The following is a 72,089-nucleotide window of genomic DNA, read 5'->3' as shown; positions in this document are numbered from 1 at the left end:
TTTAAATAAAGTTTTATTGAAACAGCTGTGCCCAATCACTCATCATTAGCTGCTTTCCTGAGAGACCGCCACTAGAGCCTGAAATACCTATCTCCAGGCTCTGCAGAGAAGTTTGCCATCACCTAGACTGGGAATTAGAGGCTCAGAAATGAGAGCAAAAGTGTCTAATTATAAACCAGCTTTTTTTTCTATAAAAGAAATAAAAATAGACACTTGACAATAGTAAGACATCAGCTTACTTGATTACAAACATCTGTATTCTTAAAGCCAGTGAGCAGAATCACCCAGAAAGAGACTTTGAATTTTCAAAAAGTGTTTCCCTTCCTGCTTTGCTCTTGCACTTTGCTCCTGGAGCCTCACCCACACGGATCTATCTGAAGCCTTTCACAGCCCCTTTCTGCAGCTTCAACCTGGCTTCCCTCAGACCCCAGGCCTGTGATATGGGGCCTTACTTCGACCTCCACTTCCTCCTATCTTCTCCAAGCTGCCATCTTTTCTCACTCAGGTCTCAGCTCAGCAGGCTCTGATTCCAGTCGAGGTCTGTGCCCAGGGTTTTGGCTATCAGCCTAAGAACACTCGTGCTCTTGTCCCTGGCCTGCCCTTGGCTTCTCTCGCTGTCTGGCTTCAGATGTCTCAGAGGGCTGCTGCTGCACCACATGGGGTCAGTCCCCAACATGGATGCATCTGAAGCATTTTTAACTTAAATTTTAAGAAGAATGAATGCGTGAACATTCAAACACTTGCGGATGAGAGACTCCCTTGCCCACCCTGCAGGAGCAAGGCAGCCATCAGCACCAACAGACAGTCAGTGGAAATGAAGATGGAATGTAATTCATGGATGAGATACTGAGATACAGGCAGGCAGGTCCTCTTGTAGACTTCCCACAGACTGCAGGGAAAATGTAGATTCCACGTAGCTAATGAGAACAGAGACACACGCTGTCACAGATGCGCTGTGTTCATTGGCTATGATGGTGAAAACCGACAACTTGTTTTGTCTTGTCTTCTTGAGACAAGGCTTCACTCTGCAGCCCAAGCTTGCCTTGAACTCACAGAAATCCTCCTGATTCAGACTCCTACATGTGGGGATTGTGGGCGGGTCCATTACACCCATTATCAAAAACCATTACGCATGCCTAAATTTCTCTGGTATTCATGGCATCTGCAGCCTGCAAGCCCTTGATTTGTGTTTTTTCTAGTTCCTCCTTTATCATTTGCCTTTTCACCCAGTCAGGCAATTCTGTACAGCAATAAGATTAGTAATCTGAGTTTTGCTACAAAGAGACCTAATAGTATTCCCTTTGTGTTGTGAGACTTTTCCTCTAGAGACAGGACACATACGTGTCTACCCAGTCTAGAATGGGAAAATACAACAGACCAAACACCGATGAGTTTATTGGGGTTACTTATGGCACTATGAGTAAGGGGTTTACTTACAGCAGTATGGTGGTTTGAGTGAGAATGGCTTCCACAGACTTATGTTTGAATATTTGTCCCCAATTGGTGGACCTATTTGGGAAGAATGAGGAGGTTAGCCTTGTTGGAAGAGGTGTGTCACTGGCACTGGCCTTGAGGTTTCAAAAGCCTCACAACCATTCCCAGTGTGCTCCCTTTGCCTCCTGATCACAAATTAAAATGTGAACTCTCAGCTGTTCTCGCCACCATTCTTTTACTCTGCCATCATGTACTTTAACACTCTGAAACCATAAGCTCATTAAAACACCTTCTTCTATAAGTTGCCATAATCATGGCGTTCTATCACAGTAATAGAAAAGTAACTAATACAAGCAGGGATGGCTGAAATTCAGACACAACACTGGAAGGCCCTCATCTCCTCCCCTCCCCCAGCCCAACACAGGTAATGCTCTGATTAGAGGACCCTTAGACAACACCAGCTTCTTAGTTACCTCTAAACCTCACTTTAATTGCAGGTTGAGTCATAAAATGCAGAACCCAAGTGGGACCCATGTTCACAGAAAAGGTGTTTGACCAACACAATCAGTGGTTTTCAGCCTTCTTAACACAGTGACCCCTCAATACAGCTCTTCTTTGTGCTATGGCCATCCCCAAACATAAAATGTGTTTTGTTGCTGCCTAACTGTGATTTTGCTACTGTTATGAATCATAATGTAAGTATCTGTGTTTTCCAATAGTCTTAGGAGACCCCTGTGAAAGGGTCATTCAACCCCTAAAGGGGTGGCGACCCACAGGTGGAGAACCACTGCACTAAACCCTTTCCAGAGAGGTCACAGGTGAATCTTCATTCTCTTCTGTCTGCCATTTTGTTATTATTGGTGGTGATGGTGGTGGTTGTCATTTTTAAGACATTCAAAGGATGAGCAAAGTCCCCTTCTAAGCAGATTACTCAGTCCTACTCAGGGTGGCTAGAGACAAGCTGAAAAGGAAGGCATGTCAGGTCAATGTCAGCACCTGCTGACATTGCCATAATGCCCAGTGTTGCAGGCCACTCGCTCTGCAGAGGCTCTTCCTGGAGATCCTGGCTAGCCAGGCCACAGAGGCTACTGTATTATTCGTCACCTACATGTTGCCAGGACAAAATTCCTGAAAAGCAACTTAAGCAAGGAAGTCTCTTTCGGCTCACAACTAAAGAGTACAGGCCATCATGATGGGGAAGGAATGGCGGCAGAATCATGAGGTAGCTAGCCACATTACTTCCCTAGGCAGGAAGCAGACAGCGTCGGAAACATGCTGGGATCAGTTAGAGTCTTCAGAAACACTCTCAGAGGCAAACCCATTGGTATGGCTCCACAATCACTCTAAATCTAAATCAAACTGACAGTAAAGGTTAGTTAGCCAACCCAGGGACCATGCCGGTCCCCTCCCATCTAAATGTCTGAATGCTCATGTCCCTGTTGTGAGATACCTTCCCAGGCATCATCCTGTGTTATGCCACTTAATCTTCACAGAGGCCATCTGTGGTCATTCATGTCTATCACCATTCACTTTTCATAGATAAGAAACCTGGAGGTAGGAGACTCTCCTACCTCATATTATATCATGACTTGGCAATTGATAAATATCGTGGACTTTAAAATCCACAGACGCTCAGCTCTTAGCCGTCGTCACCCATTTTCATCTTCCAGGCCCTAGGCAGAGACATGTGCAGGGCAGAAGGTGGATGCTTCCAACAGCATCCACAATGGAAGCTACGGTCCAAAAACCAGAAGAATCAAAAGTTAAAGTAAGGCGCTTGGCTGTTGGTCTGCAGAGAGGGCCCACTGAAGACTTATGAGCTGGGTGGCATTATGAGTTTCCTGCTTCAAAAGATTAATGTGGTAGAAAGGATTGAAGAGGACAGACTGAAAGAGACCATTTCAGAATTCTCTATTAAAATAGTCCAAGCATGACATGATAAGGGCCTAAACCTGCTTCTAGAGAGAGCGAGAAAGCCAGAGTTTGAGATTCTTCGAGGAAATGCCTTTTTCCCTCATTTTCTCAGTCCTGTCCTTTATGGTGTAAGTCTTTATCTTGCCTCCAACAGTGAGCCCAGCTTGGCACCCCACTACCCTCCCCCCATCAAAACCAGTTCCTTTCTAAGCCCCTCCCCCATCTCCAGGCTTGTGCTTGGCATTTGCTTCCAGTGCAGCCATATATTCCAATGCCTGAAAAATGCTCTCAACCGCTCCCAAGCAAAAGTGAGTTGGCGCTTCAGAGCAGGGAGCATTAAGGTTAATTACCTAATAATTTACTACAGTGAGTGCATCTGGAGACATTTTGATTCCCACTAATTGTGTGCTGAGCAAAAGTAAACAACACTTTGTCCATATTCCAGCTGTGAGAGCATGTCAAGGCGAGCCTCTCTTGTGATGCATAAAGCCTGTCGCTTTCCCAGTGAGTATAAGGCCACTTGATGGGGCACTGGAAAGACTAACAGCTCTTCAGTCCCTGCGGATTGGTTTAGTAAAGATTTTCTCTTAAGAGGTCCATGAGCCGACCTGCCTTACCACATCCCTGAGTGCCATTCAGAGAACCTGTGTAATGGACACTGATGGGATTACTCAGTCCCACAGCTCTCTGTATCCACGAGATACAGAGATACCTACCATCTTTAGACCCTGGGGAGTAGCTATAGGATGGTGGTGGAGCTGGACTACAGTAGGCAGGGCAGCTTATAAGAGAAGTCAAATCCTGGCCCATAGCCCCCATCATCCAGTGGCTCGCCAGAAGGCACTGAGCAAGCAATAACCATGTAAAACAACTACCCGGCATCTAACCTGGAACAACAGCACTGCTTCATGGAATTACCCCAAGGACCAAATCCAAACTCCACTCACCCAGAACATCTTTCATTTCCCCTGATTGTCTCTACAGCATTACCTTCATGTCTCCCAGACTCAGTGTGATCACAGTGAGGCCTGATTTTCCCCCTCTGGCTTCAGGTATAAATGTTGGGGCCAGGCTTGGTCATTCCTGGGCACAACGGATGAGGCTAAAGACAAACGCTTTTCCCAAGGTAGGCCAGCCAGGCTGACTAATGCTCAACTCAAGTACTTTGTGTTAGCTTTCAGGGAAAGAGAGTTATCCCGTTTAAATTATCAAAAGAATGCAGTGGGAACTCATGGCAAATGACTGTCATACTACCACAAGAAGAAAGCGTAGCGTGAGAGAGGCCAAGCAGGGGAGCTGAGAGCAAACCTTGAGGAGGCTAAGGATTGGGTCTGTAGGACAGCGTGTGAGCTCCAGAATACAGTGCCTAAAGTCAGCGGTACTGAAATTCTCCTCCCTTTTGTTTTTGCAGCATCTTGGGTGTGGCTTTTGGACCCTGCAACTAAGATTATCACCTGCTATTTTACCTAAAACTTTAACATGGTTTGTGATTCATAAAAGGCTCTAAACAATTGCAATTGGCTGTTTTTAATCAGTACTAAGCTACTGTGATTATTAAAGACTCCAAAACTCACCCCTATTCAACACCATGTTTAAGATGTATTTCATTTTTATTTATATGGATGTCTCTGTGCATGAGTGTGCAGGTACACTCAGAGGCAGAAGATCTCTTGGAACTGGAGTCACAGACAGCTGTTGGGTACTGGGTACGGTCCTCAATACACGCTTTTAACTGCTGAGCCATTCCCTTAGCCCCCCGCCCCCCCCCCAAAAAAAAAACATTTTGTTTGACAAATTAGTTCAAGACTTTGGAAAGGAAATCTAACTTCTATGTTCTGGAAAGACTGAAAACAATGCAAAAGTCTATAACTTAGAGTGTCTCTTAAAAAAAAAAAACAACAGGAACATGTAGAATTGTCTGTTGCCACAGCAACTGTGGGGGATGGGAGGGCAAAAGACCAGGGCCTTATGGCTAGGTGTCTGGGCTCGGAAAGTCTGCCTCTCCATGTTCTATACTTAGCCGTCCGCCGCTAAGAATCTAATCCCCATGAGGACACATACTCTGACAGTACAAAGTGCCACGTTGGCCATTCCCACCCTCTGAGAGCCTAGTCATGTTGCCAGAACCCTGCATTAACATGGCAGTCAGGTGCCTTCAGACCAAAGCACCAGACAGAGCCTGACATTCCAGACGGGGCAGCTGAAGCTGGGTGGAACTGAGTGACTTAACCGAGTCTCACGCCTCTTGTGGAAGAACAGGAGCCTTCAAACATAAGCTAGGGCCGTGGGTTCGGAGTCCTCCCTTTCCATAGGTTTAGGAGGTGCTCCCGGGACCACATGCAGAAGCAGCACTGTGGGCTGGGCCAATGCCAGTCACCAGCCTGACTAGTTTGTCCCCACTTATTCTTGACCTTGAGCAGCATCTGGTCTCTCCAATGTGATGCTGGTGGGATAGCAGCCCCCACCTCACAAACGACAGATGGATTCAACAAGATGCTGAATATAAAGAGCATCTAACACCAGAGCCTGGCCCAACAGAAAATCTGGTGAATGCTTGCTAGGATTGAACTTGTAATCCTAGCACTGAGAAGACAGAGGCAAGAAGATCATAACTTTGAGACAAGGCAGGACTATGTAGTCTGAGACCCTGTAACTGAGAAGAAGCAGAAAGAAGAAAGAATGAATCTGTGCATGGAAATCAAACTCATCAGAGGGAACAAAAACAAAAACAAAACAGATCATTCTCTTAGGAAGTTCATGGGAAATGTAGGGAAAGCCTGAGTGATGGTCCAGGCAGCCTGGCTGTAGAGGGAAAGGATGAGGAAATCCATAGACACAGAATGACAAAGTAACTTACATCTGCAAAACACCGACTGCTGCGAGGAGCTGGGAAAGAATGTCCCGCTGTGCAGTGTGCTCTGACACAGCAAGATCTGTGGGACACACTTTCAGCAGAAAACCCAAGTGACAGCAACACGTGTAAAGGAATACACAACAGATATATTGCTCTGTCTCTTTCCAAAAGCTACAAGAAAATGTACTCTTAAAATGTCTCGTGAGAGCTGGAGACATGACTTAGTAGGAAGAGTGCTTGCCTTGCAAACAAGAGGGCCAGTGTTGTATCCCCAGAACCCCATTTTAAAAAAAAGCCAGTGTGATAGCATGTGCTTATAATCACCATGTTGAGAAGGCAGATGCTGGGGGGCCCCTAGGGCTTGAGGGCCAGCTAGCCTAGACTAGTTGGCAACCCCAGGCCCAAGTGAGAGGCCCTATTTAAACAAAACATGCTGGGTGCTGGCAAGATGGCTCAGTGGTTATGTGTAAGAACCCAAGCTTGGTTCCCAGTATCCACGTCCAGCAGCTTACAACTTCCAGTGACTCCAGTTTTAGGGAGCCAACACCGCTGGCCTCCACAGGCACCTGAACTAATGTCTACACACAGACACGATTAAAAATGATTTTAAAATCCGAAAAAGCAAGCAAACAAACAAGGCAGACGGCAACTGAGGAAAACACTGCAGGTTGGCCCCCCACAGAGTTGCGTGTTCATAGGAACAAGAAATACACACATGCACGCACACACACACATAGCAAGTCTTTGAGCACACTCACGTTAACCCTTGGGAGTTACGAGCGGCCTCACACCCTGCGGCACAAGCACCAAGTTGAGTGTGGAGTAGAAAAAGCCACCACGTGCATCGGCTATGTTTTAATTTTTTAACCATAGATCATTGGGCATGAATTACTTACCCAATTAAAAATTAACAACAAGAAAACATGGAAGGTGACTAGAAGCAGCCCGAGACTGTCTCCACCTAGGAGAAACGTGTGTGTGTGTCATGCACACGACTAAGGTGGACAGCAATAAAGAGAGAAGAAACCCCGCCGCTTCCCACAGTGTAAAACAAAGGGGATGGGACAAGTTGACAGACTGAATTATTTCTTGCTGATTTAATTTTTCTTTATTTTTTTTAAATCTTACCACATTTAGCTGGCCATGTCCCCCACACGGCGCAATTATCTCTCCTCAAAACACTGTTGCTCCTGCTCCGTTGAATGCTCTCTCCCTGCACAAGCAGGCCTACCAGAATTGTTACATCTCGTGAGGAAATCATCATCAGCTTTCTTTTCTCTTCATAAAAAAAACACTGCACAATGACACTGATGAGAGCTGTTGTTTTATGTGTTAATACCTTCACCCAGATGGAATCTGCATTCTACGTAAAATCCTTGAAGCATGACCTTCGTGGTAGAAATAGCCTAAGTGAGACAACGTGATGTCTAACACATTCCCCCACACACTTCTGGGGCTGATGTCATGTGGACAGTTGTCCATTCTCCCAGATGATGCCCCCCTTATGGGCGCCTCTCTGGCTCCACCCCCACAAATTGCCTCTTTGTTTCAAAACATAATTCATTTTTTAGGTATTTGTTTTTTAATTTTTATTTGTCTGAGTCCTGCATGCATGTGGGAACACACAGGTACACCCATGAGCTTGCCTGTTTGTGCACGTGTGGAGGCCAGAGGTCAACTTCACATGTCTTCCTCTGTCACCCTCCACATTGTTTTTGAGACAGTGTCTCTCCCTGAACCAGAAGCTCACCATCTTGGCTAGACGGGCTGGCAAGTGTCCTCATCGCCCATACACTCCTGGGGTTACAGGCACCCACTGCTACAGCTGCCATTTATGTGAGTTTTAGGAATCTGAACCCAGGTCCTCATATTTATCTAGAAAACACAATACTCACTGAGCCATCTCCCCAGCAAACAAAAACATTCATTTCATCATCATGTACCCAGATCTTCTACTCACCCTATTGAACCCTCACATCTCCCACCTCGCCCCCTTCTTTCCCAGTGGTTCCCCTTTCTATGTCCATGCCATATGTTTGTAATATATATGTAGTACATGTTAAATATACTACATGTTAAACTGTCCTGGAAAACAGTGTGCTGTGTGCCTTCCTCAGTCTGTCTTATTCCACTTAGTTTGATCTTCTCCGGTTCCGTTATCTTTCTCTTCATCTCTCCCTTGGGAGTTACATGAGGCCTCACACCTCCTATAAGCCCTGCTTCCAGAACCCGGGAGCACTCAGATCTGCTTTCATCCACATCAGTGGCTTTGAATACCCCCTCACAGAGACCCTCAGTAGGAATGTTTTCTGTCTCCTGGATGGCCTTGCCCATCTCAGAGTGCTCCCGTGCAGCATCCTCACTGTGATGAAGCCTGCTCATCTCAGAGTACTCCCATGAATCTTTGATTTTTCTCTCCCATTTTCTAAGCTCAATAAAGGACACCAACATTCTAAAGGTGGCAGAGTGAGTGTCACTTTTGGCTGATGGCTCCCTATTATCCCTACATTTCCTCATAGGCCTCACTGATTTGACCATCAGCACTTTTCTCCAATGCTTCTCTTCCTTTATCTGCACTGGTACCCTGAGCTGGTATCAGCCACCATCACCTCTCACCTGGTCTAGGGTAGGACTTTCTCACCACTCTCTCCTGCCGTCCTTGCCTCCTGTCTACTGAAGCGACATGGGCAGATGTTAATTTTTCTGTGGCTTCCTGATAATACTCAGATTAAAACCCCTTGTACCTTGTAAGACCCACATTACTCCAAACCACGTCCAAATCCTTTGACCACTCAGTAGCACATGGCAAGCAAAGGAAAGCCCCTTTTTGCAATTTTCCTGCCAAAGCCATTTCCTCCTGGAGCATTTGCAAATTTGACCTCTTTCATTCTCACAGCACCCCTGGCTTTAGTATCAGCTCCATGTGAAGCCTTCCTTGGACACACCCTCTTAACCAGGACGCTCACACTAGAGAAAAGTTTTATTATCTTGGCAGCATATATCACCAAGCACAAAAATCCACGACTCATGCCTTTAAAGAGATTGGAAACTTCTGGGTCTTTCTTGGTTACAGCTGGTGACCCAGCTGATCTCTCCACCTGACACTCAGCTGAGATGCAAAAGCATGGTAGAATAGATCAAAAACATATTTATGAATTTCTGTGCTGACATTTAGCATATTGATGGAAAGGGAGGAGTAATTTGTAAAAGGCATTGAATTAAAAACCATCCTCTTTGACCTTGAAGAACCTGTTTTATGAAAGAGGAGGAAAAAATCTATAGAGTAAACAAAACAAATACCATAAGCCAGGGTGTTTGTGTGCTAGTTTTACTATCAAATCGTGTCCTTTACATATGTTGGGTTGACCAGATGGACTTCTCATGAATAATTCCAGCAAATGCTCTGAATTTGGAAGGAATGGCATGACTATAGTTATAAAGTAGACAAGGTAAGCTATAGAAAACTCAGGAATGGTTTTATGAAAGAGGGTGGACATCTGCTATACTAAGAGCAGAATTTGTTTGAACTACTCAAAATCACTTCCAATGTGGAGTTTGTGGCACTGACGAATTGTTTAAGAAGTAAAGGGCCCATCCCAGGTGTGGTGGCCCAGGTCTATAATCCCAGCCCTTGGGAAATAGAGACAATGGAATCATATGTTCAACATCATCTTTGATTCCATGAAGAAACTGAGAACCTGGACTACATGAGATCATTTCAAATAAAGAAAAGAAATGGAAAGAGTCCATTTGCCTACCCAAAATGAAGACATTTGATTTCTTCTCTAATATTCTCTACATCCAAGAGTGCTAGTCACTTCCTAGATCAACTTAACCTTAGAATAAGACATGGCTCCTAGCCTCCAGGGTTGTCCAGTGTGTTCCTGGTTCTCCTGACTCAGTTCCTGCCTCACTTTACTCTCCTTGAAGCTGCAGAGAAGGAAGGAGTCTCCCCAGTCAAGAATACTGCAACTACCTCTACCTTTTATCTGAAGGGTTCTTCTTCCTGCTTGTCCTTGCCAGCCTCGATAAATTAGAGGCCATTAAATTCTTTCCCATAAGTAGTGACAAACCGAGACTGTGTGAGACAGCTGGCACTTCCCACCAAACCTCAGAAAATTTAACAGACAGAGGCAAGCAGATGTTGTCTGCCTTACCACCTTTTCTTACCAAGGCCAGTAAGTGGTCCAGACCTCAGGCATGCTTGACTGATAGACGCATCTTAATGCAAATTAACTGTGATTTAAAAAAAGGAGGGCACAGAAAGGGGCTTTGGTTTGGGTTTTGTTTTTCTTAAACAACTGCTTAGCTTCTCAAAAAATTTTATCTTAAAATCAGTTTCTACATACAGGTAAAGGAGAATGCAATGTTCCAGCATTCCCAATCTCTTCCAAGTTCACAGTTGAAATATTTTTTTTTCATTCTGGTCATCATGCAATTAATAAGTATACAAATTAAGAAATAGAGCATTCCAAATAAAGAGAGAATGTGAATTTGGCCAGACAGAAAGCACTGTTTTAATGAGCTTAGAGGATGCCAAAGGATGAGGTTGATCCCTGTTGTGGTTTGAATATGAAATCTTCTCCCTTTAGGCCTCGTTTGTTTAAACAGTTGGGTGCCAGCTGGTGGCGCTATTTGGGAAGGTTGTAGAGCTATAGGAGGTGGAGTTCCACTAAAGGAAGTAGGTCACTGTGGTTGGGTCTTGAAGTTTTCCAGCCTAGCCTGGCTTCCTGTTACCTCTCCTGGCTGCAGACCGATTGTGACTAATGAGCTTTCCTCTGTCTCCAGCACTATGGTGACTTCCTTAATCAGCCACCATGTCTTCCCACCATCATGAAGGGTATTGTCTCAAATTCTAAATCAAAATAAATCCTTCTTACTGCTTGACAGGTGTTTTGTTACAACGAGAGGAATAACCAACGAACGTCCAGACTTTCTCCATAAGAAAACTAGAGACTGGCTATTAGGAACGTTGTTCAAGAGAGCGAGAACTGAGCTGGGTGTGCATGCAATCCTGTTTTGACTAAGATGGTTTCCTTATTTAAGCCCATGAACCTATCAGAAATTATAAGGGGCTAGCTGGGTCCCTCTCCCCAACCGCCTCTTGGCAGAGCTAATAGGAAAGAGGCAAGAGATAGATGAAACCGGATTGAAGGTGCACATTGGAGTGGCAAGGAGGGAGGAGGGTAGGGGGCTGTACTCAGAGGACCAGATCAGGTGAAAGCCTAGAGTAAAATGGCCTCCACAGGAGGGGAGAAAGGGAAGAGACCAGGCACACTCCAGGGGGCAATTTAATAACACATTTCTTAGAACTGAGTGAAGCTAGGGTCATTAAGAAGGTGCTGGAAATGAGTGAGTTAGAATCCTCCAATCTCATGGCTGTTCAGCTGAGAGTTATGTCAGCAAGTTGGGAGGAGGTTTGGGCTTGAGGAGGGAAGTCAGCAATGAATCTGCTTCTCTACCACCACATTTGAGGTCCCAGAAGGATATATAGGTAGAGACTCCCAGGTTACTGGACATGTAGGAACACATCCAAATAGAGGGCCCAGTGATTGTTAAATTAGCCTTGGCTGGAATCCCTTGAAACGCTGGCACCTCTGAAATGTGGACTGTTCTCTGTCCTTTCAAGCAAGAAACTGGCCAAAGGTTTATCACCCCGAGGCATTCTGTGCCTAACAAATAGAGACAAATGTAAAGAAGGGGGGGGGGGCTAGGGGTGAAATGCCAGGGGTGAAACTGCTGCTGTTCAGCTCAGACTCTGGACATTTGCCTCCCATCTCTATACGGCACACACAGACGGTGCTACAGCACTGGTGCATGCCCGCCCCTTCTTCTGCAGTCTGTAAACTCAAATTCAACTCATAAGGCAATACCACCGAGAGTTAACGTAAGTAGAAACACTGGTCATACATAAACAATGATGGTGAAAACAGAGCTCATGGGTAAAGATATTAAATGAGTCCAACTACTAGCTGCTGCATTTAGAAATATTTGAGTCATTTTAAAAATCATTTTAAAATTATTTGAGCCATGAGAAATCCTTGCTTTGGCCTCTTGCCTTCTTCACCACCACCACCACCACCACCACCACCATTGCCGTGAAAGAATCCCCTTTAGGCATGTTTTCAAATGCAGATAAATCCAGTCAAATCCATATTCTCATGTGCCTCATGTGCCTCCTGTGACAGGCTGTCCCCAGGCCCCCTCCCCCCAGGTCCAGATCCCAGACAAAATAGGGTGAGCACAAGTCCTGCTGAAGCTGTTCAAGCAGTTGCTGCCAAACCTGGGCCTTTTGGTAGCTCCCATGGCCCATTGTGAACCCAAGGCTTTCTTGACCCATCAGCATGAGGAAGAGTGTCATCACCCTCCATTTAGGGCGCCATCCTAATGGCTCCGTGAGACTCCCTGCTGCTCTGAAGCTCTCCGAAAGGACATCAAGGCAGCTCCTGCTTTAGGCCCTGACTCTTACTTGGGCTGGCAGCTCCAGCAGAGGCATAACTGAACGCAGGATAATGCTTAGCTTGTCTGCCTCTGCTTGTAGCTGTCTTTGCTGGGATGAGCCATTCTGTCCTGCAATCACCATAGTTTCCAGGAACATCAGGCTCTAACCAGATAAACTTCTTATGATGACAACGACTCCTACCCCTCCATCCTGGCCACTCTTGCCAACAACCAGCAACTTCTGTCATGGACAAGCAACTCCCCATGCCCAACCAACCCTGAGGCGATGATCAACTACCCCCTGCCCCAGTCAAGAACTTTTTAACTCTTCCTGTTGCTTGGCCCCCGTCTTTCCTCCCAACTATAGCATCTCGGAATCTTTGATAGCACCCCTCAAGCAAGTGCTGAGGACGCTGGGCCCCTTATCTTCCTCTTATAGCCATACTTGATGAAGTTCCCATGTGGCTTTCCACCACGGCCTTTTCAGTTTCAGTTTGGGGGTGAGTGAGACCCCCCACCCCAGCAACAATTCTAGTAATGATCCTACGGCTCTTCCTCCAGCCAGTCACCTCTTCTCTAAATGCCTTCATTTCCGCTGACATGCCTCGCACCCACCTTCCCCCTCTACTACATGGCTACCCTGATTTCCACCTTTACACCTTGCAAACCCATCTCTCACCTCTTCAGCAGCAGTCTATAAGGACCTGAGCTTTCTGAAGCTTCACTGTATGACTTAGCTCTAAGGGACCGATGAGGCCCTAACTACTCTCTATGCACAGGCATCTTTAATCCTCGCCTGTGCAGAGTCACAAGCGCATGCAGGTATACATGCATATGTGTCTTGTGCATGTGCAAGCTAGAAGACAACCTCAGGAGTCTTTCTCCTTGCTTAAATGAGGCTGAGTCTCTCATTGTCCTGGGGCTGGGATGTCCCGAGTAGGCTGGGATGACAGGCTAAGGAACCCCTAGAATCCTCCTTTCCCTGCCCCCCAAGCTTGGGATTGGAAGCATATAAAACTACACACATCCAGCATTTTTACAAGGGCTTTTGAGAGCAGGCTCAACCCTTCATGCTTACACGCAAACACTTCTCTGATTTAACTCCCTGGCCCCAGCAACTCTAATTCCCACAAAAATTTACAAGGTATGTGCTGTTGTTTCCCTCTACTTACTTAGGAAACTAAGCTTGCCAAGGCTACAAGGCAAGTGAAAAATCTGTTGGGCAGAGTGCAGGGAAGCTTATGAAAGAAGGGGGAGATAGTAAGACATGGAGATGACAGGAACTCCACAAGGAGAGCAACCGAACCAAAAAATATGCACACAGGGGTCTTTTCTGAGACTGATACTCCAAACAAGGACCATTCGTGGAGATAACCTAGAACCCCTGCACAGATGTAGCCCATGGTAGTTCAGTGTCCAAGTGGGTTCCATAGTAATGGGAGCAGGGACTGTCTCTGACATGAACTGATTGGCCTGCTCTTTGATCACATCCCCTGGAGGGGGGAGCAGCCTTACCAGACTACAGAGGAAAACAATGCAGCCACTCCTGATGAGAACTGATAGACTAGGATCAGAAGGAAGGAGAGGAAGACCTCCCCTATGAGTAGACTGGGGGAGGGGCATGGGTGGAGAAGGGAGAGGGAGGGTGAGATTGGGAAGAGAGGAGGGAGGGGGCTACAGGGGAGATACAACATGAATAAACTGTAATTAATAAAAAGAAAAAGGAAATTTAAAAATGTAAATTAAAAAAAGAATGAAAAATCTAGCATGCATGTAAGTGTTGGATTTTGCTGAAAAATCTCCTCAACAATAACTGAAATACTCATGGCTATTCATGAGTATTCATGGGTAGACAGTCGAGGGCCACTTTCTTGCTGCTGTCTTCAGAGTACCTAGCTTCCATCGTCCAGTTTAACTCTAATACAAGACAGCTACATAGACTATGGACTCTAACTAGCACATTTGTATTTTGAGGAGCAGGGAGGAGAAAATTAAAAGGTAAAATTGGTTTCCTGCTACGCTGAAGAGTAAGTGCTTAAAAGAACTTCTGGGAAGTTGTACCAATGTTCCACTCACATGTGTCATTTATTGACAGAACTATAACTACCAAGAAATACGGGGAAAATAAAGTTTACAAATCCCAGACTGGATTTGTAGAAAGAGAACACAGAGCAAAATTATTTAATTGGCCACTTTCACCTTCTTGCATGGATCTGAATGGCCAGAATAATTTCCCACATGGAGCAGGTAATTGGCACCAATTTCTTCTACTTTTTGTGTGGTTGGTTTTGTTTTGTTTGTTTGTATGTTTGTTTTTGACACAGGGCCTCATACAAAACAGGCTAGCCTCAGACTTACAATGCAGCTGAGTATGACCCTGAACTTTGGATCCTCCTGTCTCTACCTCTAGAATGCTGGGGTTACAATCATGCACCGCCATGTCTGGTTTCTGTGGTGCTGGAGACCAAACCCAGGACTTCACACACACCAGACAAATACTCTACCAACTGAGCCACGTTCCAGGATTCAGCTAGATATCAACTCTAACTCCAAGTAAATCCCTGTGACAGTTTTCCACATCCCCCTACGCAAATCCAGAATGGACCAAATCCCCATGGGGCTACTCCCAATGCACCCACCTTGCTTTACGTCATTCTTCCCTGTTCCCTCTGCCCCGGCAATGCCATTCTTGCCCTGTCATCTAACAATCTGAAACTTACTTGCCCAATTTCAACCCAAAAACTCAGCTTTCCAGTTCTTCTGATGCTCCTTCCAAAGAACTGCCCCTGTCTAAAAGAATCTACCCTTCCTCCTGCTATCTGCCCTCAGCCCCTTGCACTGAATTGAGCTCTGAGGAGTTGGGGCACAGTGGCTCTGTCACTCACAGGAGATCTCTAGCACCATTGTGGCATCCACACAGCAGGAACATAATGTGTTTGCTGGGTCACCCATCCGACTAATAAACCACCACACTAGCATATTGCTTGTGTGGTAATTAGATCAGTGCCACTGCCTCCCTGGGAAGGTTCTGCACTGTCTCACATCTGAATGTCCTTTAGGCTCTCTGTGGGCTTACATCTGGCAGAAGCTTAATTTATTTTACTGAGTGAACACTCTTCTACTTCCTCACCGTTTATTAAGTCCCTACTACATACCATTGGACTCGCCTGTTTGAGTTAGAGATGTGGAAGATGTAATACTTAGTGTGCTGGGTACCCTTGGGCATCCCAAACCTTCACCTCACCGACTTTCAACTCTGAGTTCCCATGACAGGAATACGCTCACCTTCTCAACAAAAGAAAATGGAGGCTGAAACCCTAGGCTTGACTAGTGATTTGTGACTGCTTCATACAGGAGGGCACAGCTCATGCCACTTGAACCCACAGAGATCGGGGTGACCACAGGCCAGTATTCCACCCATGTCCCCTGAAAGGGCCCAGTAACTCACTGTGACTCCCAAATGGGGAATAGTTTAAGACAATGGTGTGAACATAAAAGATATTGTACAGTGACATCCCACAAACATGACTCATTCTTTGCTGGACCCTCTGGGTGTATTTGGGGCACAGGTGTTCGTCAAGCATGTTTACAACAAAGGTCTCTCTCCAGACCTGGCCCTTCACATGATGAAAGAAATGCCACCTGTGAGTGCATGTGGGCAGAGATTCTAGCAGTAACCATTGGTGAAGCAAAATGAGCATGAGTGGGGACAGGGCAGAGGGCTCTGGGGACTCTCATCTTGACACTGCCCTGTTCTGCCCTGCGATGCTCTGCTTTCGCTGCCTCTTTTAATCGTAATGTGTAAGACAGAAAGCCGGCTGTGAGGAGACAATGCTGTGATGCACAGTTGGCTCTTTCTCTCTTTTTCCTTTTTTACAATTAGCATTTTTCACTACAGCATTTTTGTCATTATTTCCTCTCCTTCTCCCCAGACCCCTGCCCCTGACACCTGTACCCTTCCACACCTTCCCTTCTGCTTTCATAGTACAGGAAGGAGTCCACCATCCTCTCCCACTTCTCAGCCTGTCCTTTTCCTCTAATGCTCCCCAGTCCTCTCTAGTTCTGTGACTTACAGCCACACACATATATCCATAAGTGTTGGTATAATGTTCTTTTGAAATGTGTACACCTTACCCTTGTTGATTCAAATGCTGATTTCTCCCCCTACACACAAACACACACACACACTGTCTGGTTTCTATCAGGATATTGCATAGTGGTACTTATTCTAAGCATCACCTGTCTCAACTTTGTGTAAACATCCAAAATCAAACAACCAGCCACAAGGTTGAGCAATAGAGAGGAAGGAGTAGGCGGGAGAGGGGAGGAGCCAGAGGACAGGAAAAGAGTGGGTGGGAGGCAAAAGGGCAGATGAGAGCTGGGAGAACAGAAATCTTGGAACAGAGGCAGGAACAGAGATCTTGGAACAACATGGAGAGATGTACTGGACCTAATATATCACAAAAAGCAAGTATAATGTGGGAAATTTAAATGTTAGGAAACTATGAAGGCTTGGAGGTTTAGGATGGAACAACTATTGTCCAGCATTGTGTTCTAGGTTAACTAAATAAATCCCAGTGTCTGTGTGGTGATTTGGGTATACAGCTATTTAGGATTAACAGCAGCTTTACCAGAAGATATATCAATAGTAAATTTTAACAGCAACTTACAACACATAAGTATGAAAGCAACGATCCAAGTGGAAGGGAGAGCATGTAGTATTTCTCTTTCTGGTCTGGGTTACCTCGCTTAATATAATAATTTCCAGATGCATACATTTTCCCAATTTTTTTACAATCACAAGACAGAAGGAGGAAGAGAAGAGGAGGGGGGCGGGCAGCAAAGTCTAGCACACCGACCAAACCCCACCCACTGGCTTTCTTTTACACCGTCCCTCCTGAAAAGCAGCCACACCGTTGGTTTCCGTGTTGTGTGTCTTCCGCCATGTCAGAGGATCCTGTGGCCTGCAGATATCCACATAGACCCTTTGAAGCACCACCATCCACTCATAGATCAGAGCCCTGACACCCCTTCCACCCATAGCACCTTCTAGGCCTACCATAGTCCTGGCCCTGCTGAAGCGTTGCTGCCATGGTGGGACTTTCCAGATCGGACGACCTACAAAGGCAGTTTTCAGCACCTGTATGGCCTCCAATGCAGTGTGACCTTATTTTTCTTGGTGACACTCCTCACCACCCCTGCATCTATAGTGTGCATGTGTGTTCTGCAGCCCAGTTTCAATGTGGCTTGCAGAAGAGTCCAGGTTAGACTGTCAGCAGTTATCTCCCAGGTACCCAGGATGGCATGTGGAACTTTGAGACACTCAAATGGGCAAGTGACTGATGGAATGTTTTGGTCAAGCTACATCCCTAAATCCTGGGGGAGAGGGGCAAAAAAATGATAAAAAGTAAAAAGCCCTTTAGACATGAGAGAGAGGGGGGGATGGGGTGGGAGAACATACTGACACTTCCCTGAGTTCAGATCTTAGGTAGAATAAGAATATAACAACCTAAAAACAAAAATCAAGCGATCCCCCCACACATCTCTTCCCCTGAGTCTGTGGAGTCAGAGCACTGAGGGTACCAGCTAGTGTCTCTACATCCCTTTGAGTCAGCTGCTCTGCACCCATCATTCTGGTTAATCTTGGCAGAGCTCCGGGCGGTAGGGAAGATTCCCCATGGATAAAGAAGTCATAAAGATAAAAATACTTGCCGGATGCCACACAGCCAACAAGCCTCAAAGCTGCTGTTTAAACTAACTGGGGTCTGACTTTATATCAGTGGATCTGAGACTCAGTGAGCAAACAGACCCCATCAAAGCAACACAGTGGCACAATACAGCGATAGCCTGGAGCAAAGGGGCCTGGCTGTCACTATGGATGCACAGAAAACATGAAAGCCCTCAGCGAGTCCGTGCAGTGACCCCTTCTCTCAAAGACTGCCGTGTGCAATGACTTCAGATGGGTTGGAGAGAGGTAGCAAAGTGTTTGCTTTGCAAGTCTGAGGACCAGAGTTCAGTTTCCAGAATCATGTGACAGGAACTGGTGGGCTGTAATTCCCACACTAGGCAGATGCAGACAGGCATATAGTCAGCCAGCCTGTGCTACAAGGTGAGCTGCAGGCCTGGACAGTGAAAGACTTGGTCTTAAAGGTCAGCCAAGGTAGACAGAGCTTGAGGAACAACATGGCATAGGCTTGTACGCCACACACACACACACACACACACACACACCACACACCACACATACAGTAAAGAATGGCCACACCCTTTGGGAAATGCTCCCCAGGCCACATTAGTTTAACCTGTTCTAGCCCTCCGTTAGGACTCAATCAAGCATCTCCTCAGGACATTAAAATGCTGACACGCCTCCTTCTGCTGACTGCACACACAGCACACGTGCTCTGCCCCTGCAGGGTCAGAGGCCGCCATGCCCTACATAATGGGGGAGAATGCTAACAAAGGAAGGTCAAGCCCAGCCCATGCTCACCAAGAGTAGCTGATTTATTAGAAGAAAATGACAACTACTGCCTCCGAGAGACAGCCCTCGCAACCCGATCTGCAATTAAAGCTGAACTGTGCAATCTTTGCATTTAAAGGGAAATCGGTGCCATCGATCGAATCAAATAACAGCCACATATGATCGCATGACAGTTCTGACTGCTGCAGAGCACTCCTTTGAAATTAAACATTAAAAAAAATAAAATCAGTGTGGGCGTCTTAGAGCCATGGGTAAGGAGATGGGTTGCCCAGTGGGGAAGCTTGGAAGTTCTTATTTCCTCTAAACAGGAGGCTGCTGTGAGGAAGATATTAGCTGGTGACCTGGGTTTGTCTAAGCCTTCAGCAGCCAGTCGTTTGTCGGTGGATTTTACTTAATGGTGAGGACTTCAGTGGATGTGTTACCCCCTTTCCCGAGGTTCCACACAGCAGTCAATTAAGTTAGCCCCAAACCTTAAAAAGACACCAAAGTAATCAGTTTAGGGGATTTAGATCACATGGGCTCCAAGTCCGGTTTTGCAAGGCGATCTGAAGTCTCCAGTCACTGGGCTCTGGAATTGCAGCCTGCTTCCTCGGAATGAACTCCTGGGTGGTGAGGCTGGTATGTGCTTCACTGTTAGGGCTGTCATTCTCCCCCGGCCCCATCCACAAGTCAGCCCTAGTGCTCCGAGTCTCAGGGAAGCCAATGCTGAGAACGGAAGGGCCCCTCAGCTCCCCAACACCAACAGACATTACATAGCATGTTCATGGGTGTGAGCCACTACGGATTATGCAAACGCAAAAGCAGCAAAGCCAAGTTGAAAAGGTGGCATTTGATTTCTCAACCAAAACTATAAAAATTACAAATAAAGATCTTTTTTTTTTTTTGAAGGAGTAGTTGAGGCCTGGGGTGTTGCTCAGTGTGTAAAGTGCTTGTCCTACATTCACAAAACCCTTGAGTGTGATTCTCAACACTGCATAAACCAGATGTGCTGATGCACACCTGTAACCCCAACACTGAGGTCACTCCTGGCTGCATAGTGAGTTTGAGGCCATCTTGAAACGCATAAGAACCTGCCTAAGACACTAAAAGTAAAAGGCAAATAAATAAATACTTCACATCTGGAAAATTTGGTCAAGCCAGGCATCAAAAACTGCTTGGGAAATATTGATTTGTCAAGCAGTGATGTTCTTCTCAAACGGAAACTTAAGAGGAAGCCTGCAGGAAGCCTCCGGGGAGACACGGTTTTCCACGTGAGGCTCTGAGGTGGCGTTTCAGGTTTTTCTACATTACTAGAGGTGTGGGCTTTTATGTTGCTTCTATCCTAATAAAATAACCCAGAGACATTTTCATCCCTTTATTAGCGTTTCCATTAAATCTGATACAGGGAGAAGAGAGTGGCCTTGAAAGGAGAATTGAAGAAAAGCCGCAGCCAATTTTCATATCTCTAAATGAAAGTGAAGTGGGATGAAAACCATAATGCAGCGAATAAATCCCAGGATCCTGGTGAATTTATCTCGTGAGCTGAATAGCTAAGCTACAAATAAAAACTGAACTAAATGGGGGGGGGGGAAGGCCACAAAAGCCACAGCTTTGGATTTGTGATTCAGATGTGCAGAAGTGTGTGCACAACTGTGGAGACAAGAAGTCAGCCTCAGGTGTCAACCCAAGAGCTGCCTGCCTTGTTTTCTGACACAGACCCTTTCACTGGACCTAGACCACACAGAATCAGCTGGTGTCTAGCGAGCCCCAGGGATCTGCCTGTCCCTGCCTCCCAAGCGCTGGAATCACAACATGAACCTTCACATTCAACTTTTTACCTGAAGATCAAACTCAGGTCCTCCTGCTGAACACATCACTGACTGAGCCATCTGCCCAGCCCTCATGGTGGTTTATATGATGCATAAATTCATCGGTTGATTCAAATGACACTTGGAAGCACCTATTGTAGTTTAGGTGCCACTCTATGTGCTGCAGAGGACAAAAGAGACAAATTCTGTAGCCATCAAGCAGATGCTCCAAAGGAAATGTAATATGCAAGTAACAGGAGCAGATCAGGACTGTGATAAAGCCACGAGGTTGCAGGGGTTGTGAGAGCACCTCTGTTCTATGTTAGTAACCTTCTCTGTCACATGGCTCCATCAGAGGCTGGTCCTCGGTCTTCCCCCATCACTAGGCCAGCATGAAGGGTAGGGGAAGGCAGGGCATCAGCCTCCTTCCCCATACCTGCACAGATAGCAGAGCTGATACAATTGCACCTGATTCCACAGGGGTTAAACCTGGTCAGAAAAGCCTGCGACAGGAGAGGGTGTTAGTTCTACAATGGGGTAGAAGCCAATTGTCTTAATTGATACCTCAGAGAAAGAAGAAGAAAAATAGCAAGTAAAACAGGTGATCTGGTTTGCTTTCGGTTGGTGTGGTAAATAATATGGCCACAAGTAACTTAGAGGGGAAAGGGTTTGTTTGGCTTACAGGTCTCAGTTTCTCATCCCCAAGGCAGGAACCCGGGCATAGGAACTGAAGCAGATTCCATGGAGGAATGCTACTTACTGGCTTGATTTCCATGGTTTATTCATTCTGCTATTTTATCCAGCCCAGGACCACCTACATTGGGTTAGTGATGCCCAGAATGGACCCTCAAAATCAATCATCACCGATAAAATGTCCCCACAGACAAACCCATAAGCCAATATGATGGAGTCAGTTTCTCAGCTGAGGTTCCTTCTGCTCCAGTGACTCTAGTTTGTGTCAAGTTGACAAAAACTAACAGCATAGAAGTGTACCTAAGAAAACTGCCATAGAACCTACTGGGGGATTTTGATTAAGTCAGTATAGGAAAGCGTCTAAGGGTGGGATCCTGAACCCAGCTCCTTAGGTTTTAACATAGTAGACTGTAGTCAGAAATTTGTCTTGACAAGTCCTGCCTCCCCAACTATCAAGTTATAATGTCAATTCATCCTCCTCTCTGTGGCCCTTTGACATTCTGCTCCAGAAGAGAATGACAGAGATGGACCCTGTCTGCTCTGTGTGTGACTGGGTTGGCCACTTTCCTGACCCAGGGTTCCCTAACACCTTGGGGAGAACAGGCGTGTCAGGATATAAGCAAGACCCCAGGCACCGTTTCAGGCTTGCCTAAGTCTTGCTGTTTTCACCAGTGTTTTGAGCTTAAAAGAAAATTAAGAAGTAGTACTCAGCCAGGTTCAGAGAATTAAATTGATTCGACTTGTGACTGCTCCCTTGCAGTGATTGACAAGTTCTGGAAATGACCAGGCAAATGTTATGCAAATCTCAGTCAAGGATTCTCTTCTAAAATGAATGAATGGCTGTGTAAGTTATATAATTGGTACTGAATATGATATTTCAAAACTTAAGATATTTGATGACAAAAAAAAAGCAAAGCCAAAAAACAAGAAAAAAAGGAGATGATGAAAGTCACTATCCTTGCAGTGTTAAGGGGTAACCACAGGCTCTTCTCCCTTCTCCCACCCCCACCCCCACCCCAAGATCTGGGCTGTGCTTTGTATGATATAGAACCCACCACAAAACAAGTGTTAGATACCAGAGGCAGAGCCTCAGGTCTGTCTGCCTGGCACTGTTATTCTCAACCAACTGCTCCCACTTGTTTGGATTAGCCTGGGCTCAGATCTGTTAGGATCTACTAACCTGACTTCCCCTCTGGGCTCTTGACCGTGGGTTTCCATCCTATGCTCTTGGCTGATTTGAGCCCCATGTAGAGTGTGAGAAGTTGAGATCAGAAAGGGTCATGGGTCGTCCGTGTCCCACTGACTACTGGCTGAGCAGAACTCTTTGTCCTGCCATGCTCCAGGTCTTTTTTGAATGGCTTCTGGAGGATTCCACAATCACAGTGCAAGGCTGAGAAATGAAGCATGTACAAGACCACGAATTAGATCTAAGCCCTAGTCATGGAAGCCAGAGTGACTGGAGTGAGCTGACCACGGCATCCTCATCTACCAATGGGAGGGTCAAACCAGCCACGTGTCCATCCTCAGATGGATGGACAATGAGAATACGGTGTATAGACCCAGTGTGGGGGGGGGGGGGGGGGGGAGGCAGGGATCCCTAAAGAGAAGAATGGCATAAAGTCTGCAGGAAAATGGATGGAACAAGAAGCCACTGTGAGGTGGAAAAGTGCTAGACTCGGAAAGACAAACGCTGCCCAGTGGAGTGAAGCTGGAAATTTATACCTGTGTCTCGAGGGTGGGACATGACAATAGAAAAGAACAAAAAATGGGGAGAGATCGTAGGGGAGGGTGATGGCGCCATTTGACGTGAAATCAGGAGAGACTATCTGAGGAAGGGGATGGGACTAGAAGAAGGTGACAGGAGAAGGGAAGGCAGTGGGGAGTGCAACACACATGCAAGCCATAAGGAAACTTGTTACTCTATATGATTTTAAATTTGTAAATTCAAAATAGAAACGAAAAGGTGTCTAGAAATGTCCTCTAGGCAGAGAGGCCTAAGCAAGGAGAAAACATCACTGGGAGCCTGGGTTTGTGGTTTCCACCCACAATGGTACCACATAAGAGGCTGAAGTAGGAAGATCACCAGTTTGAGGCCTGCCCAGGCTCTGTTAACGAATAAGTACCAGGGAAGCCTGGGTTACAGAGTGAGACACTTCCTCAAAAGAAAAGAAAATTAAGATGCCTATTTCCATCCTTAAGTTTTGACTGCTAGCTTGCATTAACAGTTACATTAGTTATTTTAAAATAACTAAATGTTATTTTTGTAATTTCATCTCTGTAGCACTTTAAAGGCATTGCTGTTTCCCCAACACCCACTGTTGAAATCCAGACATCATCACCCGGCCTTCAACAAGCCCTGCACAATGACTCCATCCTACTCTTCAGTCACCGTCTTCATTTTTCCAACGTCTTGGCGTGCTGGAGACCTTGGACGCTTCTGAGATGCACATCCATCCCTCCTTCCACGCCCTTGCTCTTACTGCTTCTTTTGCCTAGAATGAAAAGCAAAAACCAACAAACCCATCCCTGTGTATTAAAATCCAGTCTTCTAAGATCAGCCGAAACCATGTATGTCATCTTTACTTTGACTCCACCTAGAAGAATTCATGTTGGGACAACAAAACAAAATTAATAAGCCAGTAACAAACTAACCTACATACATCCGTATGTAAAGAGGCACCAGTTGTGATGAGCAATTGGCTCTTATATAAACTGGGAAGGTGATTCACATAGGAATAAATAGCGCCTAATGTTGTAAGTAGACCATTTTTGTGGCCAAATAATATTCCCTTCTATATATGAACTACATTTTTCTTCATACTTTCAGCCATCTGGGGATACTTAGGTTGCCTCCTTATATTAGGTAATGTGAGTAGTGCTGGACCTGACGGTGGTTCCAGTATTAGTTTAGGGAAACCTCAGTGCTATTCACCACTTTGTCCAGCAGTGTTTAATGGGTGTTTTCTTTGAGCCTTGCTGCTCTGACCGGGCAGGATGCTGTCTCATTACAATCTTGAGTCATGTTTCCCCGAAGACCAGCGGTGCTGTGTATTGCTCACAGACTGGTGTATGTCTTCATCTAAAGAGCATAGAAAGGAAGGAGGTCCTCCCCTATCAGAGGAATATGAGGGAAAGAGCACAGGGGGGAAGAGAAGGAGGGGGCTGGAAGGAGATGTGGGAGGGGGCTGCAGAGAGGTTATACAAAGTGAATGCATTGTAATAAAAACATATATAAATAAAATTAATTTTTTTAAAAAAAGAGCATGTTCTCTTAGCCATGCCCTTCTATCACTTATGGCAATAGCAAGTTGAGCGCAGTGGTTAGCAGTGAACCACATGCACCCCGCTCATTCTTAACGTGGCATAAAACCATCTTTAAAGTAGACTACACTTTTCCAAAGAGTCTGGGCGCTGTCGAGGATTTTACCTGGGAGAGTGCTTCTGAAACTCCACTGAAAATGGCGTGTGATCATATGAGGCAGTGCGGAGAGCACACACTGGAGCTCTTGTAGATGCTGTGTAGAGACCACGCAGGGGAGATTGTGTGGATGTTTTGTGGTCCTGATGCTCTTTTTTCCAGCTGGGGAAGGGGAGATCTGTCCAGGCACTCTGCTTTTGAAGCCCATTCGCTCAGAATCGTCTGTCCCAGAGAACTCAGGTTCCTGTACACAGCAACCTTCCTGGTGCTGAGGGCAGATGTTTCTCCCTCCCAGTTTCTGCTCCTTCTGCACCTCAGTGTCCCCCTTGCCCTTGAAGCTGCCAGATTTAGAATTTTGCTGACAGCTCAGCTCTTGTGCCAGTTATAATGGCTTCTTGCTTGCTCTTCTTAAAGCGTTTGATATTGGCACATCACATGATGAACAAGACCAGGTTAAAAGAAGCAGATGGAAAGTGAAGTCCAAATTTTCTTCCAGGGACTCTCCAGTATACTTTACACCACCAGTCGTGTGTGTGTGTGTGTGTGTGTGTGTGTGTGTGTGTGTGTGTGTGAGAGAGAGAGAGAGAGAGAGAGAGAGAGAACATTCAAAACACACTGTATTTACAGCATTCATTTTATCTGCTGCAAATTCTAATACTGAGATGAAGCTGGGACATGGGAAAGGTGCTGAAAAACTTTTTAAACAGTTATTTATTGCATTTGTTTGAGTAAGTACATGGGCACACGTGCGTGTATATTATCTCCCCCTCTATCACTCTCCATCAATTTATGTGAGGCAGAGTCTCTCCCTGAGTGTGGGCTTGCTCCTATTATTTTAGCTGTGCTGGAAGTCAGCAAGAGTCAGCTTCCCCTGGAAGCTTGGTTTGCAGGTGTTTGCCAGATGTCCTCCTGCTACATGGGCAATGGGATCCACAACCTGGTCCTTAAGCATGTGAAGAAGGTACTCTTAATCACTCTCGGCCTCTACTCTACTCAAGTTCCTTAGAATCCTAGCCATGTGTGAACACTGCAGCACGTCCGTGACCACAGATACATTTTTCCGCCTTCCTTGCCACTTTCAATTCAACTTAACTCACAGAGTTTCGTCCTGTTTTACCTTCCTCTTTCCCCCAACAAACTGTAAGCTTCATTTATTCATTCAAGAACTACGTATTGATCTCTGATATTGCACCAGCCTACTGGGGATATATAGCATACTGGGGATCTGAAGTGAATCAGACAGCCACACACCTTTCCCTTTACGGAGCCAAGAGTCTTGGTGGCAAAGACAAATATAATAAAGGGGGCTCCGTAAATCATCACATAATTAAATTTGTGATATATTCCGCTCTGCTGAGCATCTGCTGATTTGAATCCCCAGCGCCGGTTAGCTCTGCCCCTCCCTGTCTTTTTCTTTCTCTCTATAAACCTGCCTTAGACCCTCTATGAGGCGTGATTTAGGAGTTAACCCCATCCTATGGGTGACAAGTGTTCCAAATATTATCCTAGGCTTCTGAGGTGAGCAAGTGACAAGTATTTATCAGGTGTTAAGATTTGCATGGAGATGGCCAGTGCTGAAACGCTCTGTGAAACCAGGCTGGGCCCAGCGAGATGGCTGAGCATATAAATGCCACCAAGCCTGATGACCTGAGTTTGATTCCTTACCCCAGATGAACCTTCTTGTGAAAACCCAGCCCTCAATGGCATCTTCACCACTTCTTTGCAGAGAACCTAGGAACGTACGGGAAGCGTTAGGTTGTAGCTATATGTGCTTTTCACCTGCAAGGCTTGTTGCGATTGCTTACTGGTGAACAGGCAACCCAGACGACACAATCAACCCCCACAATGAACTCATAGGGCACTATTATCTTTTCATTCATTTCATGGATTAGGATGTGATGGTTCAGGGCAGGCTGACTCTAAATCCCACTCTCATGTTCTATCTTGTACTATCTATCCCCACTGGTCCCCTTCTATTTTCCTGCTCACCAAGCTGCAGGGACACTCTTTGCTGAGAGCATTGGGTTTTAAGACCTTGTGAGTTTCAAATTTATGTAGTTTACGCTCTTATAACTTACATCAAGTCTGTAATATACAATACATTATTTTACTTTCCAAATGCCCTTCTGGTGTGGGAAGTATGCCCTTTTCTATTTGAAATCTGAGGGCATGGAGCCAAAAAAAGGGTTTGATGATGTGTCCAAGGTTGTCAGGAGTCAGACCCAAGAGGTCTGGCCCCTGAGGTCATCTCCAGAATAACAATATAATCTCCAGTGTGTACAAGGTGTACATGATAATTATGGAGAGAATGAACTTGTCCATAAAGAACCAGGTGTGATCTACAACAATGCACATGCCAAACTCAATCCCTCGTCTTCCAATCCTCACCCTTATCTGGAAGAGAAAAGGAATGGAATTACACAGGATCATGCAAAGTGCGGGCGCTCCCCACAGATGGCTGTGTATATGAACACCATCCATCAGACATGTCATCTCGGAAGAAGTTTATCAACCATAGACCAGGGGACTCAACCCAGTGTTTCTCAATTTTGGATTCAAGATTGTCTGTGGCTCAGCCATGACCCACAACCACCACTTCAATCCTGGCAATACCTGTGTTGAGGGTTGGTCTGATGCTTATATTATTTTGATGCTAATTACTGGCCTGGGTACTGCTGGTTACTGCCTGGATAAACCTATCCTTGTTGTGTAAACCTGCCTAAGACATTATATCTGATTGGTTGATTAAAGGCCTAAGACTTGGACAGGGCTGAATGGGGTAGGTGTGGCTACAGTTCCTGAGCTTTGGGTTCAGGAGAATCACAGGAAAGACACAGAGAGATGGGAAGAGAGGAGGCAGGAGGATGCCAGGATGGGTTAGTATGAAGAAGGAACCAAAACCATGTGGGCATGGTTGGAGAAAACACCAAGATGAAAAATACAAGCAAATATCTTGGGATTATGAATGGAAGGTAGCCCAGATAGGATTAAGATGTATGGCATTGGATGGGGGCTGGGAGATGGATGGTGGATGGATGGTGAGGTTATTAAGACAGTATAGGTAGAATATATGCCCAGCCCAAGGTAAATAAAGCAATTATAAAATCTAATAGGTGTCTGTGTCTCATTAATTGTGATAGTGGGTTAGATATTACCACTAACCCGAACGGCAATAATTCATAGGGCAAGTAATAAACCTTATATAGCCCAATACCCATTTTTATAGCCAACAGCATTCCTGTCTGGTGGCAGCTGCACTGCAGCTAAGACAAACTTTTGACATACTCCCCATAGCGCTTGTGCTCATATTGACTTCTTTTGCTTCCTCTTCATTATGGGTTCGAATATTTCATAGATCCAGGAGCCACTTGAATGTTCAATACTTGCCATAGCATTCAAGTTGAAAGGGAGTGCTCTCCCTCCAAGCCCTGGTCTCTACTCTCTGCCTTGTGTCTTAGCAGGGCACCAACGAAGACCTCAACAGCAATTACAAGAATGACATGAGCAAAGCTCAAGTCTCCTGTGTGAGTAGGCTACACCAGGCAGAGTGCTAGGGGTTTTTTTGTGTTTTCTGCGTTGTTTTGTTTGCAGACTTCTCTGGGCATCTGTAATGTTACCACTCCCCAAAGCAGAGGCACACCTGAAGTTGTAACACAAAGGGAATGATATTTGAAAAGGAGACAAAGTACAAACTCTTTCCTGAAGTTCCATCCATAGACCATAAAGAAAGGATCATTATACATAAAAGGCATGGAAAGAGCTCCTTCAGGTATAGCCTGAGCTGACCCTTCCAGTGAAGGAAAGGAAGCTGGCGTGGACGCTGTGGGGGTCAGGCTGACCCTCTCTTCTCTCTTATCACTCTGAGTGCAAGCATGGATTCCAGTGGAGAGAGAATGTGCCTCCCTATTTTTCACTCTGACAGTGCTATTTGTGGGAAGTGAACCTCAACATCTCCGGGGAACTCAATGCTCTCCCATCCTGAACTAGGGCACATGCGTCCTTTCCAGACACAAAACTGATATTAGAGAGATAGTAATAGCAAAGGCTTTCCACTTGTGGGTTGAACACATTCTGTGAACCGTTTTAATGCTTTTTTGGAAAAAGGTTCCCAGCTAGTGAAATGCCATGGGTTCCAGAACCCATATTAGCAACCAAAACGTTACATCCCAAATGGTTATAAGGCAAAGCCAAGAAGGTGGCTGTTCATTTTCTTCTGTACGTCTCCTCAGAAGGAAATAATAAGAACAAAAATAGGATTTATCAAGTGTATATTGTCACTCATCACCACAAGGAAGGATAGTGACCTCACCTACAAAATTTCATTTGCTCTCACAGCAAACCTCACGAGCTAGATACTTGCTGTGGCCACATGGTGCGGGGAAAGTGTAGCCCCAACCGGTGATGGATGTGGTCAGGGTTGGAGAGAGAAGAAATGATAGTGAGAAAGCCAGGCAGGGGTACACAGAGATAGAGACACAGACACAGATGGGGAGAGGGAGAAAGGGAGGTGGAGAGAGAAGGGGATTGGTGTAGCCTGCTTTCCCTGCCCTATAGCCCTTCTAGGCTGAGTCTATGACCTTGCCCTCAGTACTGACATGAGCGGTGGGATGTTTGAAGGAAGGAGTGAACTTTGTAGCCAGCCCCTCAGAAAATCTCATTTGTTAAAAAAGAACCAAAAGGCCATGGAGGACCCCAACTCACTTTTCTATTAATCATTAAAATAGTGTATTCAAGCAACAACGTTGAAAGTAAGTGTGTAGTAAGAAAGAAAATTACTGTTAGACATGCAATATTTAAAATATCTTTGAAATAATCTTTATATTTTATAGTAAATCTTATAATGTACATACATGTATTTGAACGCATATAAGCAAAATAGGGTTAGCTAGAAAATGTGACGAGGAGCTATTAATGGAACGTGGAGAAAGCAAGCTTGGCTGTGGGTTCACATTGCTGAAGCTGCCTCCAGCCATGTACAGGGACTCATAATACCATTGTTTTTATACATGCTTAATATTTTTATGTACCCCATCCTCTAAAAATAGACTGAAAGAATAATATCTGCGTTCTTCTCCTCTGACCCCAGATCAGTTCCCTACCTCGTCTCTCCCTCCATATATACTGGAAAACAACCTGTATTAGATTTCTGGCACATTGCTCCAGAAATTTTCCATTTGTTTACAAATCGATGTGTCTAGCTTCCCTCATAGAGCAATGCACCCCAGGTGCCTGCCCAGCCCCTACATACCTGTGAAACTTTCTGCCTTCTGTCCCATCCTTCAGACTATCATGCTGCCCAGTTTATTCGCTACACGATACCGGGCATTCGTATTTTAAATGAAGTCAAATTCACACAAAGCAAAATTAGTAACTTGAAAGCAGGTAGCAGTGTGGGTGAGCAGATTCTCAATTCTATGAAACCCTCTCCTCTGCTTAGATCCAAAGCACCCAGAGGAAGTCAAGTACCCATGAATTAGTGTGGCTTTGTTGATTCCCTTCTTCTCCCAGCCCCTGGCAATGACCATGCTTTGCCCATGTGGATTCTCGTCTTCTGGCTATTTCTCATCAATGGAATCATGAAACATATGACCCTTGTGTATGGTTTTGCAGGTCAGTCCACAGCAGCTCACTATACCCATCATGTTGAATGAACAGAACACATGTCCTTTCCCCATTCATCACCTGATGGACAACTGGGATGTTCCCACCAATTGTATGCAAATGGCATTGCTATGAGCATCCTTGTACAAGAATTTACATGCATGATTGCAGTTCCTAGGATGCATGCCTAGCACTGAATTTCTGAGTTATGTGACAATGCTATGCTTGGCTTTTTGAGGAGCCACCAAGCTCTACAGCAGTGACTGTCCTACTCTTATTCCTGCCAGCATGCAGAAGACCAGCTCCTCCCAGGCCACGTGCCCAGTGACCATGTGACCAGGTTTCGCTTGTTGTTTGTTTTTTACAGCATTCTTATTTTCACCTGCCCATTACAGACTGAAGGAGATCAGGACTGAAGTGCTTCCGGACTGGAATCCTCATCCGTGAACATTCTTCCACACACAGATCCTGCACATATTTTTTCAAGGACCAAGAAAGAGTCAGACACAAGAGCAAACTGGCAAGTAACCACATGGGCCTGCACATCCCCCCCCTAGAAGCTGCAGAGTGACTTCATGCCGTAAACTCACTCCCAACTTGACCACCTCTGAGCCCCGGATCCACCAGGAGCTCCCCTTTTCCTCTGAATGTGTGAGGTCTTTACAGTGACTGGTTGAGTGCTGCACTGTCTACTCCCCTGCCTTGGTAGGCAGTTCTCTGATCTTCAGGTTGGCCCTGCTTGCTTGCTCCTCCCCTACACCACTGTTCTCCAGTCCATGAGAGTTCACCCCACCCCTACCTCGGGGCCTTTTCACACCACTTAGCCCTTCCTTCTCAGGAAGCTCTTCTACCAAATATCCAGGGAACTACCTCCCCTCCCTTCTTTCAAGCCTATTTTCTCTACTACATTACACACAAAGTTACACACACACACACACACACACACACGAGAGAGAGAGAGCAACACACATAGAGAGACAGAGATAGAAAGGGAGAATAAAGGAGGAGTGAAGAAGGGGGATGTAGGAAAGAAGGAAGGGAGAGGGAGAGAAGCAGGGAGGTGGTACAGCCTGCTTTCACCTGTTTTACCTTTATTTTCCATAGCATTAAGCCTCAATTTATTGTTGGTTTTGTTCCTATATTCCTACATGCACAGCAGCTTCCTGACTTGAGGGGTTTACAGCATTTCTGCATACCAGCGTGAAGGGAGCAAGCCCTCTATACACACACAAGCAGAAGTAGAGGCATCGTACTGACCACCTTCCCGCAATGCTCCAGTTCCTTGCCCTGCTGTGTGAGGAGCAGCTGTTGGCAGGTCTCCTCAACCCTCCTTTGGCATATCTGATTGATGGGCACTTGGCTTCCTGAATTTTAATCTGGGCTGTCACCTCTCAGGAAGTCCAGGATGGGCCCTTTCATCCTCCTGCTCTCCCTGCAGGGGTCTAAACAAGCTCTGGCCTCAGGTGCTTAGTCCTGCCTCAACCAGCATGGCTTAGCATGGTCAGTAAGGAAGGCTTCTGGCATTCTACTCTCTGAATGGGATACACTGATGGCAAACTGCATGTCCCTGTTTGCTCTGAGGGCATCTGAACTGAGGCCCTAGACCGGCGGAAACCTACAGAAGAGAATTGAGCTCTGCATTTCCCATCATTTGGGGTTTCCAGAGAAAGCAGGAACAAAGACTAGCACTCTCTGATAAGGTCGGCCATAATGGACTGCCTCACTGTGAAGTACTGAATTCAGTCAAAAGTTTAATTTTTAAAAATAAATAGAACAGAAAGGTTGAAATATCATGGGCATAAATGAGGGTCTGAAATAGGAAATTGCTCAGAAATATCTTTTATTTTTCTCTCTGACCCAATAGTGACTATTCAAAACTCTGTCTTAGATGTCACCTTAGTTACTTTTCTGTTGCTGTGATAAAAACACGGAGACCAAAAGCAACTGAGGGGATGAAATGGTGAATTTAAACTTCCACATTACAGTTCACCACCGAAAGAAGTCAAGGCAGAAACGCAAGTAGGGACTCAAAGCAGAAATCATGGAGGAATGCAACTTGTTGGCTTGCCATCTGGCTCACTCCCAGATTCATAGTCAGTTTTCTCCCTACAGCCCAGCCCCACCTGCACAGGAATAGTGCCACCCGCTGTGGGCTGGGACCTCTGACATTAGTTAGTGATCTAGACAGCTCCACACGCACACACACACAAACAGGTGGATCAGATGACAGTATCAAAGTGTCAAAAGAATAGGCATCCCTGATCTAAATGTAATGTCCTGTTGTGGTAAAATGAGAAATGTCCTCCCGTAGGCCCATATCTTTGAGTGCTTGGTGACCACTTGGTAGTGACATTGGGGGAAGTTACAGAACTTTTAGGAGGTGCAATATGGCTGGAGGAAGTGCATCACCGGGGGTAAGCCTCACCCCACTTCCGGCTTGTTCCCTGCTTTCTGCGTGTGGTAGAGATGTGACCTCTCAGCTTCCTGTTCCTGCTGCCATGCCTTCCCTGCCCTCACACACATCCAGCCTTCAAGAGCTACAAGAAAACAAACTCTTCTGAAGTTTCATGGCATTTTATCACAGCAAGAGGAGAGCAAACAACTACATCTTTACAGATTCAAAAGGCAAACCCAACTTCAGTGCAGGTATCCTGACTCCTGGCCTCAAATGGTGTTGTTGACACCCCCATAGTCCCTGGACTCTGGCAGTTCTATGCTCATCTGCACCTCCCCTCCACTCCCCTGGTTTCTGGGTGATACTCTTTATCCTTTATGATCAGCTTTATGTCTCGGCCAACAGGAAGTGGTTTACAGCTCTAGGTTAGATTAAAGGCAGCTTACAACCATGAGGCCGGATTGTCTGTTTTGCCTGTTTGGACTCCACAGTTGAACTGCAATCCTTCTTCACACTGGAGGCTGCAAATGGCAGGAATCTTGTGGGCCTTTGTGTCAGCTGCATCATCCGCGCATGCTATCAAGCTAGCTATGTGCCAAATTCAAAACTAATACATGTTATTTTGGTTATTTTGGTGGGGGTTTGTTTGTTTGGTCAGCTTGACACAGCCAGGGTCATCTGGAGGAAAGAATTTTAATTGAGAAAGTGCCCACATAAGATTGGCCTGTTAGCAAGCCTGTGGTGCTTTTCCTTGATTAATGATTGGTGTGGAAGGGCCCAGCCCACACCAGGGTGGGTGATACCATTCCTGAGCAAGTGGTCCTGGGTGAATAAGGAAGCAGGTTGAGCAATCCCTGAGGAGCAGGCCAGTAAACAGCAACCCTCTGTGGCCTCTACTTCAGTTCCTGCCTCCAAGTTCCTGCCTCAAGTTTCTGCCCTTACTTCCCCAAGTGATGGAGACCTGACAGTTGTAAGCTGGAATAATCCCTTTCCTCCTTGAATTGCTTTTGGACATGGCATTTTACCACAGCAATGTATGACTACTCACTGATGTTTTCCCCTCTGAAGTGATAGACTCTTCTGGACTGTGTTTCCAGAATTAGCTAATGTCCTTGGTTTTTTTCCCAACACACAACTCTGTAGAGATGGCATATCCACTGAACACACTGAGAAACTGGCCATCTGGGTTCATGAACCTGGGTGGTACTGGATAACAGGCATAGATTCAAGTCCAGAGTGTGGCTTTTCTGTTTTATCTTTTGGCCAGCAGCTCACAGACAGGTGAAACAGAATGTGCAATAGGCTATTATGTAAGGAACCCTGTTTTCTTCTTTCAACTGCACTGAGGAGGGAACTGTGCCTCTAGTGTCCCCCTTCCTTGGGTCATAATGATCGCCAAGGCCTCTTCTGAATTCTGAACTCTGTCTGGCCTGAGAAAACACTATTTGTTGCTAATGATCTCAAGTCAGGTTTAATGGGTAATCGAAACCCTTTCCAATGACCTAAGCAGTGTGATCATGAGCAGGAAGAAGATGCATAATCCTGAACTTGTCGAGCAAATGAAGTAGCCATGGACTCTGCAGGGTGTGGGCCACAAAGGCTGGTGTGAGTGAGGCCTTCCTTCAGGTGGCACCCAGACACCTAGAATCAAGTTGTTCTGAGGTCAGTGACCAAGCTGGGGATCCCTTGAGGATAAGGGGCTAAGCACACAAGAAGAGGCTAAGTGTGGAGGCAGAGCATACCAGTATGCCAGGTTCATGGGTAGTTAGAACCAGCACTCAGGGAATTCTGGAAAAACAGCACAGGGGTGTGGCAAGAGTCTGACCAGCCATCTGGGAAAGGTAGTTTCTGCTGGCCACAGTCATGGCCAGCACCAAGTGAGGGTCTAGCCTGGCGGCCACCAGATGACACTTGCTCCAGCTGCTGAGGGTGCTCTCTATGAACTGTCTAACCCGACTCCCAAACAACAGGGACAGACCTTGCATCATCCTTCCCAGCATGCCACAGAAGCAACAGTAAATTCCAGAGGCATCCGACCTCTCGCAGGTCAGGTGGGTGTTGTTGTGCCTTGGAGGGAAGCCAAGTTTGGATGGCATCTTCTCTAAGCTGATGTTGGGACATCAACACATGTGGCCCATCCATCTGTGAGATGATACAAGACTCTTGACTTAAAATGTTTAAGAAACAAGGGCTGGAGATGCAGCGTCATTGGTAGAGTCCCTGACTAGCATGCATGAAGCCTTGGGTTCAATTCCCAAGATCCCGTAAAACGGGGCCATAGTACTTTATGACACCCCCACCCCCAGATCCCTCTGAACCCTACAGCAGTCTACAGCCCCACACCACTGTGATGATGAGCCTGTTTCTATTCTAGCTGGAAGAATTGCCTCTAGCAGGAGTGAGATGGTGAGAGAGGCTGGGACACCCTGCTTGTCAAGGGTGACAAATCTAGGCCCTTGTCAAGCCTTGACCGTGTACTTGTCACCCCTGGCCTATGTTGGTCTTGAACTCATGGGAACAAGAGTCTGTGGGCTATACTTCAGAAGGCATATGTTCATCACTACTCCAGCTTAGGGGGCACACCATGGAACCGTACATATTAACATGTTCCTCCTGATCAAGGTGTCTCTCCACACATCTATCTACTAGGAACTAAATTGTGCTCCCCCAAAACTATAATTGGAAATCTCAAGCCCTTCTGGGACTACATTTATGGATAGAACCTACATGTAGCTAACGAAGAGGGTGAAGAGATGGCTCAGTGGGTAAAGTGATTGCTGAATAATGATGAGGACCAGAGTTCAAATCCCAATGCCTACGATGGAGAGCAGTAGACTAGAGGAAGAAACACTACCTTGACTTTACATCACAGGCATGAGCAGACACACAGGTACACACATGTGCACACACTCCACACACGCATGAGCCACACACAGCTCAAAGGATGAGTTAACATAGGTTGGATATAGTCATGTGGACATGCGTGGGGCCCCAATGTCCCTCTAAAGAGAAAAGGAGAGGGGCTGGAGAGCCTATGTGACAGTTAAGAGTGCCTGTCGTTCTTTCAGAGGACAAGAGTTCAGTCCCCAGCGTCCACCTCCAAGCCCTGCACGTGGGTACCAACATACATACATGGAATCATAATAAGTAATATTTTTAAAGAGATACTGGGCATGTGTGTACAGAAGTGAGGTCCTGCGGGGACACAGGGGGATGGTGGCCAGATGCGAGAGTCACGCAGACAACTCAGGGGCCAACAGCCCCACTGACACCTGGGTCAGTCTCCGGAGCTGAGAGAAGTGAACTGCACCCCAAGACCCTCGCCTCCCAAGGACGTCACATTGGGTTATGTCCACCCTGGGAAGCTGATCCGCCACCCTTCCTTCCATGGGGCACAGATGGACACTTGTCTTGAGGAAGTTTGTGAGTGTACCTCAGGATTCTGAGGTTTCCTCATCTTGTTATACTCCCGTGATGTGTGGCCCTGGCACTCTTCCCTCCTGAATTCAGACAGTCCAGAGTTCTCTGCTCCACTGTACGTAAAGGTCAGAAATGTTGCTGGGCACGTGAAGGACCCCAGCTCAAAGGCAGAGCTCCCTAAAAGCCACAGAGACTGACTGAGATCTCTGGTTCTTTGCACTAGCGGTGGCCTTTATATGACATCTTTGTTCAACTGCATCGTTGTACTTTTAATACACTCACTCCCCATTAACTTCTTCTGCCCAGTTTCTGTCCCTCTTCTTCCCAGAGTCCCCTCTGCTCTTTAAACTCTGTGTACGTGTGTGTGTGTGTGTGTGCGTGTGTGTGCACATGTACTCATATATGTATATGTAGCTGTGTATTCATGCTTTTTTTTTCTTTCCGATGGTTACCAGCTGTCCCACTTTCCAGTTACTGACATAATCTCACTCTTCTTTACTGCTGTCTAGACGATCATGCAGACACACCACTGCCATTGTGCACACACACTGCTTTTTTCCGCACTGCTAACGGGGCATCCAGGCTGATTGCCTGCCCTGGCTTCTGTAGACAGTGCTGGGATAAACATGGGGGTGACAGTGTTTATATGCTGGGCCACCTTCAATCCCTGTGAGTCTCCTCCCAGGAGTCATGTAGCTGGGTCAGAAGATGATTCTCACCTTGTGAAGAACCTATAGGCTAGTTTCCAAGGTGGCTGCACCAGTTTATACCTGATACCCACCCACTCTTGGCTCACTGATCCAGACCAATGTTTCTCAAAGTCTCCTGGCCTCTTCCAGATGGGCACCTTCTTGCTCCAAGGCAAGCCTTGGGTCTCTCTCTCCTCTCTCTCCTGCATATCTCTCTCTCTCTCTCTCTCTCTCTCTCTCTCTCTCTCTCTCTCTCTCATTCCAGGGGCTTCAGAACACACACACAAAAGTGACCAATAAGTGTGAGAGGAGATACCATGCCTATCTTTACAATTGTTCCCACACCCAAAACAGACTGTGTGTTGGCTCTGTGTGTGAGCATGCTTATGTGTAACTTGAATTATTTTCTACGTTGGATACATTTCTATTTATATCATTCATTTAAATTATGAATACGGAGAGAAAATTTTTAAACCCCCAGTGAGAAGGGATCCTGAATATCTACTGAAGGAAGGAGAGTCACTTTTCTTGGTGGAGATGGCCATTGGTAGGTTGCCCACGCCCTAGTGGATTATCCCACACAAGTGTATATGAGCAGCAGGGATTAGACTTAGTGATTTATTAAAAAAAAAAAAAAAACATGAAATTGAGAGAGGGATGTTTGAGGAGTAGGGGGAGATGAAGAGAATGTGAAATAGCCAACATTCATTGTATATAAGTATGAAGTTTTCAGAAAATTGAATCAAGAAAAAAAGAGAAATCGATTCCTCTGAATCCACAGAGTGGTAGTTAGTTAGTTAGTTAGTTAGTTAGTTAGTTAGTTAGTTAGTTAGTTGGCTAGTTAGTTAGAATCCCTGGCTTACCATTTAACGAGCTCGTGAATTCAATCAAACTTGCCTGTGCCCTGAGAGCCTTGGATTGTTTTCTGGGAGAGGTTGTGAGAATGGTGTACAACTGTAAGGCCTCACGAATTAGAGAACTCCAAACCTCAAAGAAAAATCCTCCGGTCATTCAAGGATAGGCACAAAAGGGTCTAGTGAGGAGTCCAAAGCTTTGGAATAGTTGATGACAGCCGGGAGATGGTGTTGGAGCCCTGCTCCTGCCACTGAAGCTCCTGGATCCCGCTTTACCTGAGGCCAATGGGCCCAGGAACTTTTTCATTCTTTAGCCAACCTCTTTTTTAGTGAAAATGATTGAAAGTGGGTTCTCATCAACCACACTTGAAATGACCCTAACTAATTAGGGCAACTACCTTTGTTTCAGGAAAGAATGCAAAACAAAGAAAGTCGAAAGCATGGACCTTAATTACACAGAAAACAGCCCCCAGGGTTCTGAATGGCAGCTGTGTGACTGATCAGGCCAGGCTGAGGCACACAGCAGCCATGTGCCTGGCGGTGGACTTGGCATAAACATTCCTGTCTCTCCTGTCCTCTCAGAACTCTATCCCCATGTTTGTTTGTTTTTTTTTAAGTAAGATAAATAAAACATCCAAATTTCCAATACCCAACTCTTTCTCTTGGTCTTTTAAAATGAATTCTGTGTCTCGGTTACCATTCTTTGTGTCAGAGGGAAGAAAAACAGACATGCAGGAGAACTTCCCCATAAATCAATCTTTATTCCATTTCAAAGCCAGCAAGCTTTTCCAAGCATTCCAAAGGTCTCCTTTCTTGAGTGAAATACTACATTTATTTAATAAAGCAGGCAGGATTTACTATCTGGGCACGGGTAAGCACTTTTCATTTTCCACAAGATGGATGACGGCTGCTGAAGGCTTTCTCCCTCTTTTCTGCTTTATCTGTTTATTTTTTTTTTGTCTTCCCGTCTCTCTTCTGCTATGTCTGCACAGCCTTCCTATCACAATTGAATTACTGAGCAGAGCCAAAGGGAGATTGTCCCTGTGGGGGTGCTGTGTGGGTTACAGGCTCCATCTCCTTTTAAAGATGGCTTGAAAGAATTAGAAATAAATGTTATCAGCCGCACCTTTAAATGATGCTGACGTGTTACTCTGGCGGAGCTGTACCACTGCCCTTCCCAGTGTGCACCGTGCCATGCACGCACATCAGATTCATGTGTGTGCATGGAGGGTGTGCACATGAATTCGGGTGTGCATTCTCAGAGGTCAGAAGAGGATGGTGGGTGTCCTACTCCATCGCTCTCTGCCTCACTTCCCTTGAGACTCTGTGTCTCTCTGAACCTGGAGGTTGCCTTGTGACCAGCCAACAGGCCACAGTGATTTTCCTGTCTCCCCTCAGTCCCAGCACTGTGTTTACATGTACCTTTGCCTGATTTCTTAGAGTCCCTTTTCTCCCTCCTCTCTGTGGAACTTGGGGCTTGACCTCAAGTCATTAGGCTTTCAGTAGCATCTTTACTTGCTAAGCTATATTGCTGCCCTGGGAATTTTGAACTCAGGTGCTTCTAGTTGCATAGCAGGCCTCCTTAAATACTGAACCATCTCCCCAGTCTTTCAACTGTGATTTTAAGTTGAAACATACTGCTAGACCATTTTCTCTTCCAATGTGCATCTCTCTCTCACACACACTCACAAGCACATGCATACATGAATGCACACACACACACACACACACACACACACACACACACACATATACTTCTTTCAGCTTAACTTGGTGGAGACCAGAAGTGGGGAAAACAGAGTGGTGAGAAAACTGGGCAATATGAGCATTCCCCAGCCAGAGAAAGACAAAATACTAAAGCCAGATCTGGGTCCCTTGGCTTAAAAACAAGTTAAGGAGCTAGTGGTGCTTTAAATAGAGTGACCGCAGGAGAGAGAAAGCAGCTGGAGAGGAAGAAAAGCCGTTTGTTTTCATTAGCTGCCAGCAGGACAGAAGGTGAGGGTTTCTCTCTCGACATCTTCACCCATAAGTTGGGCGGCAAGCCAGTTTGCTCTTTGGCAGAAAAACTCCAATTAAAAATGTATGATTTCCATCTTCCAGAGGAGGAGGGGCCAAAAGTCAGTGCTGGGCTGTGCAAACACTGGAGGCTGCAGAAGCAAACAGAGGGACTCTCCTTACCTCACTTGCCACCTGCTGACTGGGAAACAGTAGCACTAATGACGGGCAGAGATGGGAGAAGATGCGAAGACGCACAGCCCTTACAGATGACCCTGCCATGCGCCACACACTATAATTCTGGCAGACTGCATCAGGTGCTTGACAAATAAACCAAACAGTCCCTCTAGTTGCTAACGTGCATGCTGAGAATAGAGATGAACAAGACCAGAGTGAACAAAAGCTTGAAGGGCCAAAGCAGAAAAAGGGAGTATTTCTAGAAACACCAAAAATCTAGGATCCAGGACAAGAACTGGCAAGAATGCTACTAAGGAGCTGTGCAAACGTGTGCATGTGTGTGTGTGCATGCACACCTGTCCTTGTGTGTGTGCATGCGCACGTTTGAATGCACATGTGTTTGTACACTTCATTCTAGTTTGTGTAAGAAGAGATATGTCATTACAGTGACCTTGCCCAATTTCCCATGACCTCCTCCCCTGCGGGTGTCTACCACTGACAGCCTTCCCTCCACATCTGGTTTCTTAGCTCCTCTGGTAGATCGAGTTTCCACGAAGAAATATGACAATCCATGCAAGAGTTTCCTGGCAACTTCATCAAGTAGAGCTTTATAGGGCAAAGTGAATCTTCTCCTGGGATATCCTTCCCCCAAGCTCAGCCAGTCCTCAGACACCTGGCCTTCCCAGCATTTGACAGCACTTCCTTCCCCCTTCTCTGTGACACTGGGCAGTTGGATTCTGTCCTCACACATGCTTCCATCTGAACAAAAAGACCATCAGGCATGGCATCTCACACCTGTAATCGTGGTGCTGAGGCAAGAGAGTCGCCACAAGTTTGAAGCTGTACGGGGCTACATAGTAAGTTCCAGGCCAGCCTGAAGTGGAATATGATACCTGTCTCAAAGAGAATGGGGGTGAGAAAGAACAGAAGAAAGAGACAGACAAACCAACAGAGAAAGAGATAGAGACAGACACACACACAGAGAGAGAGAGAAAGGGTAGAAGAAAGGAAGGAAGAAAGGAGGGAGGGAGGAAGGAAGGAAGGAAGGAAGGAAGGAAGGAAGGAAGGAAGGAAAGAAAGAAAGAAAGAAAGAAAGAAAGAAAGAAAGAAAGAAAGAAAGCAGACTTGCATCAGCAAGTACCTACTGGAAATGCATGGGTCATTCACAACCCACAAATCCATTCTGTTTCATGCCAAGGACTCAATAAAGCCACTTCTTCTAATATCTATCCCTGAGGGAGGGTTCTGGTCAGTGAAATTTCATTAGTTGTAAGTTGTATTGTTCAAACTTGTCCTCCTAATGACTCAGACTTAGTACTTAGGTAACTCTGGGTACCTTTTTTTTTTTTGTACAGTTGCTATCACCCTTGGGCCCTTGAGAACTCTCTCCCAACCTTGGGTCTATATTTTCCTAAAGTGTTTGTCTTTTTAGCTTATTTTCTTCATCAGTGAATTGTCCTTTCTAAATCTGCCCCCCCAAGTCATTCCCAGCTCCTTACATTCTCTTGAGTTTCATCCTTCTAATCACAGATGGACCAGGTGACTTGCTTCTAATGACTAGAATATGATAAAAAAATATATATAACAATAATAATGTTTAGCTAGCACCTTAGTTGCTGGGAACTCCACTTCCACTCTGGCTGGCACATCTTGACAAAGCAAGCTGCTAGGGTGACGGAGCACCATATAACTGGAGCCAACTTTATGTCACCCACCAGGGAAGAACTGAGGTATGGGTCTAAGAGATGAATGCTGTCATCAACCACAGAGGTTTGAAAATTGATTCTTCTGTGGAGCCTTCAGACCAAACAATGGTTTTGGCTGACAACTTGAACACAGCCTAGCACAAGACTTAGAGCCAAGACCAGTCAGATAAAGTAGGTTAATTTACCTACCCAGAGGAACTGGTCTGGTAAATTAGTTGCTGGAGGTGTGACTTTTGTCCTTGTCTAAGTCACATGAACAAGGAAGGATTCAGGCTTTAATCGCAAGGAGACAAAGCTGTTTAAGAGCCACAGGTCACCCTTCAAAGGGAAACTTTAATGAACTGATCATCCTTCCTTATTCCAGTAATCACAGAAGTTAGAGGAGGGAATGGGTCTTGGCATGTAGCCTGTCACCTGCTGTGTAGAACACACCTCTCGGTATATATGGAGTAGGATTTCATGGCACCACCTGGCTGAATTCTTTATGTGTCTGAAGAAAACTGACAACCAGTTCACACTCGATCCTTTGCTCCTCACTCCTAGAAAGGCCACAGTCCGAGTCACTCTACTCATCTGCAAGGCATTTCTTATAGGCCAAAGTAAAGTATTGGTCTGAAATAATGTCATACTTTGAAGTCTTGTGTTGCTCGGATGAGATAAAACATGGACACATATCAGAAGTAGCAGCAACAGAACAGAGGCCTCCGTGCTCAGTGCAGCAAGGGTTTATTTTTGTCTCACAATGGACAGCCAACACTAGTCAACAGGAGGGTATGTTAATTAGCACTCAGTATTCCAGCTTGTGTTTCCCACAGTCTCCAGAGAAACATGATGGAACAAGGTCAATTGCCCCTTGTGTCTTCCTAGGAGTGGCACAGACCACTTCTGCTCATGTTTTACAGGCATGCTATACACCCACAATCTTGTCATGTCACCTACCTGTGTGCCTGGGAGAAAGTCTGATATATCAGTGGGCCGCATGAGGGATTTTTCACAAGAAGTGCTACAACACATGCTAAATGTTCTGCCTCACTCTTGAGGGCCACCTGATGGTAAGAACAGGAGTCTGTACACAGGGCTGCTGGCTATAGAAGCCCTTCCTTCAATCAGAAGTTGTTAGTTGGCCTCCATGGTGCTTTGTAGTCTGAACAAACTTGAGAAAGAGACAGGGTACCCAGCCTTCCATGTCCTGCTGCCCTCTGTGTGCTGCCCACTGTGTCCTCCTGCCCTCTGTGTCCTGCCCTCCGTGTCCTGCTGCCCACTGTGTCTTGCCCTCTGTGTTCTGCTGTCCTCTATTTTCTGGCCTTTGTGTCTTGCTGCTTTCTGTGTCCTGCTGCCTTCTGTGCCCTGCTCTTTGTGTCCTGCCCTCTGGATACTCTGTGCCCTGATCTTCAGGCCTGAAGGCCCTGATGGGACTCTGGCCAATCAGGTCCTTATCTTTCCACATTCTACCTACTGAGTAGTTTCCAAGTCTCCAGGTGAAATGTCATCAGACTTTTCACCTTTTACATGTCCTCCAAGATCTAGAGCAGTGGCTCTCAACCTTCCTAATGCTGCGACCCTTTAATACAGCACCTCATGTTGTGGTGACCTCCAACCATAAAATTATGTCATCGTTACTTTGTAACTGTAATTTTGCTACTGTTATGAACCATAACGTAAATATGTGATACGCAGGGTATGTGACAGGTGACCCCCAAAGGGGTCATGACCCACAGGTCTAGATCTGATCTAGGGTGAACCCTTTTGGAGGCCCAGCTTCTACTGGTTCTGTTACCGTGGAGATTCCTAACTAATATAACTCCTACTGAGTCAAGGCTTGTGCTGATGAGGGAAAGTAAGCCACTTGATGATGGAGGCCATGTTTAAAAGATGGGACACACCAAGGAAGAGCACATCCCCAGATAAATCAGATAATAGAGCAGTATGAAGCACATCCACAAGGCAGGCAGGTAGGTGTATAGGGTTATCTATGATGTGTATATGTGCATGTACATGTGTCTGTAATAGCCCACAGCACTGATGGTGCTTACATAAGTTAACAAGGGATCTGCTAGGATGGGACATGCCCCTGGGAGGCTGAAGCCTAACAGTAAAAAAAAAAAAAAAATCATAGGAGAAGAAACTCAGAGTCCCTGGGGGTGACAAAGAGATGGTAAGGACTTCACGGAGGACTCATTGGTACATTAATTTAGATAAAAAGGGGCACACTTCTCTATTTCTAATAAGTAGCAGACATGGGAGGAGAGAGAATGAAGAACTGAAATTGGAAGGCATCAGGATAAATCTGGTTTGGATGGAGAGATGGATGTGGGGGGAGGGGGTTATACATCCTTAGTTTCTCTAGATTGTCCATGGAGAGTTCTTATGGCACCAATGCCAGTAGCAAGTAGCACATCCATCTCCTGGGTCTTGGCTTCTGAGTACCAATCCACAAAGGGGGGGCTGTCTCTTAGAAAAACAACTATTTCCTATGTTAAAAACAAACAAACAAACAAAAAACTAGTGTGTACAAGCTGGGCATAGAGCATCTTTACATGCCCAGAGCATGCTCAGGATGGAAATGTGTTTTATAAATTGAAACCAAAATAAAGGGCTCCTCCAATCATACTGAAACAACCTGAAATTTGAAGATTGAAATAACAGCAGCAATGGGTTATAACCAATGAATAAACTCAGACAGCAGAAGAATAGAAACATAGACAGACAACTGCACAGTTTGGTGGAAAATGGGAAATTTGTGTAGCCCCAAAGACCTTCCGTCAGATGTATCTTAAAAACAGCATGGGGGTGACCAACAGCAGTAGACAAGCCTGGAAGCTCCACCATGATCATCAGGAGTACGTCACAAGGAATGGGGACAAGCTTAACTTGTGCCACCTACGGGGCTGCAAGGAGCATCGTCAGTGTTGAGTCGCTGGCAAAGATGCCTAACTGGAATCCAAACAGGAGAAGTCGGGAAAGGAATCCAAAGTGAGCAGCATGTGACAAAAGAAGCTCCAGTCCTATCGTCCTCAGAAACGCTGAGGCCAGGGGTGAGGACAAGCGTGGGATCTGAGTTCAGACCCCCAGCACCTCTGTAGAGCCAGGCTGAGCAGTGGGCACCTGTAATGCTAGCAGTAAGGACAGAGGCAGCAGACCCCTAGGTGAATCAATGAGCTAAGTTCAGCAAGGAACCCTGCCCCAAAGAATACAATGGAGGGATTGAGGAAGACGCCTGACACAAACTCTGGCATCCACATGTGCGCGTCCTACATGTGTAGACATACGACCACACCCACAGAAAGAGTCAAGGTCACTGGAGGTGGCTGGGGACTGAGGAAACCTCTGGTGTGAGTGACGTCATGCCAGAATAAGAAGCGTGATTCTGGGACAGAATCATTTGCTGCGGTGGACACTGCTGAGATAATTGCTGAAACCCAGTGCATTCTGGGAACCAATGCACTTGTATCAATTTCCTGGTTTTGAGGGTTGCAGGAGAGTACTATAGTTTCCATCGTTTGTTAGAAATGTGTGTGTGACTATTTGGGGATCAGGAGTCTTTAGAGGGTTTGTGAGCAAAACCTTGGTTCTGTGGTGAATTTTTTTTTTCTTAATGCTTCAAAATAACATAAAGAAAATATGCTGAAAATGTCTTTACGGTAGGTTAACAGGAGAAGACTGTTACACAGTGGTGTAAATTCAGTTTTGTTCTTTAAAGGGGAACATACAGGTACCCAGAGAGGCTTAACACAAACTCATGCACACAAGTGCACCCGTGTGTGCACAAGCCTACGGCATCGCTAGTGAGAGTCTCCACGTGGGAACGTGGTCTAGAATCTGTGTCATGCTCTTCCAAGTCCCCAGGTCCACTGCTACACTTGGGTGTTCCTATGGTGATGGGAACCCAACATTTGTTCTCAAGGTTTTCAGGGAACACGACCTCACATACAAAGCAAGATAAGGATGAGGAGGGTGGCAAGTCACAGAATGTGACTGCAAATCCCAAGGGTTTTAGGATCATCCCCTTTGGCCTTCTGCACAAAAGGCATCTTTAGAACCCCCTGAGGGAGCCAGGGCAGAGGCTAAGAATTACCAGGCTGCTGAGTATGTTGCCAGCAAGAGTCGCTGGAAGGTCAGCTGACTTCCTTGGCTTCCTTGGCGCAATCTGAACCGTATATGTCATCAGTGACAACTTCTGCACATGGGAATCCAGGAGCCTGGTTCCTCTCACGGGGCCTCCCATCAGCCTGTGCTCCAGAGCTGAGGACTGAGGACTGGTGGCAAGCTGCCTCCTCCTCCCTTGTCCTGTCACTTACGGAGCAGGCAGGAGAGAGAAAGAAGTTCCTTTGAGCCTCCATCTGTGTGCCACCCAGTGGGTCCTTTCTCCTGCCGGTGAATTAATTCATCAGCACCGAGTGGCTTTTGTTGACCACTACAGCAAACTCTCTATGAGTCACATCTGAAACTTGGCCCAGATGCTTTTTAGTGGATTTTAGATGAAAAGATGTGTTAAATTCAATTTCATTTTCATACAGCTGTGCAGCTACGAGCCCGGGGCTTGCACATGCCAGGTTGGCAAGGGCGCTACCAATGACCTACACTCCCACCCACAGCCAGGGTCTTACCCAAGACTGAATGATGATGGCATTAGAAAGGTCTCTCTTACTTAACTGGTCACTGGGGCCACCTGAAGGAGGTGTAGAAATGCAAGGGCAGATCTTCGACCCTTACCTCCACTCCAGACCTAACAAGTCACATACCTCTGTAGAGTGAGTGAGGAAGACAGACCAATCTTTCCAGGGTTTGCCCTACATGAGGCAGTATGATCTGTTACGTGTTAAGTGAATAAGTGATCATTTGATTGCTCAGAAAACATAAGGAAGAATAAATAAGCCACCTGGAAGCAGTCCAAGCTGATGTGATTTATTCAGTTGGGACTACAAAGAGCCACCTTCGCTTTGACTTTCTTCCACCTGTGTCAGACCTAATGCTTGCATTAAGGAAACAACAGGAGAGGCAGGGAAGATGGCTCAGCAGGTAAAGGAGCTTGTCCCCAAGCCTGCTGACCGGAGTCCAGTTCCCAAGACCTACAGTGGTGGGAGAACTGGCTCCTGCATGTTACACTATGTTCACATGCTGTGGCACATGAGTACATACATACACATACACACGCATGCATGCATGCAAAATATACATATAGGCAATCAATTAATTTTTTATTTTTAAGATTTATTTATTTATTTAGTGTATATAAGTTTCCAATATGTTTGTACATCTGCGTGCTAGAATCGGGCATCAGAACCCATTCTAGATTACTGTGAGCCACCCTGAGGTTGCTGTGAATTGAACACAGGACCTCTGGAAGAACAGACAGTGCTCCTAACCGCTGAACCATCTCTCCAGCCCCTAAAAATGTTTTTTTTTAATTGGAAGAATTTTTAGTGAGAAAACAATAGGCAATTAAGACAGAATCATTCCTCACTATAATATTAAAAGCAATCTTCACATTAGGGCAGCCCTCTGTGGCTTGCGGGGCCCAGCATGCATTTCTATTTAAAGGACCTAGGAGCACCTGATATTAGCTTTGCCTGGTCTATCAGTTGACAGCAGTAGTCCCAGTACCCGCATGTGGGAGACTTGTGAGTTAGGGGCTAGCCTTGCCTACAGAAGCTAGCCTTGCCTACACAGTGAGACTAAATAACAATTGCTGTGGTGCTTAGGGAACCCGCAGTTTCTTCACCTCCCACCTTAGAATTATGGATTCAGAAATGGCAGAGGTGGGAAGGACAGGGACATTTATCCTGAGCATCCCCAGAGGTCTTAGGTGAAGTGAAGTTTAAAGATAATTAGAGAGAGTCTAAAAAATCCTCTTGGGGCAGTAAGGAAGAAAATAGCAGTGCTATTTACCTGCCCAAGATCACTTAGGGGTTGGCTGGAGGACTTTCAGTCCTGGTAGCTTTCCAACAGCCTTCACAGTCACTGGGCAGCATGGTTCCTCCTGAGCACCAGGAGCAGGTCCTGGAAGGTGTCCCTCCCTCCCCACTTTGTCTGAATAGCATCCCCTGTGGAAGGACAGAAAGAAGCTGGGTCTGTGTGACCCAGTGAGAGTCAGGTTGCTCCAGAATCCATGTACCTGCTTGGGATTATGAAAACAATCCTCCCCTCACCACAGCAGCCAGAACATCCATACCTCTCCTAGTTCATCTCAGTCCACACCCAGACTCTAGCAGGAGGAGGAGTGGGATCGTGAGGGTCAGCCCTGAGCTTAAGAGCTGGGTCTGGGAGTTGGAGAGACAGGCTCCCAGTCATCTCAGCACTGTGAATGTTCACAACATCAACTCAGTGATCACACCACGGGAAGGACAGCCTGATGGAGGAAGCTTGTTCCTTCTCCTTGTCCCCATCTCCTTCACCTCCCCAAGTAGAAACTCACTATTGACTCATCTTCTTTCTTCTTGAGGGGAAAAATGCAGCAAAAAGCAAATACTTTAGAAAATTTCCAGCCATATCTGTCACAGTTTACCTAGAGCCATGGCCTAGGTGTGTGCTCAGCCACAGCTTCTATTGGAAAAACCCATAGAATAAGATTTTGAGCGTGAAAATAAATGAGAAGAGATTTTTCACCAAACAGTCTAACTACAACATGGGGGTGGGAATCTTGGAAGCAAAACTGAAGTGGAACCACACATGAGTCTTAGGGAGTTGCTTTCCTTACGAACCTAAATGCACAGTTCATTCTTCACCTAAGCATAAAGGAGGCTGTGTGTTGGCCCAGAGAGATGGGATGATTCACAAGGAAAAACCCCGGTCCTCAATTCCAGGTGCCAATAGGGGTTTCCTGTGTACTAGAACCCACCAGAGACCTGCTTTCCACAGGGGTTCAAATGAGCTTCAAAGGGCCTTGAATCACCTAACACGGGCCAAGGCAAAAGTCTGAAATGCTCACTCCCTAGAACCAAAGGCACTCTTTACAAATCAGACAATGAAATGCAGCAAAGAGCTTCCTTTCTGAAGTACTCAGCTCCCACCACTGTACCCAGAGGCCCTGTATCTCTCTTCAGCCTTCACACAAAGCCTGGCCATGAAACAACACATGGTAAAAATACCAGTGAGGGGATGGCTGGCAGCAGGTATCCGTTTTAAAGCATGAACTCGGCCCATGGTAACACCATGCTCTGCATTCACATGGCGGAGTTCCCACCCACAAACTGCAGAGGCATATGCAAAAAGCGTGTCATTGTCAAACAAAGATGAGGGGCCAGGTTCAGAGTACAGGGTGTGCAATATTCAGACATCCAGAATATACAGTAGGCACACAGTTAGTGTATTGTGTTTCTCCAGATTGAAGAAAAAATAGTGGAGGCTGAGGCAATGACTTGTTGGTCCACATGCGTGCCTTACAAGCATGAAGACTTGCATTCTGGGTAAAAAACCCAGGGCAGCAAAGCATGCCTGTAGTCTCTGTGCTGTGGAGATGGAAACAGGAATCCTCAGAGCTCTCCTGCCTGTCAATCCAGCCAAAAACCTAGTTCTGAATTCAGTGAGAAACCCTGTTTCCAAAGACTAGGACGGAAAGTGGCTGGGGAAAGCAGCCCATATTGACCTCCAGCCTCCACATGCCTACACACATGTACACACAAATGAACATGTACACATGCATACATGGAGGAAAATAATAAAATAAGTAAAAGAACAATTTTTTTTTCAGAATATTTGGGTTTTTTAAAAATAGATTCTTCTTTCATACAATATGTGTCCACTATAGTCCCCCTCCCTCCACTCCTCCCTTTTCTCCCCCCTCACCCTCTCCCCTAGGTTTACTTCTCCTCTGTTTTCCTTCAGAAAAGAGCCGGCCTTCAAGACACAACAACCAAACATGACAAAACCAGGTGTCTTAGTCGGGGTTTTATTACTTTGCAGAGACAGCATGACCAGGGCAATCCTAACGGAATATTTATGGGGCTGGGTTACAAGTTTCTTGATGTTTCATGGTGGGAAACATGGTGACATGCAGGCAGACATGGTCCTAGATCAAGTTCTACGTCTTGATCCGCAGGCACCAGAAGGAGGCTGCATGGCACACCGGGTGTAGCTTGAGCCTAAGAGACCTCAAAAACCACCCCCACAGTGACACACTTCCTTCAACAAGGCCACACCTCCTAATAGTGCCACTCCCTGTAAGCCAAGCATCCAAATACATGAGCCTTTGGGGGCCATAGCTATTCAAACCACCACATTCCACTCCCTGGCCCCCATAGGCTTGTAGCCATTACATACTGCAAAACACATTTAGTCCGTCTTCAAAACTCCCCATGATCTATCACAATCTCAACAATATTTAAAAATCCAAAGTTCAAAGTCTCTTCTGAGATTCATACACTATCTTAACAGAAATCCCCTGTAAAATAAAAACAAACAAACAAACAAAAAAAAATCACATATTGCCAACATATGATGGCACAGACTAAACATTACCATTCCAAAATGTAGAGAAGGAAGCATAGTGATTAAATACTGGACCAAAGCAAGACTGAAAACCAGCAGGGCAAACTCCAAACTTTGTATCTCCATGTCTGATGTCAAAGCGCTCCTCAGATCTCCAGCTCCTTTCAACTTTGCTGACTGCAACACACTTCTCTCTTGGGCTGATTCTACTCCCTGTTAGCAGCTCCCTTTGGCAGGTATCCCATGGCTCTGGCATCTCCAACATTCTGTGGTCTCCAGGGCAGTCCAGGCTTCATCTTCACAGCTTCACTCCTCTAGGCCTCCATGCAGGGACACCTCTGACACATTCCTGGCCTCAGCAGCTTTCCTTAGTCTCAGAAGGAGATTTCCTAACCCCTTTATTCTATAAAACCAGAACCAACCATGTAGGAAAGCTACCAAGTTCTGCTGCTCACTGGGGTTGGAACATGGCTCCTTCCTTCAATTACATCTTCACCACCTTTCTGTTTTCCATGGTTTCCTTCACTGCCTAAACTTGGCTGACCTGAAACTCCATCTTGAACTCAGAGATCTGTTTGCCTCTGTCTCCTGAGTGCTAGGATTGAAGGTCTGTACTACCAAACCTGAACCTAAACTGTTCTTTAATTCCTTTTCACAAAATGGAAACTTATCTGGGTGGGATCTTGCCCCAAGGTCACCACTCCCTTTATTGCATTTAATATCTTTAATCTGTTTATCTCCTTGAACACAGGATTTAGCTCCATTCCACTTCCTGGTGTCCCTTTTCTCCTTGAACCATACTTTTTTTTTTTCTTGCTCAGATTGCTTTTTATTTTTTTCATCAAAAACACTCTCTATAAGAGTGAACAATAGTAACTACTTGACAGAGTCCATACTAGGATATTTTGAGATTTCATTTACCAAAGCAATTAATCTAAGTCTCTTCACCTTAGCCTCAGGCAGACTCTTCAGACAAGGGCAAAAAGCAGCCAAGCTCTTTACCAAAATATCACAAGGAGAATCTCTAGGCAACATGCTAAAGTTCTTCTCCTCTGAAACCTACTGAGCCAGGTCCCCACAGTTCAAATCTCCCTCAGCGCCGCTGTCTTCCATACTTCTACTAGTATGGAAGTCCCATTAAGTCCCACTTAAAGCTTTCCACTGCTTTCCTAATCCAAAGTCTCAAAATCCACATTCTTCCAAACAAAAGCATGTCCAGGCTTATCACAGCAGGACTCCGGTCCCCGGTACCAACTTCTGTCTTAGAGTTTTATTGATGTGATCATGGCAACTCTTATTAAAACACACACATTTAATTGAGATTGGTTTACAGTTTCAGAGGTTTAGTTCATTATCGTCATGGCAAGAAGCATTGGGGCTTGCGTAGTGCTTGAGAAGAAGCTGAGAGTTCTACATCTTTATCTGTAGGCAGGAGGAGACTGTCCGCCGTAGTGACACACTTCCTTCAACAAGGCCACATCCACTCCAACACGACCACAGCTCCTACTAGTGTTACACCCTGCGGGTCAAGCATCAAGCACATGAGTCTATGGGGGCCATGTCTATTCAAACCACCACAGGAGGTGCAATAAGACAAGGCAAAAAAATCATATCGAGGCTAGACAAGACAACCAATTAGGAAGAAAAGATTCCCCAAGAGCAGGCAAAAGAGTTGTTACTACCATTAACAGGAGTCCCACAAGCTTACAGCCATAACATATATGCAGAGAACCACGGTGTACAAGACCCATGCATGCCCTGTGCGTGCAGCTTCAGTCTCTGATTCGGTGGGCCACGCTCTCCTGATGTTCTCCACCCCTTCTGACTCCTCTAATCTTTTCATTCCATATTCCTCAGGATTCCCCTAGGGGGGACCTGATGGGGCCCTCCCATTTAGATTCTCTTTCTGTTCTGCATTTCTGCATCTGTTCCCATCTTTCTGCTGGAGGAAGCTTCTCTAATGATGACCGGACAGAGAACTGATCTACAAGTATAGTGGAATATAATTAGTAATCATTTTGTTGACTTGAGGGGTGGGGGCAATCATACCAGTAACTGGATAAGCCAGAGACCTAGCATAGAATTTCTTAAAAGCCTGCTTAGAGGGGAATAAAATTAAAAGAAAGCAAAATAGGCACTCTAAGCCACAATAAATGTTTGGGGTTTTTTTTGTTGTTTTTTGTTTGTTTGTTTGTTTGTTTGTTTTTTGTTTTTTTGGGTTTTTTGCTTTCCTTCCTTCCTAATAGATATTGGCCTTGAACTCTCAAAACCTCATGGATGACCTTGTGGCTTTAATTCTACCTCAGCATCATGGTAGTATGCCAACTAGCATCATAAAGGAGGACTTGGGACTTTTTCTTTTATTTTTAACAATTCAGAAAACGAGAAATCTTGCACAACAGGACTTTTTAATGGTTCTTATGGACTCCATGGTCCCTTTATGAGTGTTTATAAAATATTGTCTTTCCATCTTCCAAGAAGAAAAATCAAGAAAAGTCCTGGGCCGGAGACCAGCCCAGGCTGGGAGTAGGGGCCAGAGGAATGGTGCTTCTGATGTCAGTCTGAAATCCTGCAGCCCCTGGAAGCTAATACTGGCTCCCAGGCCAGGGAAACCAAAATGTGGCTCCCCATGGAGCTCTGCAAAAGCACCTCCTCCAAAATTAGCAAGATGTGGGTGATCGCTGGAGAGAAGTTACCAGACACTCTCAGTGCCATTGTTCCAATCAGCCAGCCCAAGAATGGAAGGGTAGCTGTGGCGTTCCTTCCAGTGCAGCCTTGGTTCAGAAGGGGTCACCTCTAATGAACAGGACCTGAGCCCTCACTGGTGTGGCATTATCCCTCCACCTGCAGAGAATGGACCTGGTGTCTCAGGAAAAGAAGAGGGAAAAGTAACATGAATCTCAAAGGCTATTGGGCCCTCCGCCCTCAGTCTGATAACAGTGTGTTGACATCAAAATATCAGTCTCACTCTTTTCCACTGAATTGTCAACTTGGATACTAGCAAAGATTTAATCGTTGTTTTTCTGCATATATAGATATATGTTTTGCTGGATTAAATTTTCTCTCTGAATGCTGCTATTTTTGATCAAATGTTTCCTTTGTTAACATTTCCTCCATTTGTGTGTGTGTATGTGTGTGTTTGTTTTTTGTTTGTTTGTTTTGTTTTGTTTTGAATTGGGGCAAAATCATGACAGTGCTTGACTGTGGTGTTAAAAATGCTAACAGGAAAAGCTAAGATATTTTAAAAGAAACACATGTGACTGCTTATGCGTTTTTAAAGAGCAAAGGAAACCGATCTCAGAAGAAAATAGTCTCCTACTCCTCACAGACAAAGAGGGACACAAAAAATCCAAGTCCCCAGATCCACCCTGAGAGTCCCATCACTTAGGCTGAGCATCACGGTCGTGAACTGGGTGCCACAGTACATGGGACAGGGCTGCAGAGCATAAAGCGCACCCCATGTTCTGCTAGAGGCTGAAGAAATGGCTCAGACATCGAAGCACTTGGTTTGCCATGAAACCACGAGGGCCTGAGGTTGATCACCAAAACCATAAAGGCTGGACGTGGGAGCCTGTACTTAGAGCCATGCAGAAAGAAACAGAATCCCATTGAGAGACTCCATCTCAAAAACAAACCAGCTGATTGTGGTGACATGCGGCCATAGGATTCGCTGAAGAAGGTAGAAGCAGGAGGATCGACAAGTTTGAGGCTAGCCTGGGCAACACATTTTGCTGGGTGTGGCACACACACCTTTAAGACAGGTGCTCGGGAGGCAGAGCAACTGGATCTCTGTGAGTCTGAGCCCTTCGTGGTCTACACAGTGAGTTCCAGGACAGACAGGGCTATGTAGAGAGGCCCTGTCTCAAACGACAAGGCGGATGGCAACTGAGAACTGACGTTGGAAATTCACCACTGGCCTTCACATAGAAATGCATATACATCCATGCGCACCCTCCGTATGCACCCACATCCCCTCACAGAAACACATATGCATGCATCCATACATACCCAGCACATCTATAACTCCCCCACAACTCCCCTCCCACCCGACACATGCTCCCTTGCACACAGGGTCTTTTGTGTAACTTGAAGCCTGGAGATATGTTCTGACTGGCAAACCCATTGTAATGTCAAGCCTTCAACTGCTTGGCCAGTGGCAGCAGCCCTCCTGGCCACTATAGTGACACAGTAATGCCAAGTGCTGTCCTATGGCTGGGCAGTAATTCCTACCTTGTTAGTTAACTGCTCGTAATGGTTCTCCCTGCGCTCCCATCTCAAGGCTGGCCCTACCGCTGTTTCCTGGGTTTCATTCTCCTTTTCCCTAGAAAGCTATGAAAGAAAACTATGAAACGACTTCCTGGGCAGACTGGTCAGTCAAGCCACTTACTTTTAATACTTGTCATGAAGAGAAGAAACAGACAAACAAACAAGAATGAGGAAATAGAGTTGCCTACTCCCTACCAATTTCCCTGTGTTTTCTGTCTGTTATTGATTATGCTTTGACAGCAAAGCTTAAACATGACAAACAGAGAAACAGTAGAGACAGGCAGGAGAGAAATACTTATCCTTATACGGAGACACCGCCGCCCCAAGAGGGGAGCACTTTGTTTACAGAGGAAAGCGAGCTGTAATTCCCTCTGTGCTTCATAACAGAGGCCGGTGCCAAGGAAGGCTCCTCTGGGCTTTCTTTCATCCCAGGATGCCACTGGACTGTGGGTGGCTTACTCACCTGTGTCTTCAGGCCAGTGGTCCAGCCTCTTTCCTCTATGAAGAGCCGTCCTGCAAGCCTTGCTTGGAGTGTTCCAGGTGGTTTCCTGGCTCTCGTCCCCCTCACAGAACAAGGTGCCAGACCTGGGCCTGGGGGAGCACCACTGCTAGCAAAGGTTACTCACGGGTAGACTCGCATGCCTTTGTTCTTGTACCTGTACGGACTTGCTGTAGACTTTGTCAGACTGTGATGCTGGATGTCCTGTGTGGTCCCAAAGCAAGCAGTCTCCCTTAAACACCGGGCTTCGAGAACTCAGCGGTGCTTAAAACTCCTCACATGGGGCTAGAGAGATAGATCAGCTGTTAAGAGCACTGGCTGCTTATTCTAGAGGATCCGGGTTCAGTTCCCAACACTATCTGTAATTACAGTGCCAGGGGGTCTGACGCCCTCTTCTGACCTCCAAGTGCTCTGTACACACATGGTGCACAGACCTACATGCAGATACCCATTCACATAAAATAAATAAATCTTTAAAAATCCCCTTATTAAAATGCAGTTGTGAACTGGGTAGGCCTGGGGTGAGTCTTGGCTCCGGCAGGGTTCTAACAAGCCCCGGAGCCTGTAGGTGCTATAGTACGTAGCATGCGCGGTGAGTAACCAGGCTATAGCAGTGATAATGGAAGTCCTCTCTTCTGTAGCACCCAAGTCAGCAGCTGAGGATGCAGTGGGTAGCTCTTAGTGATGTAGAAGCATACAAGCCCCTCCCAGATTTGCCCCCATCAAGGTCAGCATCTGAGCCAAGTCCCCAGGTGAGTCTTACGTGTGTTAGCATGTTAGTTTGAAAGGCTGACAGAAGAGTTTAGGGTCAAGGTCACAGGACTGGGGGTAGCAGGATGGGTTGGGGTGCCCCACACACATGCATGCAACTTTAATGTTGAAAGAAAGCCACACTAAAAGCTGATCAGCATTAGGAAGAGAATAAAACCAACCTAGTTAGAAGCCAACTTCTTCAATCCTCCCCCCTCCTCCTCTACCAGAAAGACACCAGAAGCCAGAACTGTACCAAGGCTTTGTGTGAGGTCACACAATGGCCACCAATGGCCATGGACCTCTATGTTCTCAACACTTGTGACCACCAGGTCAACAATTATGGGGGCTTGCTAAGCTCAGCTGATACTGATGCTCAAGAGACAGGTGGCTTATACAGTACAGGTGGACAATAAAGCTTAGGACCCTCAGTGGGAATGCAATGTGGGACCATGTGGGACCACACCTACAGACTGCTCCTGCTTCAGGGGTCAAATCTTGCTTGGTTGGTGATTAGAGCAAACAGCAAAGCAGGAAGTGGGAGATGTCACTCATGCTACAACCTTGGCATCTTGCAGCCCAAAACCCGTTACGAGAATGATGCCACCTGTGTTAATTGACAACCTTTGTTTCAAAAATAAAACTGGGGCCTGGGGAGATGGCTCAGTGGGGAAAGTATAGACCACATAAACAAGATGATATGAGTCCAGATCCCCAGCACCCAGGGTGAAAGACAGGTGCCACAACATGCTTCTATAACCCCAGTGCAGGGAGCTAGAGCCAGGAAGCTCACTGGGGCTCGGTGGACAGCTGGGCTAGCCACCTGGTGGTCTCCAGGTTCAGTGGGAAACCCTGTTTCAAATAAAATCAGAGCAATCAAAGAAGACACCTGATGTGAACCTCTGGCCTCCAAACATCTGTACATACAGGTATACACACGACAAACATGTACACACAGAAAAAAAAAAACTTGTAGACACAGTTTTCTTTAAGAAGTAGAGGCTAGAGACTAAAAGAATACAAGAAAGAATAACTAAAAATCAAAGGGACGAGGAGAGCAAACATAACTCAGTGATAATAATAAATTAAAAATTTTTAAATGTAATTAGATCAGTGAAGTCTAACCAGGACCGTGGGCAGCTCCCCTACAGCTCCTGGAATCAGGCAGACTCCCTGCCTGGCTCCTGCTTCCTTCAGCTTGGTTTCCATGAGTTTCTTTCAGGAGGAAACTGCTGGCTGCAGACAATGGCTAGAGACACTGTGGAGTCGTGAGGGCCAAAGCAAACACAGGGCCTGAGTAGTGTGCACTCTTGGCACACATCGATTTCTGAAAACAATTTGTCAAATTAGAGAATAGGCAGAGAACACCTGATGCCATTTGTTGAAATATCTGTGACACCACATCTGTTCTTCATCACGTTCCATCCCAACTCAACCCTCCCCCATCCTGTGCCAGTCTTTAGATTCTCCTCATTCCCTCTTCCTGCTCTGCCCACCTCAGGGCCTTAAATGATGGAGATCACAAGATTCAGTGATCAGACTCAAGATTCCAGCTCCCACTGTGGCCCAAGCACAAAGATTATTGAATCTGTGCAGCCGACTACTTCTTCTTTGCAAATAAAGTAACTAACGCCAAAATCTGTCAGAGTCACAGGGACAGCAAATAAAGGACTAAATCCTGTGTCTGCCCAAATCCATGCTTTTTTACTAAATCGAACTGCCTCTCCTCTCTCTCTCTCTCTCTCTCTCTCTCTCTCTCTCTCTCTCCATTTTTATTCTCTGGACAGTGTGTTTGTGGTAGCTCTCAACCATCTAGAACCCAGTTGAGTTGAGCCTCCATAGCTCTTCGCTTGGGCATCACAGACATCTTCAGCTGATAGCCACAGTCTCAGGTCTTCCCCTAATACACAATGGATTCTGCATCCCAAGACGCATATGTTAGAAATTAGAAACTGAAGCTCAGACCTTCACCAAGGTGTGTTTATGTTCAGAAAAATGGAGAAAGATAAGGATGAGCCCCCAAAGATGGCTACAAGTCCATTTGTGAAATGCATTGGTACACTGACCTATTTTGATAATAGCCTAACTCTTGTCATCCTGCCATAGGTCATTTCAATACCCTTAACTCATGTTGCCAAAACAATAGCTAGCAGGTGTATTTACTTATGATTCTCCTGCTGTGATTTCCAGATGCATACCCAGTTTGCATAGTAGGTGGAGGTAGCCGCTAGGTAGAATTGGTGCATGGTTAGAGGGTCCCATTGCTCTGTGAAGTTTCGCCACCTTTGCTGTCTCTCTGTGCAATACTGAGGGCTGTTAACTGAAAGCCAACAGGCGACAACCTGCATCAGGGATTATTGCCAGAATCTGCAGGGAGTTCTTTCCAGGAAAGAGCGGAGTCTTCCTAGAGCTCACTGAACCTCCTAACATGGAGATTAATCACAGACTCTCTGGAAGCTGTGCTTATGTGGGTCTCTTCTAACAAGTTCCTTGTGGCTCTACCTACAAGAGGACCCTTACCCCCAAACAGGGCCACAGACCTGGAAATGGAACCACCACCACCATACATGGTTATAGAAATATTGTCTCTCCCTTCGAAGAGGAATGCTGAGAGCAGGCAGAACCTTTTGCTGGAGTCCTCTGGTTGGAGACGCCAGCCTTGATACTGGCAGCACACACTCATACATGGAGCAACCTTGCGATATTTCAAGAGATCTTTTTAACTCCATTTTCCTCACAAGTCCTTGTGAAGAAAGACTTTGCTAAATTCATTGATTCCTCTTTGGCAAGCTTGCAGCTCCTGGATTTGGACAGATTAAATACAGTAAAGATTTCCTATACCAACTCAAGGGACATTACCTGAAAACTCAGGAAGGCTTTTTTTTAACTCCAGGAAAAAAGAAACAAGGGGAAAAGAAGGAAGGGGAAAATGGGAGGAGGAAGAAAAGGAAGATGCATGAAGGGAGGGGATAATGGAGGGATGGATAAACTACTTAAAAGACACATTCTCAGCACCGAAAGGACCAAACCAACCATTCCACTAACATATAATAATCTTTATTCTGTAACAGACATAAATAATTTTATGAATTCATATGACCTATACAAAAGACAAAATAAGATATTCACTAAATTTTGTTATGGAGTATCTGGATTTAATATTAGCTGAACAGATAAATATATACAAGTTAAGGAATTAAGGCAAAACCAGATGATATTTCAAACATAACAGGAGATTTGAAAAATAGATATAATTAAAAACAAGGGCATACCATCTCCACTTAATTAAGTGGTCATGGTGAAGGGAAAATAATCCCTTATGGTTTTAATAAAGTGGTTATTATCAATCACGTTAATTAAAATTGAGCAATAAAGTATAAGATTTTCCACCAAGGAGGGCTATTTTGCCAAGGTTTGGGACTGAACGCTTAAAATTGGGGTAAGTAACTTTTTCTTTGTCTGATTATGATCTATTTTTCCTATTAGAAAATAGAATTTGGAAAATATGACTCTTTCACATATATAATTAAAATACAACTATGGAGCATTCATTTTACGGGGCAGGAGGGGGGTCATGTGGGTGAGCTCAGAGTTAAGGGACATTTGAGGCAAGACATTTGTTACCTTATGGGCAGAGAAAACACAAGGCCAGTCACTAAAATACAATCCCAGATATCTTAAGAAAACAAACAAAACAAAACAAAAAAAAACTAATTCCAAAGTAATTATAATTTTTTAAAAAAAAAAGCATAATCAACGTATCCACATGTGTTTACACGTCTTTGGCAGTCCCACAGTAACCACTAAAGTCAGAACTTCCAAGTTTTCTAACTCTCGGACCCACTAGCCAGCCTTTCAGAAACAAAGAAACCCCACATCTGCAACCAATATAGCAATAGCAGGAAACTAAACAGAACAATGGCTGTGGCCGTTAACATGTAAGCAGATTTAGGGATTTTCCGCTTTGGAGTCCCGATCCACATATAAGGAAACTGGCACACACGAAAATAACCTGTGAAACTTTGTGTTTGTCCAGACAGGTCTAGAAACCTCAAAGAGAATCCATAGTCACCCATAAACTAAACAATAAGAGACATCAATCCAAGGGTGAGAGCAGTTCTTCCGATTATCGGGGGGTGGGAGCCCTCACTCATGGGCGGGCGTCACGGAGAAGTCAGCTTCTATAGAGGAAACACCAGGAAGCCAGAAAACGTGGAATACTGCCAGCCACCAAGCAAGTTACCTTTCTCCAGTTTTAGGTAGACCTTATCTTCCTTGTCCAGATAGAGTAGCACTCCATTAGTGGCAGCTTCGCGGGTCACGTCCTTATCCCCAGCAAATGCAGAGATGACTGGTTTTCCGTTTAACATCAAGTTAACCTGGAAGGGTAAATATCACCACCAAAAGGCTCCCTTTAAGATCAAAATGTGTGGTAGGAAATAGTCTAAGATGGCTGACCTGGTCAAACATTTGCTACTTGGGGAATAGTCTCCCTTCACGCTGGACATATGTGGGGTCAGATTTAATGTGTGTGTTCCTACAGAAATTTCCTTAAATACCTACAAAAATAATGCCACCCGGAGAGCCACCAAGGCTTGTGAAAACTGGCTTTCCTTCAGTGTGTAAACAAAGCTAACTACTGTACTAGCCTCATGTACTCAGCTTCTTGGTAATAAAGTTGTTCGATTTATTGTCCACTGGCTTCCCAGTGTTGGGACCTGACAAAGTCGGACATGGCTAGATTCCGCCAGTGTCTGCGTAGGCATCTCCGTTTCTGGAACTAGCGCAGCAACAAAAGTTATTTGAAATGTCAGAGTTTCCAGAGAAGTGGATGTGTTCACTAAATATTCCCTTTCTCTAGGTTAATATTAATATGGAACAGATTAGATCTAATCCTGGCCAATTGGATATAAAAAAATGTGACACATGATCATGCCATCGATTAATCATGGAGACATAAAATATAAATGCTAAGCATTCAATATAACATACTCTAGAATTCCACAGACATGCAGTGTATTGTTTAGTATTGATATATTTTAATACTGCAATAAATATCTCTCTCTGCTTTAGAGTGTAATCAAGCTGGTCTGAGCAAGCACAACATAAGACATGTCACTAACGATGAAACTACAACTGGGAGGAACTTACTAGAACCAGAGTACCCAAAAATAAACTACATCATGATGAACTCACCACATCCTTTCTCAGGAGTATCATAAGTAGCCTTTCCCTGGTAGCTTTGTTTCAATTTTACTTCACAATTTTTAACTGGCAGCAAACTTCTTTTGTTTATTTAACATCCATTTGTGAAGTTTTATAAGACTTTTCTCCTTGTAAGTTTGAATAACTTTTGTTCAGGTATGAGATAAAGTCAAGATCTTCTGTAGAGTTCTGTATCAGGAATTTTGCCAAGCTGTGCTTTTTGTTGTTGTTTCAGTAGTTAAATGCATCTCATTATTTTTAAATGATTAACAAACTTGTTTTGTTTATTTAACGTTCACTTATAAAATTTTGTAAGAGTTGGGTTTTTTTTCCTTATATATTTGAATACCTTTTGTTCAGGCATGAGATAAAAATCAATTTCTGTAGACACTTGTGTTATGAAACTTTTCCCAAGCTGTGCTTTATTGTTTTGTTGTCCTATTTTGTCTTATATTGGGCTATAATCAGGGTAATAACTTGAATTGCTTAGTTTTCTGTATGCCTTTTGTCATATACCCAAATGGATGTTATAATGAAAAAATGCAAATTAAATGTTTTGAAAACAAACAAACAAGCAAAAAGGTAGACGACTAACTTTACAATGCAAGTACATCTTTGAATGAATACTTAATATTGGAGTAGAGAGCCAACAGGTCAAAGCACATACCTGGATTGTTTGGCTCTGGTAGACTTTAATTACGTGAAAACTGAAACTATAGATTCCTTTCCTCGGTGCCACAAAGACAGACTCCAAAGTGAAAAAATTACCCACGTTAACCAGGATCTACAGATAAAAACAACAAATAATGATAAATTATTATAGTTTTCTTCCATGAGTAAAATAAATTCCCTCTTCCTCCCCTTCCTCTTTCCTTCCCTCCCCTTTCCTGTATTCTTTTCTTCCTCCATCCTTCCCTCCTTTCTGTCTTTCCTTTATATCTTTCTTTTCTCTTCTTTTTTTTTAGTAACTAACTTCAGAAACAATAGAGAATAAAACAGCGAATGCTTTTCCTTTCCTATTAAGTGACTTGAAAAACAGATGTACATAATAGAAGGTTCTTCTACTTTTTAAGTAGTACAAGAAAAAATAATAAAGCAACTGTGTATTCATGCCTCAATTTCCAGGCATGCTGTCTCTGGGTTCATCAAGGTAACATGTGAAGGCTTGTAGTGTGTAGTGCTTTACACTGAGGACCAGATGGAGGGCATCTGCCGTGCAGTCACATCTGCACAGTCTATAAGCCTTCCCAGTGTCCAGCAGTGACGCTGCTCAGCCAGCCAATCGACATCCATGGGCTCTCTGCAGTAATCCCTGGACACCTCACAGAGACATGATACCCCCTCCACCATGGGGCATAACCCATGACACTCACAGTCAGTACCATAGAGATGGGAAAGCCAGCTTCTTCCTTAAGCCTCTGCAGGGGCTCTCCTCAGACCCATGGCCAATCTTTTTTGTTTATGTACCATCTAAGCCTTAACATAATACATCAGTGATGAGTCAGCCCTGGCTGAATGCCAAGAGAAGAGCAAGAATATCGCAGACAGTAAACTAGGTGGCCTTTCTGTATTCTTCAGTGTCTTGTTTTATCCTCCTAGCAGTCACCTCAAATCCATTTGAAGTTCAAGGGTCAAAAGTGAAAGTGTAGTTAAGCACTGCTTCCAAGAAAGCCACAATGCACCTTGCATCCCAAGATGTGTGGCCCGGTTATGATGTTAACTCTGGATTTCAGTGCATCCTCAGTTAAATTTCAGTGTCTCAGAGGTAAGTCCCTTCCAGGGAGAGTGTAAGAGCCCCGACAAAACAAAGAGGCTTTCTTTCATGTCTTACCAAGAAACAAATCCATAAAAATCAGATGCGTCTGTAAAGATATATTTTCTGTTTATCAGAGTCAGTCTGCTGTTATCTGTCTTAAACATAATCTTCTTGTCAAGATTAATACATTTCACACTTCCTGCATCATTTCCTCAAAGTGTGCTATGCCTCTTCACAGCACACCAGAATGTCAGAACACATAGGAAAATGTACCAGGCTCAGCTCTGCTTTGAAATACAAACCTGTGTGCAGTTTTACTGAGATCCCAGCTCCCTTCCGTAAGTTCTCTGTTCTCTGACCTGAGATCAGATGGACTTACCACAGCACCAGCGCCCAGCTGTGTAAGAAAGATTCCCTGACAACACCTTTACAAAAACATCTTTCCCAAGCACATTAGAATAATGTAAGGGGCTGAGCCAAGACTTCCTGATTCAGATACAAGAGGCATCCCTCATTAACAAAATAGGGGTGCCTGATTAGTGTTGGTTAATAAATACAAAGCTGGAGGTGGACCCCATGGAGTAATGGAAGCATCCCAGCACACCGAGATTTATAAGTAAATGTGTCTTGTTGTCTCTAAGATGCAGGGCTCCCTGAACAAAAGAAAAACCCCTTTCCTATTATAATTAATGGAAAGGTCTTTGAAAAGAATGCCCCAGCAAAGACAGAACAATGTTCACAGGCTTCCAACATTTAGATAATGCACTGAAACCCAAACCGTGGTGGTGCTAAGCTTTTTTCCCATCACTTTGTTAAATATTGCACCAAAAGCGCCAAAGGGATGACTTAATTCATTTTTTAAATTTATAGCTATCCCGTACTAAGCCTCTAGGGAGACATCTCTGTCCCTAACCAGCTGGCGAGTATATTACTTAAAATTAAATGAGGAGCACAAATGTCACCTGAGTCTTTCCTGGCACATCCCACAGCCCCACTTAACCTGCCCTCTGGGCTCTGCATGCAACTGTGAACTGTGACTTTGGAATTAGACAGACTCCAGGTACTGTTGGGGTTGGAACCAAAATGCTGGAGTCTGGCTTCTGCCCTGGGGGCTTTGCTAAGTGAATACCTGGAGTTGCCTGACACTCCAGTCCACGGAGCACTGAACTACGCAGCAGAAACTGCAGCTTTCATCAAGTCATCCCCAACCCCTCGCTGCAACCTCAAAATCTGTGCTTCCTCAGCAATTCACAATGCCCTGGAGGAACCTAACAGAACCCAGGGAGGGGAAACCCAGCTCCCCATCGCTTACCTACCCATGCTCTGTGAAATAACTCAATCCCCTTTCCTCCTGCCTGGACAACTTTTTCTGAGTAGAGTAGTAGTGAGAAGGGATTTTAGTATATACCAGACAGGGTGATCATCCAGCCACCGTGGACCCTGCAGGGCAACCCTAGCTAGAGCTCTGGAGGTACTATCTGACCCCAGAACTCCACCCCTAATTCTCTGGATCTACCTGGCAGGGTCCCTGCCCCTTGTGGAGCGCCAAAGCTCTCTGGAGAGATGAGCCTCCACCTGGAAACGCAAGTTAAACATTTTCAGGTTGTCTTCTAGGGCCCCCCTCAGGAACCCCTCCAGGGCACCTGAGATAAGTGTGAGCCAGAGGGCCAAGCTCTCTACCAGTAGATCCCAGCATCCAAGGATCGTATTCCCTTCATCCCCTGGTGACCTGTTGCTGTTAAACTTGTCTTGCTCTCCAGATGCCTGCCTCTGCGCTCCCAAACCATCCCACCACGCAGGCCTCTGCCAGAGACCAAAGGGGAAGGAGGGCTCCCGTTGTTGGGGAAAGGAGGCAGCTCAAGTTTTAGACCGGTATCTTCAGGGAGGTGATCGCTTAAATGATCTTGCTACATCCTAATCATACTAACTTAATCTAAGCAGGCAGCCCCCGATATCCAGAGACCACCCATCCCCTGGGCGCCCTTCATCCCTCGGGGTCTGACCTGATCAAAGTAAATGATGCGTGTCTTGTTGCTCATCTCAGATGGCTCGTGGTTGGTGCTCCGAACCGCCGAAAAGGCCACCTTGGAGTTTGCTGCCCGGACTGATATCCCCAAAGGGGAAGAAGATGATCCCTTCGAGTCTGTGGCTGGGTTCGAGTCGCACACCACCAGACACTTGCCCTCCAGCACGATTGGTTCGGTGTCATTCTGTGCCCAGACAGGCAGCGGCAGCGCGAGAATCAGCAGAACAGCCGGTACCACGGACAGCTCCCGGCGCGCGGAGCCCATGGTGAGAGCCGCGTGCGCTAGCGGCAGCCAGGCGCTTCTGCTCCCGGGCGGCGCCTGCTACGCCGGGATCCCGGAGCTCGGGAAGATGCCAGTGGCTAGATCGACAATGCTGCAGGAGCGGCGGCGGCGGCGGCGGCGCGCGCACTTCCACCAATTCTCTGGGCTGAAGTCTCCCTTCGAGCTGGCTGGCTGGCTCTGCTACCTTTGTCCTTTAAGGAGCTCATGCAGAACTCCCGACCCTAACCTCCTCCACCCCAAAATCAGTTTTGCCTAGGGCCACTGAACCCACACTTGTCCATTGACATCTAAAAAGTCTGCTGACGCTCGCTGTCACGAGTCAAAGGAATAAAATAAATTCTCACCCCAAACCCAAGTATTCCCAGGCGAAGAAGTACGGAGCCGAAGACACAGAGGAGACTCAGCTAGTAAACGCCAGGGTGGCAGGTGCTGGTGTCGGTCCTGTCCAAGGGACTCTGGCTGGCGCAGGAACAAATTACAGAGGCAGGAGGTGTTTCCGGAGATGAGAAAAACGCCAGGTTGTGTTCATGGCCAGGATTCTAGCGATTCCCGCTTGCGCTTGGCCAAAAATTCCCCCAAAGCCCGGTGTCACTCCGACGCAGGTAGGTGACTCAACTGAGCGCCCCTCGCCCAAAGCAGTCCTAAGGTGCAGGCGCAGACTACCCTGGGTTCCCGCGTCCCTGCGCACAACTTTGTGTCTCGGCGCGCAGTGCAGCCGGGAGGGACAGCTCCGAGAGGGCACCCGCGCGCTATTTATAGGAGCTCCGCGTTCAGATGGCTTTGGCTCGCTCGCTCGTCCCGCGGATCCCCAGCAAGCGGAAAAGGCGTCCGGTGACCCAGCGGAGCAGCGCCTGTGTGACGCTGAACGCACCCGGACCGAGCGAGGAGCACCTCACTGCCAGCTGCCAGTGTCTGGGGCCACTGGGTCCCCAGAAATCGCGCGGGGTGTGCGCAGAGGAGGATGCCCACCCGCCCGCGCCTGCCAGGGCTCCACGGCTGCTTGCCGCCTGCTCCACCTGGACCCGCAAAGGGAGTTGCGGTTCCCCTCGCCCTACCCTGCGCAAGACTCTCTGAATCGAACAGGGCGCTGCCAGCACAGCGGAAATGGAAGGGCCGCGGTGGATCGGCGAGGCTTGCTGCCGGGACTCTAAGGGGACCCTCCAGCGTCCCCAGCTGTGCTAGTCAGGAGCCTTGTCCCAAGTAACCCCCAGCCCTGAGAGACCAGGAAAACCTTGGGACAGCCCTGTGCCCTGGAAGGGGTGGGGGCGGAGGAGGCGCCTGATCCCTTTCTTCTGCTCAAGTAGATGAGCCTCAGAAGCCACAGGGGCGCGCCTTCCCACTCACGCTATGCATCCAGCCCAAGCAGGCCCGGGAAAAGTCTTAGGGAAAGGTATCCCTTACACGTAACAATTAAAATACACTGTCCGAGACTGCTGCACCCTCCCCCGCTTTGGTGTGACTCCCCTGTCCACCCCACTGCCATCTTGGCCTGGCTTGGCGCTGGAGTTGGCTGCATGAACTTGGCCAAGATACATCTTGATGAATGGTCAGGACTCTCCTAACTAAGGGTCCTGGCTTTCTGGTTCTGTATTCTTTGGGGTCAGACACGCTCAAATTCCTTCTTGACTCCCAGCTGCAGGAGAGCAGGGCACCTGCCTCTTTAATCAAGCAACATCCCTCACGGGAGGCACCAGCCACTCGGACCTCCCATTAAGTACACACTGATTGCGGTTTAGAGGTTGAGTTGTGTCCTTAGGACAGACCAAGCTCCCCAGATGGTCATGAGCTTTCTTGGAATGGCGTTCAAGTTCCTCCCCAGCAGAACCCAGACCTACATCATCAGTCTCATCTGCTCCTAAGGTTCTCCTGGGGGAACTTGTACCACAAGCCCATACTGAAATTCCAAGTATTAAGATACAAGACGTCCCTATGGTTTGATCGTCAGCCCTGACCTCCTACAATGACACAAATAAAGATGTGGTGCCTGGAACCACAGTGGAGGGAGGGAGTGGCAGGTGGTCTAGGGTGAGGCTGTCTGTAACAATGTTGGTGTCCTTCTTCTAAGCTCTAACTAAACAGGAGGGCTATTCAGGTCTTTGGGAAAGGGCCACTTTGAGGTCCACCTTAAGCTTTACATAGTTTCTCACGTGACCCTTTCGACGTCCTTTTTCAACCACTGATCGCCAATCACTGCAGTGGCCCTGTGGTGGTGGTGGTGTGTGTGTGTGTGTGTGTGTGTGTGTGTGTCTATGTATGTGTTAGCATGTGTGTGTCCTGCTCTATTGCTCTCCACCTTATTCCCTTGGGTCTCTTTACTGAGTATGGAGCTGGCTGTCAGCCAGCAAGCCTCAATGATCCTCCTGTGTCCTGCTCCCCCAGCAGTGGTGTCCCAAGCATGTGCAAGCACACTTGGCTTTTTCTACAGGTTCTGGGGTCTGTGCTCGGGTCCTCAATGCTTGCATAGTAAGAGCTCTACCCACTGAACCATCTTTCCAGTCCCAGGGCTACATTTTGAGACCAGTCACTAGATGAAATTCGCTTCCACTTTCTCTCCTGTAGAGGTAAGACTACCTTCTCTGTCCAAGATATTCAGTAGCTAAGCCATGTTTGTTTGTTTGTTTGTTTGTTTGTTTGTTTGTTTGTTTGTTTGTTTGTTTTTCAATTCCAGGCTGAAAGAAGTTGGAGAAAGAGCTCTATTGACAGACTTGTTACATATACAATCTATATCCTTCTCACAAGCAGCAACACATCCACTCTGTATTCTTTTTTTCTCTTCAAATTTATTTTCTTCTCTTAGAATTTCATTTCCAACTGAGCTTTTATGTAAATAAATTTCTCCGTTCTGTCACCTGTCACTGACAGTATTCCAGTAGGTGCTAAATCCAGCAGGGTGACCACATTAAGGACCAGAAGGCTAAATGAACAGTGACCGGATACTTCTGAACAGAATTCAATGCCTCAGTCATGCAGCCTATAGTACAGGCTAATTGGAGTGAGACTCCTTCAGTGGAATATGAATTCAAAACCTGAATCATCTGGGTGAAAGTCTTGGTTCCTTGTTAAAAGAAGTCTAGCTCTTCAAGGTGACCTGCAGGTGTGGAATGGGGCATTTCCTGCAATCACCTGCTAAGAGAAGCTATGTGACACTGTGAGCCAATGAGTCCTACCTTTCCACCCCCACAGATGACTGAACAGGGAGAGAGCTTCGAGGCTCTGGTACTGACAATCCATTTGATACCAGAGATCCGTTGGATATCAGACCCAGAACAGACAGCTGAGAGGAGGCTCCCAGACTGTGTTCGTCTGGGGTTGGGCTGTGTGGTTGAGACAGCTGTGGAGAAGTGCTGCGTGCTACAGCTTGCAAGGTCAGTAAACGCCTCAGCTGTCATGTCCATGTGGGAGGCACGTGCAAGCTGCAGCAGAGTTTGCTGGGATGGCGGGAGGCTTCCACACTGGAGGACTAAAGCCCAGCCTGGAGCCTGGGAAGTTCTCCAGTTCCTAACTTTGTCAGGAGAGGTCAGCAGCCCTCAGACCTTGGACTTCTTATATCCTGCTTCCTGTCACAAAGCATCCTTGCTGAAACCAATGTCATTAGCTCAGACCACAAAAGACTGGAGAAATTAGGATAAAGGACTGCCACCTGGGAATTGTCAAATGTGCAATACTTGGCTCCGGCCAAGAGACACTGGCAAAGCCCATCCTCCAACTGGGGCAAGTTTTCTGAGTCAGTCTCCTCAGTCCCAGCCCAGCTCCCACTTCACCTCCCTCCACTTCAGGAGAAAAGAATTAAAGTCACATCCAAGTTCTTTTCCAGATCCTTCATATGTCTGTTTCTTTTTCTTCCTCTTTCAGTTAAGAATATGGTATCAGAGATGGGTAAGAAAATAGTAAGAGGCAGAGGCAGTGGATGACTATGGGGCAATGGTGCTCTCCAGACAGAACCAGCCAGTTACACGAAGTAGCTCACAGCAACTGTGATGATACACATAAGACCTGAACAAGCTCAAGGCAGATGAAAGATGAAACCCCCAGCACGGAGTGGTGAGGATCTTCTGGCCTCTGATGCCTGCCGAGAGAGGGAGAGTCTGTTTACTTTGAGGATATGACCTGTAGTGGGGTGACTGCTCTAGAGCAGGCCCCACACCCAAGAAAGAGTGCTTGACAACACAAATCAGACCTGATGGGTTCCTAGTGTTTTTTTAATTAATTTAAAAACTTGTACACAAAGTTGGGTGCATAGAGAGGTGGGGTCAGATCTGGGGGGGGGGGATGAATATTATTAAAATACACATTCTCCAAGTATGACATTCTCAAAAATAATAAAATATTTTAAAGTATGGTACTAGACAACTTATCAGCTATGACTCAAATGCTTTCTTTTCCTGGGATTCCCAGATTCCATTTGATGCCCTCTCCTCCACTGACAGACCTGTGAGGTATGGTGGGAATGCATCCTTCCATTTCACATCTCTGTAGTTGGGCTCAACTTCTCAACTACAAAGCAAATTAAAATGGGAACTGATCTTCCGTGGAAATGGTGCTTTGGCAGTCAGTACGTCCAGTGACTGATTGTCTGGCCATCTCCTATGGAAACTAAGTGTTGAGAAAGCCAAGACAGGTAGGATCCGACTGCTTCGGAAGATGGTGTCTGTGAGAAGGTGGACAGGTGCGGAAGGCATTCAGTTCTGAAGGCCTCACCTAGATCTGAGTGAAGAAGGACTCTAAGCATCGTGTGTAGACAGCCTCAAGCCACTCATGCAGAAGATGGAAAATTGAGAATGTTTGAGCAGGAGGGTCACATCACAGCCAGAGGAAGCTCCACTGAGTCGTTTAATTACCTTCCCCTGCAATGATAGCTATCTGACGAAGAGAATGTTCTTTTTTACTTTTTGAGTGAAAGTAAATTATTTAAGAAAAGTCTTGAGAAGAAAGAAATGTGTGAAGACCATAAAATTACAGAGCTATACCAGGCATGGTTCCTTCTGGAGACAGTGAAATGGCAGGCATTAGATGGTAGGTGCCAAAAGAAAAACTAAATGGATGAGTTCATAGTCTTTTGATTTAACTTGCAATTTAAAATTTGTCTGAGACGTTCCTCTTTCCATCTCAATATATCAGCCAATAAGGTACACATCAAAGCTGTCAGTGTGTGGTGGAGAATCTTGACCATCATGGCGGTCACATTTTGACTCCCCATTTTGGCTTTTCCACAATGCTCTTTGCTTGCCCTGGTCATTCTACTCACTAAAATTTTAAGTTACTGATTTATTTGTCTTGTTTTCCATGGGCTATGAGTTCCCCAGGAGTGCACAATTTAGTGGAGAATAGAGATGATTAAATAAATGTTTACTGAGAAAAAAAAAAAACAACAACTTACCACTGCTCTGATTTCTCATTGCGAAAACAGTGTCACCTTAAACCACTGCCAGTGTAACAAATAGGAAAATCTTTCAAAAAGTTGAGAGGAACTTGAAATGTTTAATCTCCTCTCAGCTACTGTGTTGGTTACAATGCTGTTGCTGTGATAAAAGACTATGAGCACAAGCAACTTACTAAAGAATTCATTTGGGCATACAGTTCCAGAGAGAGTCTATAATGGTGGGAAAGACATCACAGCAAGAAGCTAGATCAGGAAGTTGAGAGATCATGTCTTCAAGGCCACAAAGGAAGCACAGAGAATGAACTGGAAGTGATAAGGCTATATGCTTTCAAAGACTATTCCCAGTGATGAACTCCCTAAGAATAGAAACCCAAAGAAGCAAGAAGGGACTTATTGGAAGGACCACACTAGCCTCTTTGTTTGTTTGTTTGTTTGTGTGTGTGTTTGTGTGTTTGTTTGTTTGTTTTATAGCATTTATATAATTTTTATTTATAAAGAATATGTCAACTGGCTGGTTTGGTTTTGACACAAGCTGGAGTCCTCAGAGAGGAAAGAGTGTCACTTGAGGAAATGCCTCCATGAGATCCAGATGTAAGACATTTTCCTAATTAGTCATCAATGGAGAAGGCCATTTGTGGGTGGGGGCATCCCTGAGCTGGTGGTAGTCCTGAGTTCTGTGAGAAAGCAGGCTGAGCAAGTTACTAGGAGCAAGCCAGTAAGCAGCATCCCTCCATGGCCTCTGCATCAGTTCCTGCCTTCGGGTTTCTGCCCTGCTTGAATTCCTGTCTTAACTTCCTTCAGTGATGAACAGCAATGCAGAAGTGTAAACTGAATAAATCCTTTTCCTCCCCAACTTGCCTTTTGGCCATGGTGTTTTGCCACAGCAATAGAAACCCTAACTAAGAGAATATGGTATAGTGCCTTGTATGCTTTTTGCTTGTTTGATCTAATAACCCACTGTGTCCAATTTGTGCTCTCCATATACTACTGGGTTTTGGACCAACAAATGGAGCAGGATCAACCCACCAGGAGCCACAGCCTTAAAGAAAACTGAGTCTTCCTCCCCCAGAAGCCATCACCTCTCAATAGCTCTTCAGTTACCCACTGGGTCTAATTTACCCCTTCCCCTTCAATAGGAGGGTACTGACTGGATTGATCTTGTGTAGGTCTTATGCAGGTGACCACAGCTTCCCTGAGTTTATGAGAACTGTGACCCTGCTGTGTCAGGAAGACACTGCTTTGGTCTGGTTCTTCCTGATTTCTGGTTCTTACATTCACCCCCACATCCTCTTCTGCTATGGTTCCTTAGCCTTGGGGAGTGGCTGTGACATAGAGGGGAAAGATGACATCAGATAGACCCAAGGGCAGAGCTGAACAGCTGAATACCTCTCATCTCTACCCTTCCCCTTCCTTCCTCTAAGCCCCTCCTCCTTCTCCTCCTCTTCCTACTTCTCAGCACACCTGCATTATTCTTTTGGTCACTGAAATCTGTTTCCTTGATACCCACATGCTGGAACTAGCACTCTTAAATTACATGCACACAGGAGATCTATCCACCCCAAAGTTGTGGCAGAATCCTAAAGACTCATGAACCTGATGCCCAAACTGTATCAGCATCCTCTGTTGATGACAGGATCATCA

At 45.9% G+C, this 72,089-nt stretch overlaps 1 protein-coding gene across 1 annotated transcript; it reads right to left on the bottom strand.

Annotated features, from left to right (window-relative positions):
- Nucleotides 1-58,882: 58,882 nt before the first annotated feature.
- Cbln4 (cerebellin 4 precursor) lies at nucleotides 58,883-65,935 on the bottom strand. The gene is made up of 3 exons (XM_055596132.1): nucleotides 64,763-65,935; nucleotides 61,671-61,787; nucleotides 58,883-60,177 (listed from the first exon to the last, which is right to left on the bottom strand). Exons 1-3 carry the CDS (start codon nucleotides 65,048-65,050, stop codon nucleotides 59,980-59,982), a joined length of 603 nt encoding a protein of 200 aa, XP_055452107.1. The 5' UTR covers nucleotides 65,051-65,935; the 3' UTR covers nucleotides 58,883-59,979.
- Between the last annotated feature and the right edge of the window lie 6,154 nt (nucleotides 65,936-72,089).

The sequence above is a fragment of the Psammomys obesus genome, unplaced genomic scaffold (genome assembly GCF_907164565.1).
Source record: "Psammomys obesus unplaced genomic scaffold, mPsaObe1.curated_primary_1811, whole genome shotgun sequence".
NCBI classification, from domain to species: domain Eukaryota; kingdom Metazoa; phylum Chordata; class Mammalia; order Rodentia; family Muridae; genus Psammomys; species Psammomys obesus.
This window is presented reverse-complemented; position numbering and strand designations above follow the sequence as displayed.

What these genes read in the sequence shown, in the direction of transcription:
- Cbln4 (XM_055596132.1), bottom strand. Translation starts at nt 65,050, where the DNA reads ATGGGCTCCGCGCGCCGGGAGCTGTCCGTGGTACCGGCTGTTCTGCTG. An exon ending in GCATCATTTACTTTGATCAG is followed by an intron (nt 61,788 to 64,762) that starts GTCAGACCCCGA and finishes TTTTATCTGTAG; the next exon opens with ATCCTGGTTAACGTGGGTAA. An exon ending in ACCAGAGCCAAACAATCCAG is followed by an intron (nt 60,178 to 61,670) that starts GTATGTGCTTTG and finishes TTACCCTTCCAG; the next exon opens with GTTAACTTGATGTTAAACGG.